Source organism: Trichosurus vulpecula, chromosome 4, assembly GCF_011100635.1.
Source record: "Trichosurus vulpecula isolate mTriVul1 chromosome 4, mTriVul1.pri, whole genome shotgun sequence".
Lineage (NCBI taxonomy): Eukaryota > Metazoa > Chordata > Mammalia > Diprotodontia > Phalangeridae > Trichosurus > Trichosurus vulpecula.
Window position 1 is genome coordinate 188,364,926 of NC_050576.1, and position 71,052 is coordinate 188,435,977.

The 71,052-nt window shown below is 44.8% G+C and overlaps 3 protein-coding genes across 4 annotated transcripts; all 3 read right to left on the reverse strand.

Moving 5' to 3' along the window:
- Positions 1-2,565: 2,565 nt before the first annotated feature.
- Positions 2,566-5,728, reverse strand: HOXB7 (homeobox B7). The gene is made up of 2 exons (XM_036756036.1): positions 5,329-5,728; positions 2,566-2,819 (listed from the first exon to the last, which is right to left on the reverse strand). Exons 1-2 carry the CDS (start codon positions 5,726-5,728, stop codon positions 2,566-2,568), a joined length of 654 nt encoding a protein of 217 aa, XP_036611931.1.
- Positions 5,729-8,240: 2,512 nt separating this feature from the next.
- On the reverse strand, positions 8,241-9,772 carry HOXB8 (homeobox B8). 2 transcript variants are annotated; one of them, XM_036756308.1, is made up of 2 exons: positions 9,349-9,772; positions 8,241-8,545 (listed from the first exon to the last, which is right to left on the reverse strand). In XM_036756308.1, exons 1-2 carry the CDS (start codon positions 9,770-9,772, stop codon positions 8,241-8,243), a joined length of 729 nt encoding a protein of 242 aa, XP_036612203.1. The 2 variants fall into 2 exon arrangements, with proteins under 2 accessions (XP_036612203.1, XP_036612202.1); XM_036756307.1 differs by having other exon boundaries at positions 8,241-8,548.
- Positions 9,773-18,863: 9,091 nt separating this feature from the next.
- On the reverse strand, positions 18,864-22,687 carry HOXB9 (homeobox B9). The gene is made up of 2 exons (XM_036756423.1): positions 22,177-22,687; positions 18,864-19,099 (listed from the first exon to the last, which is right to left on the reverse strand). Exons 1-2 carry the CDS (start codon positions 22,685-22,687, stop codon positions 18,864-18,866), a joined length of 747 nt encoding a protein of 248 aa, XP_036612318.1.
- Between the last annotated feature and the right edge of the window lie 48,365 nt (positions 22,688-71,052).

Consider the following 71,052-nt stretch of genomic DNA (forward strand, 5'->3'; position numbering starts at 1 on the left):
AGCTTCAAAGGGCTGCAGCACAGTATTCTAACACACCCCCCCATTTCCCTTTATCCCACCCCAAAATCTGGTTATGGAATGCTGGCCAACAGGCTGGAGACAGCCGCCAGAGTGGGCGCTCCAAAAGCCCCTGTTTTCTCGATCTTAGCCCAAATTCTCCCCTGCGGGAGAAGGAATAACATAAATTGGGATAGAGATGGTAGTAGCGGCTTAGGCCTAACACCCCCAAACTGTCTCATATGAAACCCCGAAATTCCCCTTTAGGAGGTGGGGCATAGACCAGGCAGAACGACATTAACGCCCCAGTGGAAAAACAAGATTTTAGGAAGAAATGCAGGTCGGCCAAGTGGGATTTTGGAGACTTTGGGGGAGAAATGGAGGATTTAATCTCCTTTAAAAGAAAAAGCAAATTTTAAAAGGATAGCTAAAAAAAAAGTCCATTCAAATATTCTTTTCTCCATTCTTCCCTGCTTTCCCTTTCCCTCCTTTTGGTGATTTCTTTGAAGTTAATATAAAACTAATCTAGGCGATTTAATAATATACCCTACAATTTGCATGGATGCCCAACATACTTTGGGCACTGCTGGAGACCTCTGCTTGAGAATAATTATATTTCTTATTAAAAATATATGTATGTACGTAGATATGTATATATGTGTATGTGAATATACATGCTCTCTCTCACACACACACACACACACACACACACACACACACACACACACACACACACACACACACACCCCTTCATTTCTCGGCCTCCCCGACACTCAGGGATTTTTTCAGGCTTTAAACTAGGAGGAAAACAAAGACGTTATTTCTGTTCTTTTTCTTCGGATAGATTTAAGGGAGCAGGACCACGTTTAGGACCATCAGAAACGGAGCTGAGGAAGTGGGGAGCCACTAGGAGCATGGAGGCCCTCCCCGACTGACGCATTGCGGTTGTCTCCCTGGTCTAAGGAATCCAGGCTCCAACTGGCCTGCTCCTCAAACCCCAAGTCTACCAATGCCCTCTTAGGACTCGCTTCCTCATTCTTTTCTCTCATTCCTCCGTTTCTTTTTTTCTTTCTTTTTCCTCACTTCCATCTATTCCTTCTTCTCCTTCCCCCCCCCCCAGTGGAAACATAATGAAATCAAATAAAAGAAATTAAGGCCGAAACAGAGCTTGCTCAGGAAGGCGGTTAATAAAAGGAAGCTGGTTTGAGGCACTTGATTTCCCCGTCTAATTGCCTTCATTGGCTTTCCCTACTTTGATGTGGAACAGGATTTGGCGCTAATAAAATAAGGACTTTCGGTCTGCAATAAACTCATCTCCACATAAAACCAACCAAGTCTTCTTCCCTGCATCGTTCTCTCGGGGTGACTCGGGAGAAAAAAAATATGTATTTTATTTTCTTACTGCTGCACTTTTCAGTCTCTCCCTTCTCCTCTTTTAATGTTTGCTTTTTGAGGCCTAGAATTTCGTTTTTTTCTTTCTCCTTCGTGTATTGTTGTTGGTGGTGTTATTATCCTCAGACTTCGTTTAAAGACAGAAAAAAGTAAATGGTAACAGATAAAAGATCGTAGGTGGGGGGGGAGGCAAGAGGCTTAGAGATTTAGGGAAAGGACAAGGAAAATGTGGAAGAAAGGTCCTTGGGAAGGGAAATACCTGCTTCCCAGGCCTCAGATCCAAAGAGAAAAGGTATTTTTAAAAATATACACACCAAAAGAAGCCAGCTCCAGGAGAGGTTGAGGCTGAGAGGGCCGAGCTGCCCAGACATTTTGCAGCTCACGAATATTTGTAAAGAGACGCAGGAAAATGGCCCCTTGTTTTGCTTTTATTTCATTTCGTTTTGTTTTATTTTTATTATATTTTTAATACCTTTCAAACATGTAAAATTTACAGACGATCACGGCACTGCCACGAACAAACACGGAGGGGGGTGAGGGGGCAGAAGAAGCGGGGTAAAAGACTCAGGTAAGAGAAACTGCTTTTCTTCCGTTTCCTAAGCATTATATACACAAAGTCTCTCTTTAAACAATTTTTCCAGAGCCCTCTACTCTGAAAGGAATGGACGAGTTCCGGGAAGGGCAAGACTGAGAGTAGGGATGGGGGTGGGGGTGGGGGGAAAGAACCACATATTACGCCAGACCCAAAGTCCACAAAGATGCCGTTAAAGGGTGAATACAAACAGGAAGTTTTACAAAGACCTCACAATAGACCCACAATAGAAAAGAAACGGTATATTCCGAAAAGCTACATAACAGGCAGGTAGATATTATTCTCCTAATGTACAAAACAAACCCCGAATGGACTTTAATATAGGTAGTATTTTTTTCAGTGTTAAACCATGAAGGTTGACTTATCTCTTTCACACGCTCTCTCACACTCTCCCTTTTAAATAGTCTTTATTTTTTTCTTCATTTATTTTTCCTGGTTCATTTTTCGGAGTGGACTCTCTCTCTCTCTCTCTCAATCTCTCTCTCTCTCTCTCTCTCTCTCTCTCTCAATCTCTCTCTCTCTCTCTCTCTCTCTCTCTCTCTCTTTCTCTCACCTCTTCTCTCCTCTTTCTCTCTCTCTGTCTCTCACTCCTCTTCATCTTCCTCAGCCTCTGGTTTGTCCTGGTTGTTGGAGCTGGGGCAGGTGGTCTTGTTCTCCTTTTTCCATTTCATCCGTCTATTCTGGAACCAGATTTTGATCTGTCTCTCGGTCAGGCATAGGGCGTGCGCGATCTCTATGCGTCTCCTCCGGGTTAGGTAACGATTGTAGTGGAACTCCTTCTCCAGCTCCAGAGTCTGGTATCGGGTATATGTCTGTCGGCCTCTTTTGCGGTCTGTCCCTAAGAAGTAAATTGAGGAAAAGAAAATTTCATCAGCTACCGAAACTGCTCAAGTGCCACCGTACCACAAACCTTCTACATTTTATAATGGAGCAGAATTAAGATCTTTTTACCTTTCTGAACTCAAACCCACTTTCTGAAAACTCCAGTTAATTTCCCCAAACTTCACTGTATTACCAAAGGCACATGCATTTCTACAGACTATGAATGAGGCAACGAAGACTCCCATTTTATTCGGATAATCACGGAAGCTTTCTCCCAGGGAGAGCCTGGGAAGTTTAATTTATCCCAGGGAAATTGATTTATTTTGCACACACATCCCTCTTTTTATGGGGAGTCCCACACCACTTGGTAATAGGGGTTCTTTCCCAGATCAATCTCCCCTCTCTCTGTGACTCAGAGGCTTCTGCTTTTCCTACAGTCTGGAGAAAGCTAAAAGGCCAGAGAAAGGATCCCCAGAGTTGGAATGTCTAGGGAAGGAGCCTACAGGTCCGAAATATTTCTTTCTTTCTCCTTTAGAAGAGTAGGCAAAAGGAGTCCAAAGTTTCCCAGCCTTACTCCTCAGCCCTGCAATTTGTTGGGAAGAGAGATGAAAGCTAAGTTCAATAGGAAAGAATGACAGATGGAGGCCTGGAGTTGGTTTGCATTGGGTTTATTATGATTATTTTCCAGTAGCTATTTCAGGAAAAGGTCTTGCCAGGCCTCTCACTCTCCCCACATGCCAACTGTCCCAGTGAAGCACTCCAACGAAATCACTGTTGTGAACTGAGCCTGGGGAAAAGGGAGTGAGAGGGAGAGCAGCCTAGATCAGTTATTAAGTATTCTTCTTTGAAGGTGAATGGACAATATAGGGGAGATCTTACAGTCCAGGCAGAGTTCCTCTCCCCACTACACATACCCAGTCACCCTAAAGACTCCTGCTCCCTTTGAGGGAGGTGTAGTTGGGGCTGGGTTAAGAGAGGTCTCTGGGCCAAGCAGTTTGCAAAGGATGTAGGAGGTAGTGGAAGGGGCCAAGGGGCCCTAATTTAAAGTCAGATAAAAGCCAGCTGAAATGTTTACGAGCAGAAAAATTTGGGCTTTGATAAATCAACTGTAAACATAGATGAATTATAGAGCAGGTAATGGGGAATTTGACCACCAATAATTATCTAGCAATTGCAGGTTTGACCAAGCAGGGAGCAGTGCTCTCAAAATGCCCAGGGCCAGGTCTCTATGCTTCCCAACATTACCTCCAACACACTCTTAGGCCAGGCCTCTGGTAACCCCTAAAAAACAAGAGGGTCAAGAGCCCAAATTCTCCCCCTGGATAAAAAAAAAGCCAATAAAGTTTACAACACTGACCTCTTCTGAGTAGGTTGGGGCCAGGGAGAGGCTGAGCAAGACCCTCCAAGAATTGAGCTTTCCAGGAATGAATGAGTTCCCCTCAGCCCAATGGGGCCAGCCTCCCCACTTGGTCTGTTAGAAATTCTCCTGGGGACCAGTTTTGTTCATTGGCTTTAGGCTCTATACACTGGCAGGTTACTTTCCTTTAACCAAAGTGGCAAACTTGTTGGCCATTTATTTTTTTGCTGTAATTGACAGCACCTCTCAGGCGGGGGTGAACTAGACAGGGCAGGAATACACCTGAGACATCAAGAATGACAGCTGACTCTGGGAGGCTTCTAATGCTCCTTCTACCCCAAATTCATGGCGAGTGGCCCCTTCCCATGTTTCTCATTTTTCCTCTTCCTCTCAAACTGGTTGGTCCATAAGCGGACCTGAGCTCCCTTTCCCTATTCCTCCTCATCCTGGGCCTCCTTTAACCTCCTCCATCACGGTTTAGGGAACTCACCTCTAATTACCCTGACGCCCACCCAAATTAGAATAATGGGTGAGAAGGGTTGGCTGGGAAGACGGCGGGGGGGGCTTGTCTCTGAGCTGCTATTCTCCTTTCCCCTCCCCCGACCCTTTCAAGACAGGGGGTGAGTGACACACCCAGAGAGATGAAATCACCAACAGGGAAATGGGGTGGGTGGGAGACTGAGACTGTCGAGGGGAGGGGGGAACCTAATGGCTATTATTCCTACAAACCCCAGCCTTTCTCACCCAGACAAACTGCCTCCCCCGAGCCAGTCCTGGCGCAGCTGATTAATATTTAAAGCTAAAAGGCAGGGATGGGGGGGGGGGGAGGCTAAGGGGCTCGGGAGCCATGGAGAGAGGAGAGAGGTCCTTTCGGAAAGGCAAAAGGGCCTATATGGTACAGGAGATATATTCGAATTGGAGGTTCAGGCCAGGGTCGAGGTTTGAGGGACCCTCAGGAAAGACCTATCCTGCAGCCCAGTCTCCAGGAGACAACAGGACAGGGAGGGCGGTGATGGGGTGGATGGAGGTGTAAGACGACAACCTCTCGTTGGGGGAGGGGGAGAAAGGGACAGGAAAAGAAGACTGGTGGGGGTCCAGGGAGGGGTGGGGATTGGGTGGTTATTTTTTTTTCCTTCTTTCATTCTGATTCCTCGAATTAGAGGATTACCTGTGCTCCGCATCCACGGGTAGATCCGGAAATTACTTTCCGCGGCCAAGTCGGACTCCCTCTGGTCCTTGCCGCCGCCTGCCTTGGCAGAGTCGCTGGGACACATCACGGAGAGGTTTTGCTCAAAGGGCGCGCAGTGCATGTTGAAGGAACCCGCCTCCAGCCCGTAGCCGGCCGTGTAGACGCCGGCCGCGCTCTGCCCCGCCATCCCCCCCCCGTTGGGGTACAAGCCCGGCATGGAAGCAGCGAAGGAGGCGCCCGAGCCCGCTCCATAGCCCGGGCGCTGGGCGTTGGGAGCGAAAGCGCAAGAAGTTTGTTCGGGGAAGACTCCGGGAGGGAAAACCGAACTTGCGGCTGGATATTTAGAAAATAAAGCATTCGCATAATACAATGAACTCATAATTTGGCCGGATGATTTGTAGGCAGGGACGTTTTAGTGTCGGTTTTACGAGATTCCTTGATATATTACGGAATTAGAGTCCAGATTTACACCAAAAAGGACCCCCTTTTTCCTCGGTGGGCCACGTGACTCCCACCCACGTGACGGCGCCTCCTCCAATGGCCGGCCAGCCTCCCCACGGCTCCCGGTAATGTGGAAAAAATTGTGGTGGCGTTGGGTTTATAAAATATGATCAATAATGAATGGAGGGCCCAAGCCCTCTTCACCCAGGCCCAGCCGAGGGGCCCCAGGAGGGGGCGCGAGGGGGCCGCCAGCCCGGCTCCGAAGACAAGGTGGGGGCCCTCGAGAGCCCCATAAGAGGGAGTGCGAGCCCAGGCTGGGCTAGGGTGAGACCCAGATACCCCCCAACACACACGCACACGCACACACACACACACACACACACACACACACACTCGTGCACACACACGAACGTCGGGCACCGGGAGCTATCCCTCCAGCCCTAGACTCCAGCTGGGAATAGAAAGAAGGGAGAGACGAATGGACGCGAAAAGCAACTTAGATCTTTATTGATCCCGGCGAATCTCTCTCTGTCTTTGGGGGAGTTGGTTCCCATTCTCCTCCCTCCAGAGCATGAGAGAGGAGGGAGGGAGCCAAAGGGAAGGCCATCCCTGGAGCTCTCCCCTCCTCCCTCTTCCCTCTCCCCTCCAGACAAATGAGTCCATTGATAACCAATACTTCACTCTTTTTTTTTTTAATGCCATTCAACGCTATATTTATGTATTCCGGGCCACAGGCATTGGGCTGCGTTAGAGCACCAGTTCTCAGTCTTCATGTAGCTTTAAAAAAAGAGAGAAGAAAAAGAAGAAAAGTGGGGGAGGGTAGTGAGGGGGAAGGTCCTGAGCATACTGATCCCCTTGTTCCACTAGGCAGGCAGGAAGGCTTCTTTCTCAGGAACATTAGAGCTGAAGGAAAAAGACCAGCCAGCTGCTGCCCTGAGCGCAGGGGACAGATCTCCAAGCCTTAGGAAGGTACCTGTTCCCTGAGAAGAAGAGGAAAGGGAAGAAATTTCCCTCGTTTGCCCCTTTTCCCCCACAACTTTCTTCCCTCAGAAAATGGAAATATCTCTGTGAATCTGGGGCCTCTCTCCGCCACCTTCCTGGCCAGAGGGCTATACAGACACATAGACACAGAGGACAAATACTTAGACAAAGGTGGGGGGGGGAGACACCGCAGACACAATCCCCAATGTCCCACAGTCCAGCCCAGTAGCCTCCTTCTCAGGGGGCGGGAGGGCAAACCCGGAGGCCTAGGAGGAAACAGGGAGAGGAATTCCCTTGCCTCACACCGCACCCCCCCCCCCCCGCTTTCCCAAGGGTCCCACAGCTCTCCAATCAAACAGAATGGATCCCTCACCCCAAATCCCCCTCAGGCCCCAGAGCTCCCACCACCTGCTTCCAGTCCCCCTCTCACCCTCCCCCACTTCCCCGCCTCCTCTGCTCCTGGGACTGGGCGCCGCTGGCCAAGCCCCCTGCCTGGGTCCCCCTAGCTCTCTGAGGCATCCTGGAGAGAATGATACAGAGCAGCCCCCGTCTTGTCACGGGTTCTCGCTTGTAAACTTTATTGTAACTCTTCCGCCCTTTTCAGGCGTAGACAACAGAACAAAGTATAGAGGCACAACAAAATATATAATTAGTCCCCCCCTCCCCCCCATAAAGCAATTCACGGATACAGGATACATTCTCTTCACAGTAAACCTAAGAACACTTTAACAATTGTTCCACTGTGCGCATGCTAACTAAAGTAACTTCATTTGAGAAACACTTAAGACGAAATTGTCAACCAAAGGGAGAAAAAAAGAAAGCGAGCGAGAGGAAGGCGAGGATGGGGGAAAGAGGAGGGGGAGAAGGAAGGATCAAGGCAATGAAGACGGGGAGAGACGGGGAGAGAAAGAGACAGAGATAACTACAGCATAAATAGGCAGTTTCATGTTGTTGGGATGACTTATCAGAAATAGATACCTCAGTCAATACAAAGAACCACGAAAAGAAAAAAATTATAATTGCACAATGCCAATTTTTACAGAAGGGACTCTAGCATTGAAAGCGGGGGGAGGCCTTTGTGTTATTTTTTTCTAATAATTTTTTTGGCCCCGTTCAGAGAAAAGGAAGAAACTCAAAGAGAACTCACAGTCATGGTATACAGAAGCTAGTACAATACACTATCACTAGAAACAACGGGCATAGGCGGAGAAAGCTGCCTCACTGCTAACCTGCTTAGAATAACTTGCTCTTTGCATAAAGTTCGGTTGTATCAAAGGTCGATCAGGAAAGGTGATGCATACAGCCTGGTTGCAGCCAGAGCGGGGTGACTAGGCGCGGGGAGGGGGGGGCAGGGTGGTGGAGTTGGGCTTGCTGGCTCCCTGGCGCCGCTAGGGAAGGGAAAGGAAAGGAAGGAAAGCGGTGTCGCACGACCAATCCATCCACCGTCCCTCGCAGTCTGTCGGCAAAGCCTATTTTTTGTCTGCTTTCTGTCCTTCCCCCTCTTCCTCCACCTCCTGGGCCCGTTCCATTTTCTGTTTTTCCAACTCTTCCTGCTCGCACTTGCTGCTGGGAAACTTATCTTTGTTGTTCTCCTTTTTCCACTTCATTCTCCTGTTCTGGAACCAGATTTTGACTTGTCTCTCTGTCAGTCCCAGGGCATGCGACACCTCGATCCGCCGCTTGCGAGTCAGATAGGGATTAAACAGAAACTCCTTCTCCAGCTCCAGTGTCTGGTAGCGACTGTAGGTTTGTCTGCCTCGCCTGCGTCCGGCGGCTGCTGGGAGTGGGGAAAGAGCGGAGAGAGAGGGGAGGGGAGGTGGGAATGGAGGGTGGGAGGGGGGAGAGAGAGAAGGTTGAAAGATATGTGAAACAGGCTAGGAGAAGAGTACAATAAAGACAGAGGGTCTTACACTCCACGAGGGGTGGGAAGAGATGGGCAGGGGGGCTGGGGGTGGAGGCAACGGTCAGCAGAGGGGAATAGGAGATGCATATGGGGTAAGGGCAGGGGGGTCAGATACAACCGAGTCAAAAGAAGTGGGAGAAAAAGGGGGACACCTCCCCACACACACCGCCCAGAGCCCTCTTCGGGCAGGGCTATGGGGTTTCTAATCATTTAAATGCGCCATAAACTTTGGAAAGAAGGAGGTGGAGAGGAGAGAATAAAAAAAGGGGGGGGGGTAATCGACCCACCTTGAAAAGCCCCCAGAGCCTCTACCCTGAGAAGAAAAGTTTCTTCAGGGTAATTAAACTATAAAGCAATTTACAAGTGCAAAAGTTGAGAGTCCTCCACCACTACCCCCAGCCCTACTCCCATCACCCTGTCTCCATAAGCCCCATAAAACAGTTTACAAAAATAGATGGAAGGAGAAAAGCAGTAGAAAGGTTGGGGGGTTTATGGATTCAGGAAATGTCTTTCAGCTATCCTCTTTAGTAAAAAACACGCATACACTCACAAAATCTCTCTCTCCCTAGCTCAGTACCCCTAGACTGGCTGTTTTTCCCTGCTCTCGGCCGTCTGCCTGCGGGTCCTTCTCGTCTCCCTCCCAGCCTCACTCCTTGATTCTTCCGCAGCCTCACCTTGCGGTCGCATCCAAGGAAAGAGCTGCGTAGGAGAAGGGCTCTGTTCCGAGCCCTCAGCTTCCTCCCCCAGGCCGTTGGCGGCGGCGAGCTTGCAGTCGGCATACTGCACCAGGTCCGAGTCCTGGGCCCCGAAGAGCGTCTGTCTCTGCAGCGGGTCGTAACCGTAGAAGTTGCTCGGATCCCCATGACAAGCCACCGCGCACGGGTTCTGCTGGTACGGGGACGTGGAGAGCGAGGACGCCCCGTGATAGAATTCCTGAATTTGCGTCGGATGCTGGAAGCTGCCTCCGGTACTGGGTCCATACACCACGGTGGGTCTTCCGCCCAGATCCTGGGCGAACCCGCAGTCATAATAGTTGGGGCGCAGGGACTCCCCAGTTTTGTATTTGGAGAACAGTGAGTTGACGAAATAGGAGCTCATTTTATTGAATTTTTGGTGGCGGCGTCGGTGTTGGGGGTTATTGGGGAGGGGGTGGGGAGGGGGAAAGGGAGGGAGAGAGAAAAAAAAACACGAATCACCGGCTCTAGTGCCCCTCACCAGGCAAGGAGAGGGAAAGGAAGAAGAGGAGAAAAAAAAAAAAAAAAGAAAAGGCGAAGAAGATCTTGAAGCCGCAACACTTTGTTGTGATTTCCAGGAATATAAAAGGACAGGATAATCGTCAAAAAAAAAAAAATCTAAGCTTGCATGGTAGCGAAGACTCACCCTCCCTCCCCCCCACCCCCCCACCCCCCAAACAAAAATATACCGCCACTTAAAGAGTTCCTCGCTTTACATTTCGGAGAAGGGACGGCAGTTCATAAACAGTTTTCGGTGATTTACTTCCCTGCAAATGAGTTCTTTCATATTTTGCACTGTCTTTTCATGATCATTTGCATCCATTAGAGACCCCTCATCCTATTGGCTTCTCCGTACTCCTCCCGGACTGAGCGAGCGAGCGAGCGCGGCGCGGTGGCGAGAGCGAGAGAGAGGGAGGGAGGGAGGGAGAGAGAGAGAGAGAGAGAGAGAGAGAGAGAGAGAGAGAGAGAGAAGGGAAAAACACTTAAGGAGAGGAAGAGGAAAGGAGAAGATGGAGGGAGAGAGAGAGAGAGAGAGAGAGAGAGAGAGAGAGAGAGAGAGAAAACGGATTAAATATGTTTAACTACCTACATTAATGAGATATATCTAGCCTCACAACAAATCAAATACCTTCGAGGACCACCCCCAAAGAATGATGTGGGGGAGTCGTGGAAAGGGAAAGGGAAAAAAAACTGGGAGGCGTCAGGGCCCGCTGTTAATTTCGCGATTTTAACGAGGCAGTTGGAGTCTTTCTAAATGTCAGGGTCGCTTTGGAAAACTGTAAAAGAACACGGTTTAATTGCGCCGAGTTTTAAAAGGTCCTATAAATGTAATTGGTATTTTAATACAAGTTATCAAATCATACAGCTCCTTCTCCTAAACATATTTTAAAACAAACGAGGTCGTCATATTTAAGGTTTTAATGATCAATTTCCTTATTATTGATAAAGGTTTAACTATCATATGGAGGGAATTGGCTTTGTAATAGGGCCCCCAAAAACGGCTGTAAACTCTTTAACAAACTATAAAACGCCATAAAGCCGAGGCTGTTGTTGTTGTTTATACCACAGCGCATAAAAGCTGTTAGCATTTTACGAGTTCCTTCCTCTACAGCTATAAAATCGCGGGTTCGATCGGCCCCCTCCGCCTTATTGCTAGATGTTGGGGGTGTCAATGGCGAAATTAAAATGATTATGGCTTTTCCGGCACGATCGGCAACTTTGGCAGGGGATTTGCACCCTTCCTGTTGCAGGAGCTGGGGGTCTTCCCTCCAACCCCAAGACTGCTCTTCCCTGCCCCCCCCCCCAACACCTCGGATTCGCCCCCGCTGTACGGAACTTGTCTCCCTTTTTCCTCCTTTCCCTTTTTCCTTTTTTAAAATACAAGATACTCAAGAGGAGGGGGGTGCTATGGGAGGGGTTGGGGGAGGATAGAGGAGGGAGGGAAGGTGGGGAACGGAAGGAGAAACTTTACGGACGTTGGAGCATGGAGCAGAGTTCGCCCCACGACTGCAGACACCGCAGTTTTGCACAATCTCAGCACCGAGTGGGGGAAATAAGGAGGGGGGAGGGCCGCGGAAGAGGGAGGGTGGGGGGGACAGACTCCAGAAGGCTCTCCGACCCAGTCAGCTCTTTTAGGAATGTATTTTTGGTGTCTGAGATGGCACAGTCGGGCTGTCACCAGTCCCTAAAAGAACCAAGGGCCGGCACCCGTACCTCCCAGCTCAATACCCGAACTGTTTTCGGCCCCTACACCACACACACCTTTGGCTTCCCTTATATTATACAGCGTAGAACATTCCTACCCCAATCCGAAAGGGACCCTCCTCTATCAAAAGCAGCATATAAAAGGGAGAAAAGGACCAGCTACCTTTCGAGGTACCAGCTTTGGCGCCGAACCGGCTACCAGCTTATGCCTCTGTCTCCCAATACTAGGGGCATCTTTGAGTTCCGACTGTAAGCCAGAGGGGGTGGTCTATTTAAGAGGGGGCCTGAAAATAGATTTCCGTAGACCACTGTCACCTCCTGAACTGGAGATAGATTAGGCAAGGTGTGCGTATGGGAGGGAATGGGGAGAAAGGTTTGGACACTCTCCGAACCTTCTATTTGCAACCGGGTTCCAGTTGGCCCAGAAAACCCGGCTTTGCAAAAGTTATTAGAAGGAACAGTTGCTGAGAAGGTCTGGATGTAGTTCTAACGGCCAGGACCTATTAGCGTTCAATATGCCCCTTTCTCTCTCTCCTCTGACTACCATGGGGTGCTCTGGCCTTGTCGGGCACTAGAGGGTCCATCTCTTTCTTGAGATGGTTTGCCTTGCAGGGGGGAAAGGGAAATTAAATGGATTTGTATCCAAGACGTTAGAGTTTTCGTTTTTGTTTTAATTGACCTCAAATGTCTTCCTGCACACTTCTCCGGACTGGGCTTAGGCCTCTGTTTTTCAGAGCCCTTCGAACATCCTTCCCTTCCCCGACTTATCGCTTTGGTTTAAAATAATCTGTCTCCTCCCATAACAACCGCAGCTAATCTCGTTCTGAAGGTCTCCTCCACCCCGGCAACCTCAGCGGGGGCAGAATTTCCAGGAGGAACTCAATAGTGGATTCTGGAGAATGGGAGAGAGAGACAAGAGAAAAGGGGAGAGGCGGAAAGGAGCAGAGAAAAGGAGAGGAGACAACGGGGGTCGGAGAAAGAGGGGAGCCAAGAAAAACTGGGAGGAAGAGGCAAGAGTGAAGCAGTTGTGGGAAGTTAGCATTTTTATCAAGTTCGGAAGCTTTTTATGGCTAAGGCTTGGAGTGAACTCACCAGTAAGGCAGGAACTCACTACGATCGGGGAAGGCTCCTCCTAAATCATGCCACTACTGTACCAGAGACTCCCGAAGAAAAAAAAATGTTTCTATTATAAGAGAAAACAAGGAAGAGTGAGAAAAGAGAATTTATAAACACCCAATGGAGGCTAGATTTATTAGGGAGGTGTAAGCTGAAAGGAAAACTGAATTTGCAGTCTGTGTCCTCTCGGGCAGGGAGACACGGGAATTCCTGTGCTAACCAATGCTGTAGGGTCAAGGCCCTCTCATTCTGCTCTCGGGGTAGGGTAAGGCAGACCCGGAATTGGGGAAGGACTAGACAATCGCCGGAGAAACCTGATCGTGCAGAGTCAAGGAGGACAGGATCCCAAGAGGATATCCCCTAACTCTGATCTCTCTAAATCAAGATTTCTCACCTCAAAGTAGCAAGAAGGCAACAGCTAGCTCTCCTCCATTCCTCTCAAGTGCCCCCAAGATCCGAGTAACTAGGTAGCCCAGTATCTCTACTTGATGGAACTGGACAGACTCAGCCATCAAGATCTTTAAGAAAAACAAAAACCTCACACGGAAAAGGGCATTTTCAGACACCAATGTTTCCGTCGTCGAAATACGAACTGGAAAAGTCTAAATTATCCCTCAGTTCCACGGAGAACAGCCGTGTGGAGGCCCCAGGAACCTTAGAGTTATCTATATAGATAAGTAGGTAAGGTAGCCAGACAGACGACATAAACAGGCAAACATTTCAAATCCCTTGTATTTTAGAGACCCATTCCTCTAGCTCCGTTATTGCAAGACCAAAATTTCAGAGGGTATCCCACCAACGCCTTTGCTCCGATTCTCAGGAAAGGGTTATTGCTCTACCTGTTTCCTCCCCAGCCTGCCTCTCCTGCAGTCCGACCCAAGTCCCCACGTGCTGACCCTAAAAGTCAAGCTTTCCCCTGAAGATGCCTTATCCCTAACACCTTTGAACCTTTCTCCTTTCCTTACCCCTTTTTCACCTGTCCTCTATATCTAGGGACCGTTGATATATATATCCCTAAAAAGCCTGTACCTCGGAATTACTGCCTTGTGTTTATCTAGACACACTATTAGTAGTTTAGTGTCCATTCTAACATATTTATTCGGCCCTCACCAAGCCTTCCTCTTGGGGAACAGGGATAGATTTCTCCCCTCAGTGGGATTCTAATTCCTTATTTGCTAGGAAAGGTGGAGACAAATATTTATATATTATATATGGATGTATATATGTTATATATTCACAAAACTGGGAAATGACCATAATTAACCTGATATTTTTATTACGTTCAAATTATCCAAGACTTTCGGTAAATGTGCAATTTACTAGCTTCTGGGGCGACTAAGGTGATGTTTAAAGTCCTGGTGCCCTAGAGCTAGCGCTCCGGGGATTTTAGCATGGAGCAAGGGCGCCATCTAGCGGTCGATTTTCTACAAGATCCGACCTGGGGCAGCAGTCCAACCTGGTTGCAGGGAGAACGGAAAGGAAGAGAGAAAAAAAAAAAGAAAAACCTACAACCTTCATTATTAGCAAAAGGAGGAGGAATTCGAGAGCAAGAGAAAGCATCGAAATCAGGAAACGGTTCATGAAGTTTTGCGGATAGGCAAAAAAAAAAAAAAGACAGAATAAAAGAAGACATAAGCTGTTTTCTTCTCATTCTCTCCCCCGCCCCTTCTGCCTGGAAGCATCAAGCGCTGCAACGTTTATGGACCATACAACGGGTGGGGGTGGGGGTGGGGGTGGGGGGGTGGGCTGTGTGGAATGAACGCTTTTGAAAAGCCACACAATTGTTTAGAATCCTGAGACTAAACAATCGGGCTTTCTATAGGGAAGAAGGGACGGAGAGGACGAGAGGGGAGAGGGGCTGTAAATAGATCAGAGCCTGCCCCGATCCAGACGTCTCGCCTTAACTTTGTGTGTGTGTGTGTGTGTGTGTGTGTGTGTGTGTGTGTGTGTGTGTGCATGTGTGCGTGTGTGCGCGCGCCCGTGTGTGTGCGTGTGTGTGTGTGTGTGTGTGTGCGTGTGCGCGTGTAGAGCTCCGTTTACGACTCTCGATTCTAGGAGTCTGCAATTGCTTAGTGCGGGGGGTGGGGTGGGGGGGAGAACAAAGAGATGAGTCCGAAATGCAATATCTAAAGCGTCTGTGACAACAAAGTCCCCTTCCCTCCTCCCCCCTTTCTTGTCTCCCTTGTTACCCCTTCCCCCTTCCCCCTCCTCTCACCCTACACCCTACGCCACCCTTGTATGTGTGTGTGTGTGAAACTTCGAGGTGTCCACAGATGTAGCCCTTACCCCGGCCCCCACCCACCCCACCCCCAGCCCCAGCCCCAGCCCCAGCGCTAATTTGGGAGAACCGGAAAGTTTCCGCTCACTGTTTGCTTTGCTGCTATTTAGTTTCTTAACCTTCAGAAATTTCTACGCTATAAAGTTTTATAGCGGTCATATTCTTTTACTGCAGCGCACACTGCATTGAATTCGCTCTCGGGTCTCTTTGCGTCCCTCTCTCTCTCCCTGTATTTTTCCCTCTCTTCGGTGACAAGTGACTTCCCAATCTCCTTCCCTTCACAAGTCATCTCTCCCCTCTTTGTTTTCTCCTTCAAAGTAGCCACCTCCCATCCATGGGACCCCGGCGCCACTGCGGAGAAGTCCTTTTCTCTGGTTCTGTTTCCTGCTGATGTCCGCTCTCCTCACTGAGCTTCAGTGGAGAAGAGCTCAGCGCTATCTGCCGACCACAGAGCCGCATCAGCAGGACCGGGGCCAATTATTATGCATGTAATATATTTTCTACGATATATAATAAAAGACTGTATTTTCTATTACTTAGAACATCCATAGGGTGTAAAGGAAGTCCCTTAACACAGACTTCCAGATTTCTTTCCCTTAACAGTTCTCATTCCCATTTATTTATTTTTCTTCAGTTTGAGGGGAGTAGGCCCCCCTTTAATTTTCTGAGCTCCTCATTTATGAGTTACCTCCCTCCTCTTACAACCCCTCCTGAGTAAGAAAGGGCCCCCTGGCATCAGCAGGTCAAGAAGCAGCTTGGACAGAGATGCAAGACTCACTGGTACACCCAGGTCAGGCCAAGACAGGCTATGGGACCACACCAAAATAATTATAAACTTCTACCTAGAAAGGATGGGGGTGGGGCTTGCTTCAAGGTTGAAAGGCGATCTAAGTCCAACAGAGAGAGGGGACACAGAGCCTCAAGAATCCAAATCTATGATGGTCAAAAGCGGTCCTGGAAAGAAAAACAGCCCAGACCCTTCATGTCCTCAGCAGAGTCTCTCATACTTTCTAAGAGTTCACCCCCTAACCGCTGCCTGTGGTTGCGGTAAGGCAAAGGAAAATAAAAACCCTAAGGAAAGCATCCTTACAAAGCACCCCAAATCTCATGCCCTGCAAAGGCTAGCCAGGCTAAATGAAGAAGTGAGACAGCAAAGAAAGAGGGAGGAGAGGACTTTTCCAAATGAATCCAAATGGGGGACCCTTGGCCTGGTGGGGACTTCACTTTTTTTTCGAGAGGACAGGGGATGGGCACCGGAATGATTCCATGGACGTTCTGAACAGACTGGTTCTCCTCCTAGGAAAACCTGGAAGAAACAGGCCTTCTCGTCTGACTCTAGGAATTCCCGCTTGCAGCAAACCAGTTAGGAGAGCTGATTCTTGAGAATGGGTCGGGGTTTCTACATTGGAAGGAAAGTAATATTAAAGGCCTTAAGTATTTACTCCGCGTTTATTTACCTATGACTACCTAAAGGTGACATTCTTTAGCATGGACATAATTTGTTCAAGACAAGAAGGAAGCCGGAAGAGAATCCGGTATTTAGGCCGTTGTTTTAGTCCCAATAAAACGGTTTAAACTGAAGGGAAGTAGCAGGGATCCGTCCAGCTCGGGATATGGGTGGTTGTGGAGAACCTGAGAGGGAGAAATCAGCGCTCCTCTAACCCCAGATTCATTTCTTCTATTTCCTATCCTTTCTTCCCTTCACCGAATTGGGGCTCGGGCTTCCGAATTAGGAAGCTCGGTCCCTGAGAGCAAACATAGAGCTCACGGTTTCTGGGGGTGGAAACGGTGGAGGAGGGAGTGGAGGATAGTTCCGCATCTCTCCTTATGTAGGGTTAAGGGGGTTCCACCTCAGAGAAATCTGATAATTTTTTTCCTCAATCAGCCTTTTCTGGAACTAGGCAACGGCTTAGGCGGGTGAGAGGAGAGACAAGAGATGCACGCAAAAGAGAGATTTATTTTGAGATATATATATATTTTAGGGGTTTTTCCCTTTTTTTCTTCCAAAACGAACAATCTGAGCTCTACGCTCACCCTTCCCTTCCCGTTTCCTTCCCCTCCCCCCTCCCCAAAATAAGTGGCAACCGAAATCAGGAGGCATGGTTACCCCCAAAAAAGCACAAACACTGACACAACATTACAACACCCACCGACATAGCAAAAAGTTCTAAGCGAGATCCCCCTCCGAGCAGCCGGGGGACAAGGAGAGATAGTTCCTCCAAAACCTGGTTTGGGGAATGCGGACACGGGGAGGGACGGAGAAGGGACGGAAAGAAAGCGTCAGTTTGTCTCTCTGAGGACTTCCATTCGTCCTTTCCACCCGGGACTAGGCCCGAGGGAAGGCGCCCTGGTACAACGGTGGTCTCAAGTCCCTGGCCGAGTCCGGATCTTCTACGTCGCCCAGAGAGTCTCGGGATTCTTTTTTCCACGGCCAGATGGAACACAGCGGGACCAACCGTTCCCTTCCGAGAGGAAACTTCGGGAGTCTGCGGATTCCACTTTTTTTTTGCGATGTTGGACCAGAAACAAAACGGTATGAAGGAAAAAGAGAAGACCTCCGCGGGTCCTTACTGGAGTCACAACTCAGTTTTGTCACTCATATCTCCTCTTGGAAGGGAGAGAGGAGGGAATCGATTCACAATAAATTACAAATCAGAGTTTCCCGGCCTTGCCTCGGTGAATAGGGCGCCGGGTGAAGTGAACGGAGGGAGCTGGGTTTACTCTCCAAGGTATTAATTAGACGGTTTATCCGGGCTGGGACTGAACTATTCCAAGGTTCAGGGACTGGGGGAAGTGCTCCGAGCTGGGAAGGCTGCAGGGGAGGGTCTTGCATTTCACAACACAGAACAAAAACAAAAATGGAGATACGGGGGAAGAAGAAGATGGAAAGAAAGGAGCGGGTAATTGACCTGTCTTTAGTATAAAGTATCAGGAGTCTGTCAGGGAGCTAGGTAAGGGACTCGGAGACAGTGAATTCGGACAAGACCCACTTTGCTCTTCCCGCACCCCACCCCAGCATCTAGTTCTGGGCGGCGTTTTCTGATGGGTGTATATGTTTGTTCGAATAAAGGAGGGGATCTTCTGTGAACAAGTATGAGTCTTCTCTAAGATTTTAAGAACAACTCCGTGTAAGTATCTGGGGCGCGGGGCGAGGAGGCAGGGGTTGCACCATACCCTTTTGTGGAGCTGTATGCTGGAGGGCGATCCTTCGAGGCTTAAATGTAATTACATGTCCTTATGCCTACGTTTGTTTAATCTGAGCGAAGCTTGTTCAGGTATGTATAGGTGTATACTAGGAGTGTGTATTTTTGTGTATGAACAGTGTGCGTTTGTGTATGAACAGCCCGCAGGTCTAACGTGTGGTTGGTGCTTCATGAGGCGTTCACCCGTGTATTATACAGGCATCTATCGGGCTTACTTGTTGAAGGGTCTCCAAGGGCGGGTTTCTGGGTGGCCAGCAAAAATGGTGTCCTAACCCACTACAGGGACAGAGAGGGAGGCGGCCAGACTGATTTGAGACATATTTTCCCATCTGCTAAAAGGATCTGAGCTGGTTTACATCTACTTTCTAAACCAACCACCCGCTCTATCCGCACGTCTACTGCTCCACTCTGGAGTTCCCCAAAGCATCTTCTGCTAGGAAGCTGGAGAGCCCGAAGGAGAAGGAGGAGGAGACGTGGGAAATCAGACTTTGGAAGCAGAAAAAAGTCTGCAATAGAGTGAGAGGGACCCCCTCCCCGCTTACATGATTGAAACCCTGGGAGCATCGTGTTGCAACCATCGCTTATAAATAAGATTCGATGGAAGTGAGGGGGTGAGTGAGGGCGTGGGAAGGGGGTGGGGAGGGTCGAGCTGTCTATTCTTTGCCTTGTTCCTTATTCATTTTCTTCATTTTCATCCGCCGGTTCTGAAACCAGATTTTGACTTGTCTCTCACTCAAGTTGAGGAGTCTGGCCACCTCGTGTCTACGGTCCCTGGTGAGGTACATATTGAATAGAAACTCCTTCTCTAATTCCAGCGTCTGGTATTTGGTGTAAGGGCATCGCTTTTTCCTGGAGGAGCGGGCATGCAACCAGTTGGCAGAGGGGTTGGCTGAAAGAGAAGGAGCGATAGAATCAAAAGAGAGGAAGAGAAAAGATGGCCAGGAAGAGAATCGATTCCCCAACCTTTATAGTTTCAGGATATGGCCCCTGGCATGTCCCCCTCCTGTCAGTCATCCCCATGCATTTTGAACCTCAGTACTTCAAGGTGACAATAAATACCTAGTTCGTTCATCTGTCCTCTCCCCTAAGCCATCACCTGGAGGTTGGAATTCACCTAAAAGGAACTGCTAAGAAATTAATAATAATAATAATAATAATAAATAATGACGACACATGATTATGTAGTGCTTTATAATATTTGCCTGGTTCAGATTTTCCCGACTGGGACCAAGCCCTCGCCTTTTTGTCCCCCAGCCAAATGTCTAATACTTTCCAACAGACTAAAACTCTTTTCTAAATCAGATAAGGCTTAAAAGCCCTCTTCTATGTTGCTCAGGATTAGAATATTGCAAAAGGACAGGACAAGATGAGAGAAAGAAATAAAGGGGATATTCTTGACAGAGGGATGGTGTTGGAAACAGCTGGATTCTCCCCAATACCAACCTTCCTTCGTTATGGAAATTGTTCTGAGCCCCTGCCAAGCCTCATGAGACTTGTATGTTCGTGTCAACACACACGAACACCCAAACTCACAAGCACACAGGCACACAAGTGCATAGGCACACACATTCCAATTGCAACCATTTGTCAACTCCAACCCACGCGACTTTGCCGGTGGCTCTGAAATAACTTATGATTGCAATATTCTCACCTTGGCCTCTCTAGGCCTCAGAGTTTGGTTAAGCCAAGGTTCAGAGAAAATATGCAGGGAAATTGAGGGCGGGGTAGGGTTGGGGAGCAAGAGCCCTGGTCTCAAGTCTCCCCCTCCCCCCCCACACCTACTTTGCCCAATGCCTATGCTGTGAGCAAAGGTGGGAGAAAGGGGGAGAAGAATCAGGGGGGAAAGAAACAAAATAAAAACTAAGAGATAACCTTCTTCTCTGCCTCCTTCTCCCTACGATTCTTTTCAAATTCTCGAAATAAAAGCTGAACCGAAGGAGAACAACAGCCAGCCTGGGTTGATTTCCTCTCCCGAAACGGAATGCCCTGAATATTTTAAAATAATCCGGTTAATCTGACGCTATAAGTACCGTGTCTCACCAATTTGCTGCGCTATTTCCTTAATGTGATTGACTGGGCTGGGACATGGAGCAACATTAAATATTAAAGAGGAAGAAAGCTGTTAATAATTGATGCCGGTGAAACTGCTCCCTCTCTTTAATGGGATTTCGAGGCCGAGTTTGGGGCTTTGGGGGAGGCTTTGTGGGTGTCCTAAAATATAAACTCCTTTTCAGTCTGGCTAGTTCGAGAGGGACATTTGTTCAGTAGAGAGAGTCTCTTGGAGGGAGTCGTCTTTTCCAGCAGAGCTGACCCCAGCTCTAAGCCTGCTAAGCTACCTCCTGCGCCCCCACCCCTTATTGCCATCCTTCTCCAGACCACTCTGGCGTGGAAAAACCATGGGGAATCATACAGAGGGGAGCCAGGACTGCAAATTCAGCCCCAGCAGAGGGAGGGAGGGAGGGAGGAAAAGAGAGAGAGAGAGAGAGAGAGAGAGAGAGAGAGAGAGAGAGAGAGAGAACCTTGTCACGTCTCATCTTGGCTTTGTTTATTGTTTGGAGGCATGTTTTTTTTTTTTGGTTTTTTTTTTTTTTTTGCCCAAGTACCTCCTACCTTACTTCTCCCACTCGATCTCAAAAAAGGGGACAGGCAATGCCAGGGAACTTGCTACTTCTGAAAGACTGGAGAGTCTGGAAAGGGGTATTCCTGAAAGGTTTTTTGGGAGGGGGGAGGGGAAGGGGGAGCAGTGCAGGACAAATTCCATCCAGAAAAGTTAAGCTCCCCTTTAGCCCCCTCACACCCAGTCAACTCCATAGTTCTCCAATATAACTTTGGGATTTCGACCTGTGTACCAGGAAAGTGTCCAGGGAAGTTTAGAGCAGACCCCTGAGGTGTCAAAGCGTTCCAACTAAGACGTAATGATACAGCCCACAGACACTACTGGGCGGGGGCACCCTTGAGGGAGAAGTTTGGAGTTGGGTCAGGTGAATCATCCTCAGCTGAAAAGAAAGCACAGACGATGTGGGACTGGCTCGAGTTCAGAGGGATCAGGAAAAAAACATCCAGAGGCGCGAGGCTTCCCTTCTACCTTCTGGTCCTTCCAGGCTTGCTGCGCCCGTGCCCACATTAACTCCCAACCCGGAGGGGGAGCTGGCGAGGCGGAGCTGGAAAGGCTGGGATGGTATGAGGGCGGAAGTCTCCGGTACTATTACTACGTGGTTGTTTTTGTCCCTTTCCTTCATCTTTCCCTCCCTCCCTCCCACCAAACAGGGGACGGAAGCGGCGCGTGATCCAGTTTGAACAATTCACCAAGCTGTTGCATCTCAAATAAAACCCTAATGAGGCGCCCCCTCCCTCCCTCTAGTCCTTACCCTCCTTGCTGTTTGTTTTTACTGTTTGCGCGTGGCTCAGAAATATTCATTTCACCGACAGTGAATTTAATCTAAGAAATGCGAGCACTCCAGCTGTTCTCAGACCTCCTCCTATACACACTTTCACAGTCAGAGGGAACTTAGCAGGTTAAGGCTCCGGGCCAGGGATCTCTTCGAAGCTTCCCAGGTTCCCCTTACGTCCTGTTTTGCTCCCCCTGGTCCCTGACTCTCTCCTTGCCAGTTCAGTGGCCCTCTCCCCTGCAACTTCGCTCCAATCCAGCCAGCAGCTCCCTGCCTTCGAGTACCGGAAAGACAGAGAACTCGGGAAAATGGTCCAGCTTGTCTTTATTGCCTGGACAAAGCTCCCCCTAGAATTTTAAGGGGTCTGCCACATCTACCCCCTTTCCCGCCTCGCGGGGTAGTTGGCCTTCTCCACTTCCGAGTATCCCGCCCTCCTTCCTTCTCACTCTCCCTCAGCCCGACATCGTTGTAACTTTACATTGTCCGGGGTTTATTACCTCCCTCCCACCTCCCACCTCCTCCCTCCCACTCTTCGCTCTCTAGCTGCCTTGGCATTTCCTCACTTTTTATAACTTACTTTGATCAGGCCTCTCTTTGTCTTCGCTTCCTTCACAAAGTTTATTGTCTCCGTAGCCGGGTCTTTGATTAGATAGGATAGCTTCCCTTCCGGACGAAGTTTCTAAATTGTACTCCGGGGTGCCCTGCTTAAGGAGCTCCCCTGAGCCCCCCAGCAGCGGCTCGGCTTTCACCAGGGGCTGTCCGGGCCCCCCCTCGCTCCTGGGCACCGGCTCCAACCAGGTGCGGAGATACCTGCTCTCCGAAGGCGGGACGCTCTGGTGTTGGATGTACGGGTGGTAGACAGAAGGGAGGCTCCCAGACGAGTGAGGGCTCAGAGGCGTCCACGAGGCGCTGAAGACGGGAGCTTTGGGCTGGAAACTACAGGAGGGGAATTCGAGATGCTCCGCGTGGCCGGCTTGGCGAGGACTCGTGTATTGGCCGGAAGGAAACTTGGCTGGAGGCGCGTCTTCACTCTCGTGACTTATGATCGAGTCAACATAATAACTGCTAAGCGTCCCAGAAATGGACATTCTCAGACATTATACAGGGAGCGTTTTCAGGAAAGGGAAGCGCTAGCGCGGAGGCGCCCTATATCGGGAGAGGTGGCTACAGGACAGGTCTGAGGGTTTGGACGCGACCCCCCAACCCCCCACCCACCCACCCCCACCCCCTGCTCAACTTCTCAGCCAACAAAGTACAGTTGAGCAGCCGGGCTCGGAGCTTCTTGCAAAATGATTGGTCAAAGTTTTTCCGACTGCCTGATAAAGCGTCAGCTTCGACGTAAATCAATCGAGCGAGGGGGCTGCGCTCCCGCTGTCATCCGCGCTGCATTCCATATCAAGGATGAATTGTTTTATGCAATGTGGCAACACGTCAGGGCTCCAGCGACCACGTAACCTCAGCCCGAGCCGCCGGCCGCCCGGGGTCCCCCCCGTTTGGAGGAAGGGGGGTTAACACTCAACATGGGCGGGGGTGGGGGAGCGGGTGGAGAGAGCTGTGTGCTTCGTCGAAGGGACTCTGGCTGCTCAGCACTCTCCCCTGGCGGGTCGCAAAGGGAAAGGGCCCCAGCCTGGAGAGCAGCCGGAGAGATCCTAAGGAATAATTAAAAAATAGATGGTTTCCGCTCCTTCACACTCCCACCCCTCACTCTCCTACCCCTGTCAAATCCTTCTTTCCCTTTCCCAAGCTACTCAAATATGAATTTGTTCTTATTTAAAAGCTGAGTCTTTGAGATGAAAAACTGGGTGAGCTAATGAAAGAGGAGATGGAGAGAGACACACAGAGAAACAGATCTAAAGTGAGGAGTTTGAGGAGAAATGAGTGTGGCCTGGCTTTTAAAATCTTGACTGCGCTTATTTTGGGCGGAGCGGGATTGATAGCCCTAAACGCTCGGCCTTCCTTGTCTCCCTAATAACGGAGGAAATCCCCCCCCCCAAAAAAAACAAACAACAATGGAAGAGAAGAGAGGACCAGTCCAGCAACCCAACCCCCGGCTTGAAATAAGAGCCCATCCTGAGTTCAAGGGGCTAGTAAAATACAGTGAAGGGAGTAAATTGGGCACGGGAAACTTACGCCGGACAGATAGTTTAATAAAAACTTAACGCGAGATGCCTCTGATTTTGCCTTGGAGAGGTGGAGACTGGGCGAACTGGACGGGGATGCAAAGAGAACTTCCCTATGGTTTGCACCTCTCCGTGCTCCCAGCCTACAAAATTAACCCTCATATGAAGGGTTATTGGTTAGTACTTTTGGGGCCACTCCAGTTGGAGAAGGGAAGGGTGAGGGATATGAGTCCCTAATGTGAGCTGGATCTTTGGATTGGAAAGTAGCTATTTACTCTTCCCCACTTGTCCTTGAGGCCCCCAGTCCCACAACTTGAGACTGCAATGGAGAACGAGGGAGAAATTGGTCCTCTCCCCCTCCTTTCTCCCAGGATGGGCTCCTCTAAGGCAGGCTATCACATCCTCTCCTGTAAGGCAATCACGAGGCAGCCGAGAATAGGTTGAAGAAATGGCCTCCCACCTCCCTGTCAGCCTAGCCGGCGCTTCCGAAGAGCGAGTTTAATTGATATAAATTTCGCGGGCACTTGAGAGGCCGACCAACACCTTGGTTCGTCTCGCATCTCACCAAGCTTCCTCTCCTCCTCCCTCCAGGAAAACTCTCAGTGGTCTGCTCCTTAGTTGGGGAGCCCCAAGAAGTTTGGGATCTACTGTAGGAAAGTGTAGTGTGGAGGAAGGGGAGGAGAAGTAGAGGGAAAACTTTATTGGAATATGATTTTGGGCCAAGGTGTGTTTTTTTTTTCAGAGTTGCTGTTGTGGGGTGTTTGAAAAGTGAGGTGCTGAAAGTCTCAGTGGCTTGTGCAAGAAATGTCTTGGAAAGCTTAATCCTTCTGCAGCAAGAAGAGTCTTGAGGAGGCCGGAGGCATTAGGGCATGTCTCCAGTTCCATGTCTCTCTGGTAGCCCTGTTACCTAAGGGCCCCTTAACAAAAGGATATAGAGTCATTCCAACTTATGATTTTTCGATTTTTCGCTGCCTTCAGGTCATCTTTGGAGGGGGGGGGGCGACTCTGCCCTTCCGCCTCCCTTCCCCCTCTTCCTTTCCAAATGAAGCCATCTCGTGTCATTACATGTGAAATACGAGGGCGAAGCGCCATATTTCTTTCCATGATGGCGATTCCAAAATGATTTTTTAAAGATCAATCCTGGCATCTAGTACTGCCCCACCATCCCCACCCACATCTCCTCCTCCTTCTCGAACCTAACTCTCCCGAGGGCGACAAGCCAATGGACCCACGGCCCAAGAACATGCGGGTCCACGGGTTTTTCCCCAGGCTCCTTCGGGAAAAGGAGCCCTGTGTGGTTTGCCCCTAACTGGCTCAGGGATGCTTGGCAGAAACAGGAAAAGAAACAGCGAGGCTGGAGCAGAGAGGCAGAGAGGGAGAACGCCGAGCAAAAAGCCGTCCTGAATCAATATTAAACTTAAACACCTGTTCTCTATTTGCGAGACGAATGGAGCCTGCTGTCGGCTTACCTGTAATAAATATATTCCCCAGGAAAAAAATCCCTCCTCCCCTACCATAAATTACAGCGTTATGAACCATGGCAGGGCTGAGTATATGATTTTCTGTAGTATATAAATTAGAGCCCAAACGGACGTGGAGGCTGGAGATTGGAATATACAACATACATACATACACACATACACATATATGCAGTATATGTGCGTATGTATGTGTATGTATATGTGTATATACATACATATACTCTCTATATACATATATGTGTATACACACGCACACACACACTCACGAAGCCGAGCTTGTCTGTTGGGCTATTTCCTCCTGAGGTGCCTTAGCCCTTCTGTTCTTGACTGCTGCTAGCCTCTATTCTTCCGCCTTCAGGACACCAGAGTCCCAGTAGCCTATTTCAATTGGCAAAGCTCATCCAAAAAAGAAAGAAAGAAAAATAGAAAGAACTGTGCAAAAAGGAGTTTGTCATTTAGAGTTTAACTGGGGGAGAGGGAGGAAGAGGACTGTAAGGTTTAGGATCTCTCTTCTCCTTACTCCCAGAGAAATTGGGGCAAACCTGAGAAGTCCCAACAGATAAAGGTTTCTTTTCGAGTTTGGCGTCTGGATTAGAGTGATCAGCGTAGGTTAGTGGGACTCTTGCCCTGGGATTCTAGAGAAATTCTGCGTGGGAGCCCTAACAGTGGAAGGCGATTATGGGGGGACTGAAGCTTCTCTCCCTCTCCCCCACTTCTTTAGGGGCTCTGGAGCTTCCACTTCAGGTGTGTGCGTGTGTGTGAAATTTTCTCCCATTGAAGGTTTGCGACTGAATCCACCCCGAAGAGCCTTTGAGGGGTAGAGGAATCCATGGCAGAGCCTTATGGAAACCTTAGTTCTCCAAATGGGGACTCCTGGGTTCTGAAGCCCTCCATGATTTTAATTTTGATTGGGGAGTGGGTGCAGATAAAAAAGTGAGATATGGGCCCAGAAAACTCCTAAAGAAAGAAAGCGCTGCATTATAAATACTGTCTTCTGGGGAAGAGAAGGGGCTCTAAGACTGAAGGGCCCTGGATGCAGAACAGAAATGTTATTTCTCTTTCAATGAGATTAATTATAATTGTTGTCGTTGTTGCTACTGTTAAATAAGCCTTTAGAAGCCCAAAACTGGTTTCCAAAAGGCTCTTTCCAGAGAGCAACTTGAGTTCTGAATTATCCTGTTCTAAGAAGGTGATCGAGTCCTTCCTTCCCCTCCCCCCAACACAGCAAAAAAAAAAAAATCCTAAAGCGCAAAATATCTTTTATTTGATAGGCAGAAGACCCGTCTCCTCTCTTAACTTCCTTCTATTTTCTGCATAGAATTTGTGGCTGAGCAGTCATCTGGTATTGGAAGCGAGGGAAGGCCCCTCATGGAAACCAGAACATCTTCCCATTTGACTCTCTCCATCCATTTGGGGGCCCATGGACTGGAATCCTTGAGAAGAATGGAGTCTGAGACACTGGGCAAGAGACCTCTGGTGAGTTCATGCTAGGATCTCTGGCTGAGTGCTGGAAGATTCCCTTATTGGCATCCAAGGAGAGAAAGAGAGACAGTGAGAGACAGAATGACAGAAGAAGACAAGGAAGGAAGGAAAGAAAGAAATAAAGAAGGAACGGAAGGTGGGAAGGACAGGAAAGAAAAGATAGGGAAGAAAGAAGGAAAGGAAAGGAAAGGAAGAAAGGAAAAAAGGAAGGAAAGGAAGAAATGAAGGAAACAACAAACTAACAAAAATGCAAGTATGTCATATATTTTATGTGGGTCACATCAACAAGCATTTATCTAGTGCCTACTACTTCTGTAAGACACTGTGCTAAAGACATACATTATATATAATGCATGAGTATATAATAAATTAGTGTGTATGCTTATAATAGATACCAAGTCTGACTCTCTAATATTTAATTGTGTATATATGCCTCTATGAAATACATACATGCAAATAATAGAGTGCAACCATAGAACAGCTAAATAGTGACTTTTGTATGTATAACAAACTTGTGTGCTTGTATATAATGTGCCCCCCAATATTCTATTGTATAGATATGTTATAGATAAAATTATATGTGCATGTGTATGTGCCCTTCACATAGTAGATGCTTAATAAAGTTTGCTGGACTAGGTAGCTGAATGTGTCTAACCTCTGAGCTTCCATGTGCATAAACAATATATTCTGTATATTGTGCAAATAGATGCTAATTTATGTTTACAATTTGATTATAAAGTACTGAGAGGATTCCTACAGAACACAGAGGAAAATAAGAAACCAGTCTCATTACTTTATAGTCTAGACCTGGTTGCAAGTCCCCAAAACAGATGTTACACACACATATGTATTAAGTACAAATGTATTGTGTATCTATGTATATCCATCTTGGCTCTCAATAAATTCGGATCCACAGACCTTCTTTTGTAAATGAATGAAATACACACAAATGGGCACATGAGACTGGGGATTTTGCGGTATTTCTCTTCTGTACAAATACTGCAGAGGTAAAGGGCAGAGAAATCTGTTTATTTAATGTCTGTGCAGGAATGGACCCTAATAGTCCCTTTTTTAACTAAAAATCATATTTTATATATATATATATACACACATATATATACATATATATATGAAAGGTTACACATATATGTGCATGCATGTGCTGACTAGGTAGGTCTATCTAGAAGTTCCTGATGTATTATTACTCAAGAGCGGTCACACACTGTCCTTCAGCTGGTCCGAGTTTCTCTGCTCCGGTACCAGCTTTGTTGGGGGACCGAAAAAGCAGGGAGGACATTTTTCCCGAGGAGTACAGAGAAGATATCAAAGAAATCTTGTAGTTTCAAAGAGATATGTTCCAACGGTCGGGCTTTCTATAGCCATCGCCCACTTCCATGCAGTAGAGAATATACCCCCGTATGTGCAGAATCCCTGTAAAGAGACTTCCAGATAAGTGCCCCAATCAGCATCTGGGTTGTGGGAGGAAGATGAAGGGTGGGCCATTGTATCTTTGGGTGAAGGGTTAGAGGAACCAAACGGAGACTGGAAGGCGAGCAGGCTGGGCGGGGAAGGATCCGCTCCAGGTAAAAGGTTATTACAGAATGACTTCCATAAAACCTGTGGTTGTTGTAAACTTCTCTGCTTTCCAAAGATTCTTTATTTCTCTCCCTCCCCCTCCTTTTTTTTTCTTTCAGTGCTTTTCCAGGAGGGAGTTGGTGTTGGGGGTGGGGGGGGTGGTCGAAGGCCGTTGGGGGTGGAAGGCAATCACTGAGCCAAACTAAAACTCTACAGGAGCTGAAATGGCCCGAAAGAAAAGTCAGATAAGGTCTAGGGAAACAAAAAACTCTGACCTCTTTCCCGAACCCCGGAGTCCCAGAGCTGGAAGAGAATTGGTCTTTGGAGGCGAATTCAGGGGAAGACTGGATCTTGTGTCCTCTGAAAAGGCGGGTGTGATTTTTAATTTTTAAAATTTTCTTGGGGTTCTTTAACCAGAAATTAGAAATTTCAACACGTCTCACCCTAGGCTGGAGACCTCTGTTACTTGTTCACCCGAACTGCCTACTCCTTTTGCCCGTGCCTCTCGGCCTGGGGCAGTTGAGGACTGAGAGGGCTGGAAACAAAAGTCCCTTATGCTTTCTGACTTCCTCTGCCTCCCCACCCCCATCGGTTCAGCACCCTACAATTTAATAACCCCATGGGCAGACAGCCACAGTAACTTGAAAAATCCTAAAATTTGTGAGCTCCTTACAAACTTCAGCGCCAATCTCTGCCCTGCCATCTAAAGCCTCTTTCACCCAGAAGCTGGGCTTGCCCCATGCAACACTGAGTCTCTTTCAAGAAACTCTATCCATCTCTCCTAGCGAAAGTTTCCCTTCCCTCTGACCCACTGACTCTTCGGAACCAAGTTTCCGATATAGCCTATGAAAATGAGGTCGGATCCAGCCACTGGGATGGCTGACCAGTTGGAAAGGTCACTCTTGTATCCCACTGTCGATAGCAAAAGATTACTCGGAAAGTGTGGGGAGCTGAGTGCCCCTCCCTAGGAAAGGAAAAGTCAGAAGCCTTCCACGTTTTTCCTGTACTGGGAACTCTCACAATCCTGGAGTTTGCAAAATCCCTTCTGTCCTGCTTGACCTTGGGGTAGCTCTGAGAACTCTCTTCTCTCCCCTTGCCCTGTTTGTAGAAAGAGAGGCATGGGTCTCCTACTTGCCAAGGAGACAAAACAGCTAGATTGACTTCCTGTGAGTTTAGGATAAATTATCTCACTAGGAAAGGAAAGAAATCCTTTCTGGGATCTGAGTCCAGCCCATCGACATTTGGGGGCATTTGGGGCTTCTTCAAGAGAATCAATAATGGATTTGAAAAATTTGACTATCACATTTCTTTGGCACATTTCACTCTCAAGGTTAGGAATTTGGGGCTTTTTTTTTGGTTTTTGGAAGGCTGAGAATGAACAAGAACTTTCAAAGTGATGTCCCTAATGAGTTATTCAGTCACCAACCCTGTGGGGGGCAAGGAATAGCTACATCACCTCCAGCAACATAGAGTCCTAGTCTGATGATTCCAAATCCCGTTGAGAATTTCACCACTGGGGCTTGATAAGTCCAAGGGCCACCACTGCTCATTCTGACACCACCTCCAGCTCTCTTGGAGAGAGAGAGAGAGAGAGAGAGAGAGAGAGAGAGAGAGAGAGAGAGAGAGAGAGAGAGAGAGAGAGAGAGAGAGAGAGAATAAGTAGGAGGGAGCTTGTGCCCAATTATGTTCTCTTCCAGCATGTTCTTCCCCCAACTTTGGCTGGTGCCAGATCTCTCTGCTTTCTCCCTCTTTCGCCTTGTGCCTGCCCTGCTCCCAGACTCTCCCAGGCTGACCGAGGAGCAGTAACTGCAGTGAATCAGGTGGTTTGATGTTCTTGTGTTTAGAAATCTAGGCCCAACAACAGGAAACTACCTAACCCACTGAGCAGTTCTCATCCAAACTCTGGGTCAGGGACTTGGCTGACCCAAGGCGAGGCCTCCAGGGCCATTTTGTCTGACATCAGTTGCAAGTTAAAACTTTTTCCCCTCAGTCCTCTTTCTTAACAGAAAACAGTTGCTAGGAAGCAAAAACAACAAAAGAATAGATTCCGAGGCAGGAAATCAGAAGTGAAATGATTTCATATTTGCCAGGGGCGTCACTCTCCTCCTTTCTTTGCCCCAAAGATTCTCGGCTAGATTGAAGTGAAACAGCAGAGGCAACTTGGCAGGCAGAGCGATCCCTTATTTTCCCTTCACCATGATGGTTCTCCACTTTGTCTTTGAATCCAGTCTTTCCAACTAGAGGCTTTTGATCTCAACAGATTAAAGGACTTAAAAAAAAAAGCTAGGTGAACTGGAGAAGCGTCTACCCTTGCCATCTGGCCTTCAAGTTTACACTTCACTCTCTCACCGAGCTTTTGAGCTGTTCGAAGGACAACCCATTTCAAATGGTGAGAATCCACGAGATAGACAGCTCAGTCCCCAAAATCTCCAGCCTGCCTCCCCCAGTGAGATCAGTTGGGGAAAGTCAAAGACTGAGAGACACACAGAGAAGAAGAGAGAGAGAGAGCACCGAGAAAAGATTCACAAGGGGAGTGAGGGTAGACTAAAAAGCATGTCAAAGAATGAAAAATTTGGCGAGTTGGCTAGGGTTTGGGATGTTCTTCGGAAGAGATGGGATAGGGGTTTACGTTAGGGGAGGAAGGGCAATTGGATCGAATATTAAAAGCATCATTTCCACTAGGAGCTTTGGGCTTTTACTGGAAAATTGGGGAATTGAGAATGACTTCCATTTGTTTCCTGACTTCAATTTCCAGACATTTCCCCCTACTGGTCCTCTCCCCAAACACACAATGAATCCTCACATAGACTATCTTTCCTCCCCCACCAGAAAGCAACACAGCTTGGGTAGCTGGGCTCTGCTCGAGGAAGTACCAGACTTACCTGAGAAGCTGATGTGTTGGTAGAGAGTTGGGCTAAGAGTATAGGAATTAAATCCACCTCCAAGCTCTCCACCCCCAAACTCAAGTTTTTGAGAAAGGATAGTGCTCTGAGGGAGTGAAGTGCAATGCCTAGTCGAGGAAGTCCACAGGGAGACAGAGCCAGGCCTAACTCAATGCCTCAGCCTTCCCCCTCCACTCCCCCTGCCCGGGTGGGGCAGAAGTATAAATCTAAGGTACCGGAAATACAATAAAAGTTCTCTATGTTGATGAACTTCCAACAGTTTACATTCCCTCAAGTGGAGAAAAGAAAAGCAACTGGGGGCTGGGAGTTGGGGGGGTAGGGCAGGCTAAAAAAGAAGGGGAAACAAATTTACGAGCGAGAAATAGAAGGACCAGCCTTGGTCCCTTTCTTCTCTGAAGATAGTACTTTGTACTGAGAGAGAAAACCAGCTCTGGCCCCCTTTAGAATATTGACTTAACCATCCCCCGCCACCCCCACCTTTTTGACACTGCTAAATGTTTCCAAAAGAGCCTTGGCCCAGTCCTGACCAGAGATGTAGGGAAAGAGAGGAGGAAGGAACAGGAGGTAGACTGATAGAACTTTAGTGCCAGATCTTTGGCTTGTGAAACAATGGGAAAAACAGGAAAAAATCATCAACTCTGGGCCGGACCCCTAAGTCAGCCTTGGGGCCTGAGACCCACTGGGGTGAGCTTGACTTGACTCCATTCAGTTGGAAACTACACATCTCATGTTCCCTTCCAATCTATCAGTGGAGCAGAGACCTGCAGTGTTTCCAGGCAAAGACTCCCTCCATCCTCAACCATTTTTACCTCAGTTATCTAAATATTTCGATGGAAAATAAATTTTTAACAATTTTTTGGTAGGTGGGGAGGAAATCATTAAAATTCTTTCCTTGATTCACTGCTTTGCTAGTATCAATGGGCATTTACTTTGCACCATGGAGTTGGTAGGGGTGGGTGGAACAAGTTTTGGGGCCCCCCTGGAGAAAAAGGATATGGGAAGAGATCCAGGTACCTAAAGGCAAAAGAGAGAAAGAAAGACTACAGCCATGGCAGAATTCTGGCTAATTAGGACGTCTCATATCAAAAAACCTGCTTTTGCCTCCACAGTAGCTCGTGTTATTGACTAGGCTTTTTTTTTCATTGTTAGGGTTTCGTTTTGTTTTGTTTTTGGTGGCGGAAGGGGGGGAACAGTAGTTGATTTTCTTTCTCTTTTTTTTTTCTGGAGAAGGGAAGAGAATCCTTGTTTGAGGGCCAGTCCAAGTAAGCACAGGGGCAAAGGAGAGCTGAGAGAATTTCAAGGATACTTTTCACCAAGCAGACTTTGCAAACCAAACCTACTTTCCCACTTTGCCTTCTGATGACTTTGGCTGGATAGGAGGAATCAAATAGAAGCTAAATCCACTCATTTATCTGAATCATTCCAGCCACCCCATACCTTGCCAACAGGATGCTAATATTTCAGGAAAAAAAAGGATGAAGGTGAGTCCCAATTATTTAGTTACCTTCCCCAAGTGACAGTTTCCCAGGGTATGTGCCTACATGCAGAATCCTAGAGTCAGAAGGTAACTGGAATACCAACTGCACCGTGGTAACCAGGTTTCACAGACTCATTCCTCTTACCTTGCCCTTCATACACACAGACTGAGCACTGAAACCCAAGAGCTCATCACTGGGGCCTCAATTTTCTGGGTAATTGTGGCTAAAGTGGGTTTTATTGTTTGTTTAGTAAAGCCTGGGAAGAGCCAGGTGGCTGTTTTTATTTCTGTTAAGAGAAAAGGGAGGGGAGCCTGGGCACCAGAAAAATCCATGTTATTGGACTACTCTTCCTGGATTGACCTCATAATTGCTAATTCTCTATGATGTCCTATTGACAGAGAGTGGGAAAGGGTGTTGGGAGCGCGATTTCCTTCTCTCCAGAGACGGAAGGAGAAGGGGGAAGGAGAAAGACAGAGGAAAAGGAACATACACGGGGGAATGACAAAGACAGGGGTACAAACCGCATAGGCAGATTGTGCCTGTGTGACAGAGAGAGAGAGAGAGAGAGAGAGAGAGAGAGAGCACAAATTCATGAATAGCTTTTAAACAGGAAGCTGTTTCTACCCACACAAACATGAATATTACAGGATATACAAAGAGCCCTAAGCTATCTATCCTCTTCCCCCCCGGCCCCCCCAGCCCATTACAGTTGTCTCAGTCGTTTATTTATCTCTTTGTAATGCCATATATTTTTTATTTAAAATGTTGTTATTATACCTTCTTAGCAGTCTCCCCATTTACCAGTACTGCCCCTGGGAATAGTTGGCATCCAAGACTAGAGACCAAGACTACCCAGCCATTATACGGATTCAGGTTCTACAAATCTCCCAAAGAGAACTCTGTAGGAGAACTCTGAGGCCATGGGAGCTATGCTGAGTGGCCATAGCCACCTCTACATAATAGGTGTTCTGGCACCGATCTTCTGGTTGCATAGATTTCTGACTCTAATGTGATAGTCCAAAAACCACCTAGGTACTGCGTTCCTCATTGTGTCAAAAACTAGACATGTCAGCTTCTCCTGTCAAAACCACCAAAGAGGTGTAGGTATAGAGATGTTCAGCAACAGCTAGAAAGCTTGTCTACAGGATGTAATGAATTAGGGCCGTGTAGACAATACCTCATTTTTAAAAGTCTGAATACCCCCCCCCTTATCGTTTCTCCAATTTAGGAAGGCAGCAGGAAAAAATCAGGAGGTACAGAGAGCCAAGTTATTATAATTCAGGGCAACACTCCCTTCCCCCATTCTCCTCCATTAACTGAATAACAAACAACTTGACCCAAAGCAGGGTCCGGGGGTAAGAGAATTCATAAACCACCTAGTCCAAATATTTCATTTTTTTTTTCAGAGAAAAGCAGGACTCAGAGAAGAAGATCGACTTTAGCTCTCTGAGATTATTTTCTCGCCTGCAAAATGGGAATAAAAATCCCTGATCTGTCTATCTTCTGGGGCTGCTGAAGAGGGTCGATGAGATATAAAATATGGAAGTGCTTTCTAACTGCAAAGCGCTATGAAAACAAGCGATTGTTCTTGTAATTAATATTATTACTCTTTGAGGAGGAGACTATATGATCCAGGTTATGAGGTGACATTGAGGGTAGAGGTGGACCAGAAGAACAGTGCTTCCGTTGTCTCTGCCCTGCAGCCCCCAAAACAGATCGCTTCTAACACTCCCAACAGTTGTACATACAGTTCCCCTCCCTTCTCCTCCATCTCCCACCCGAATCCCGGACCTGCCTGCTCACGTATACACGCCCAAGAGAGCCGGCCGCATCCCTGTCACAGGGAGAACAGCGCTGCCAGGGGTGACGCTCCCCGGTGGTCGGGGCTCGGTTTTTTCACTTTCATTCTCCGGTTCTGGAACCAGATTTTCATTGGTCTATCAGTCAGGTTGACGCTGCAGCTGATCTCTAGGCGGCGCTCACGAGTCAGGTACATGCTAAAACGGAATTCTTTCTCCAGCTCCAAGATCTGGTGTTTGTTGCAGGGGTTCCGCTTTCTCTGGCCGCCCTAAACTGGCGCTTAGCCAGTTGCCCCCGGGACATCGTCTTTGGTGCCCTCTGCCAAGCAAGACAAACATAGTTAAGCGACTTGGAGGTGGAGGAGGAAAGTTGGGAGAGGAAAGGAAAGAGCCATAGACTCCTAGAATACCAGGGCTAGGAAGAACCCCCCAGAACTCTGTAGTCGAACCTTCTTATTTTAGAGATGAGGACACTGAGACCCAGAGAAATAAACTGGCTTACTCGACAGATGTGGGTTGAATTCCTGTGACCTCGGGCAAGTCACCTTCCCATTGTGGGCCTCAGTGTCCTCATCTGTAAAATTAGGATTTTTGAACTAGATGAATTACAAGCTCCCCCCCACCTCCAGCTCTAGATTCTATGATTCTGAAATTCCAAATAACAGAGCTAGGACTCAGATCTGAATCTTTTGACTCCAGGGGCCCTCAGAGGTAGAGATTCCTATTCTTGACCTTACCATCTCTTGACAGAGAAAGAAAGAGGCAAAGTTAGAAGAATGAGTAGTTTGCCAAGGGTTACAAGAAAATTTAAGACTCTAGAGTTAGACCTTGGGGCAGAAAGATAGATCATAATCACTACTTCATAATCCACCCTCCAATAGAAGAATTACTTCAATAAATGTAGCCTTCCCTTAAATAGAACCTGTGTTTTCAGAACTGTTGCTTTCTTTTTTTCCTGTGTGGAAAATGCTAGGAATTTTTATGAAACCCTTAAAAGAAGCCTTCTAGACATGAAGTTTGGTGGTGTTTGGTGGTGATGGTGGTGGTGGTTAGGTGGAGCACCTTAAAAAAAAAAAGGAAAATAACAAACTATCTCTCCTCCACCCCACGCCCCATTCTGTGGGATTCATCCTACCAGAGAAAGGGGAAGCTCCAACTGGAACTGAGAACTAAGCCTGGGAGAGAGCTTCTGGAAGAAGGCCCTGGGGGAAATGTTAAAAGGTTAGGGTTGAGTGGGAAAAGAAAATATCTTATCCTAATGACACTGGCTCCAGATCCAAGGAGTGTGGAGAGGGATGAACACCTCTTCTCTTTTGTCCCTTTGGGGTGTAGAAACTCTGCACTGCTATGACACCCAGAAATGATGCCAAGGTAAGGGAGAGGGTCAATATCTTATGCTCTGGGCTTCCCTTCCAAGCTGACACGGGCAGAACTCAAGTCTATAGGTATTTGGCCTAAAAATCAGTAAAAGTAAGGGAAGGACCCATCCCATCCTGAAGCCTATTCCTGACAAATTCTGAGGCTCACTCCCAGGATCTGGATAGATTTGATAGAAAATAAGGTAGAGGGGCCTCCTGACCACCAATATACCCCTCGCTAGCTTTGAGAGTCAACATTTGCCATGCAAACACTGAAGAGTGAATCTACCTCCATTTCATTTATTCCTGGACAAGGAAAAAGGTGAAGAGGATCCCTCAAAGGAAAAAGAACTAGGATCATGGGGAAGGGAGCAATTGGGATGGTTGAGGAAGCTAAGCAAATGAGAGCAAATATAAAGGTCCAACATCAGTAAAGAACTTGGATGATTGAGGCCCTTTCTGTTCTTTTAAAGTTAAATATATATATATGTATATATCCAGAAGTGTTTTCTAATCAAAGAAAAGAAAGACCCTTCTCCCTGATGCCCAAGTATGAGCAACCCCTTCTGACTCCTGAACAATTCCTCAGATACCTCATTTTCATGCCTAAAAGCAGGAAAACAGATCTTCCAACATAGGTTGGGGAGGTGATGGTGGGTGATATTAAGAATGCAAAAGAAGTGAAAACTCGAACAATTATCGGGACAATCCAACACAACGTCTCTTCTTTTTCAGCTATTTGGCTGTTTCAGGCAAACATGTTTTAGAATCTGATTAGTGGGTTTAATTGTCCTAGTCCTCCACACACTTTGAGGGACTGATACAAGAGCCCTCTTTAGTTATGTGACAAGTAAAATCCCCATGGGGCAGCTTGATATAGTGCAGGCCTGGAGTCAGGAAGACCTGAGTTCAAATCTGACATCATACACTTACTAACCCTGTGACCCTGGGCAAGTCACTTAACCCTGTTTGCCTCAGTTTCTTCATCTGTAAAATGAGCTGGAAAAGGAAATAGCCAACCGCTCCAGTATCTTTGCCAAGAAAACCTCAAATAGAGTCAGGAAAAGTCGGAAATGACTGAACAACTGCAATAACAACAAAATTCCTACACCTGATTTTCTATTTCCTAATTCCTAATGTTCTTAATTTCTTTCCCCCAGTAATACCAGTTTTCTGTTCGAACATGAAACACATAATCAATAAGCAAAGTAGGTGCATAGAATCAACATTCCATGGAAGCGCTTAGGAAAGAACCAGGCTATACACAAATAAGAACCTATGAAGCCGTTATAGCCCTTGATTTTTTCCAGTCTCCCCTGATGAAAGCCAGGTTTGAACAGCAGATCGGACTTAGATTCAGAAAGACCTGAGTTCAAGTGCTGCCTGCTGTCCTGTGTCCCAGGACAAATCGGTTACTCTCTCTGTGTGTTCAGGCAATTCTCTTAAAACCGTGAATGGCACCTCAATGGGAGCAATGATTAAATCCAAAGTCCACAATCCTCCCACACCCAAAGAAGCAAAGACCATTTCACTTAAAATGTCTTTCCCCAAAGTCCCTAACATTGGAAACATTAATGGTCCATGTCTACACCCACAGAGTGAATGGGAGAATTGAGGCAATTATCTGGAACATTCACTCAGGCACAAACCTACTTAAGACTGAAATGCGCCTTGATGGAGAGAGGAAAAAGGGGGTGTGTTTCGGAGTGTTCTCTCTTTCTTTCCACTGGAATTTTTTAGACCACTGCCTCAATTACCTAAATTCAATGTCAGGACTAGGCACGGAGAGGCCTCCCTTCTCAGAGAAGGGGTGTGTGTGTGTGTGTGTGTGTGTAGGAAGAATTAAATACCCCTGAGCCCAGCCCAGATTCATACATGTATGGAATTATTTGGGAGGAAAGTGAATGAATGATTTCATAATGGTGATTCTGAATGAAGCCTGCAGGGAAAAATACTCATTTCCTGCCCAGTTTCAGCAGAGACTCATTTTAAGTGATAGGAGTAAATCCTGGCGCCTTCCTACAGCGATTTAGCCTGTGTGTACCCAATAGCAAAGCGTTGGAATGGACAGTGAAAGATCCCCTTCTACGTGCTCCAGACAAGCAGCGACGAACCCATGGGGGGGGGGGGGGGGCGGGGGGGAGGCCGGGGAGAAAGACGTGACTCTTAACTGTCTTTTCGAGGACAGTTAGGTCTCTCCCCTGCCGGAAGCGCACCTCCTGTGATGTGAAAAGGGGGACGAACCTGCTGTGGCTGGAACTTCTGGCCAATCCCAGAGAATGCCACGTGTGTCGCCTTCAGGTCCAAAGACCTACACTGGGGGACTGCGAGGGGGAGGCAGACTGGGGCAGGGTGGGGAGGAACGAGTCCCCTCCTTTGTTTCCCAGAATGAGGCCAACTTCACCTCGGAGATCGGATCCTTAGCTTGGCGACTCCCAAACCTATGGGGGCATGGGGCAGGAGGCGCAAAGGAGGTGCAGTCACAGAGATGGCTGGAGGCTGCAGAGCCTCTGTCGGAAGTTCTCAAAAGCACGAAATGAGTTTTTTTTTTTTAATTAGCAAAGTTCTGGAGCACTAGAGAGAGGAAGGGAAACCAGATATATTTTCCTCTGCTCTAATTAAAGACCATTTAGGTCAGGCGTTCAAGGCCGAAGAAAACCAGTTCATGCAGTTGGGGGCTTTTCTTTTTTCTTTTTTTTAGTTGGAGTAGGGGGAGAGGGCTGAATCATCCACCCAACCCACTTGGCGCTGTAGAAAACCAGTTTAGGGAAAAGTTCATGAACATAGAAAAATCGTAGAACTATTCAATACCTTTTTTTTTTTTTTTTTTTTTTTTTTTTTGCAGATAAGGAAACCGCGGCCCATAACTTGGAAATAACTTGCTTGTTGCAGCAAGTTAAGGACCGGGAGGAGATTTGAACCCGGGGCTCCGATCTTCTGACTCTTGTTTCTCCTAGGGGTCCCCCACCCCCACCCCGCCACTACACCAGCAGGACTGGCACAGTGAAAGAGAGGGGAGAACTGAGTGAACAACTGGAGTCATGCATGCCACAAGGCACTTTTTAAAATATCCAGGTTGATATACACAGGTAGACCTTTTCCTTGGGGGAAAGGGGAGTTGCTAGTATTGAGCTGAACTCGCTGGATCACTGCCTTTTTCCGGGCACAGTCTAGACTAAGCCCTAGAAAAGGAAGCCAGTCTCTTTAGCTGACGCCGAGGAGCCGAACTTATAATGGTTGCAAGGAGTCTGGTTTTTATGTCTCGGTGCTGAGGCGATCCAGATGCGCGCGATTCAATTTCACAAATGGAGCGAGGAGGCGGGGGAGCCGGGTATGGCTTCCAGGAAGATGAAGAGAAGTACTTATTTGCATAGCCTATTTGCATCCGGAGAGGAAGCCTAGAGAGGTGGGAGAATCAGCTTTCCTTACTTAACCCCCTTCTTCCAGAAAAAAACAAACAAAACTTTACATTCCGCAAGAACCCTAAGCAGGCAGGTGATTGGGCTAATTCAGTCAATCGACCGGTCAAAATGCGGGGTGGGGGACCGAAATCCATCATAGCTACTATTTGGTATCGGGGAAACGAGGGTTGTACATGAAATCTTTTTCTTTTCAACAGGTGGCATTGCCGTCCGGTAGACAGCAGGCCGGTCTGCTGTCCGGAGGCTAAGGAAATGGGTGAGTTAGATTAGTTAATACAGATAGCAAATCTGATGTTTCAAGTCCCGGATCAAATTCTTTGGAGCCTAAATTTTGACTGTCAGTTTGGTTTTAGTCACAGCGGTAATCTTCCCGGTAGACCGATACTTCGTAATTTAGCGCCAAGTAGAACCAAAGACCCACAAAATGGAAGGAATCTTAGAGACAAGGAAATTGAGGAAAAAGACAAAACACATTATTTTTCCAAGATCATGTAGCAGCAAGCCTCCTTTCCTGATCAGAATAAGATCCTTGGGGTATCCTACTGAGAAGTGACCCGCTTAAGAGGAAATGATATCGAATTTTGAGGGAAGCAAAGGGAAAGACACTTTTCGATCCGAGGTTGCCCGCGCCAGAGCTAAAGGCTTCATCTCCATGGACCTGTTTCTTCGCCAGCTTTCCAAACCTCGAAGCCAAACTCAAGTTGCCTTTTGCTCACCTCCCGGTCTTCTCTGGGGGCAGCTGGGGCTAGGCTGGGGCTCCACTAACTCTCTGAGTCTCTGAGATGAAAAAGGGAATGCTCATAGGTCCTGTTTTTAAGACATTTATTTTTAAAAGCTTCAGGCCCTTCCTGAATCAAAATATCCCACGGAAATACATGAGATGCAGCAAAGAGGCAAATAAAGGCCTCTTTATATCATATATAATATTATTATTCTAATTATATATGTGTATTCACATATATCCTGTGAGTACGCATGTGTATGTATTTATGAATTATGTAGGTATTTTTGTCAGACTACCCTGACCATGGGTGGTTACCATCTGATAATCATAGTAACAACAGAGAAGGTGAAAGTGAAAATGAACCCTTAGCATATTGAAACATTTGCCCTTTCCACTTTATTTTAAGGCAGCCTTTTGGCAATGTGTGTGGTACTAAGTGATAGTGAGATACCTAAGTGTATGTGTATGTGTGTATAATATACAAAGATTGACATATAGTATAGATCTTCTACTAAAGTCCTATTCAATGAGTCAGAAACATTAGTGACCCTGAGCTCACCAAGGTTTTGCCAGAGGGATCTCAAACTCTTGGAGACGCCTTGTGTTAGTGAGGCCTGTGCCTTGCTTCTGATGTTTGACCAACCTAAGTAAGTTGAGAGAGGCTCAGCACCATAGATCAGGGAATTATTATTATTTTTATTTTGTCCACAGTAATGTCCACTAAATCGTGGAAGGGATGCATGCAAATGGAAAAACACTGATATATACATACCATATGCATGTACATGTATACATGTAACAGTGCATTTGTACACATATATAAACATAATATGCACATATATGTGAGGGGGAGAATGGCTTAGACAGGGAGGTCATAACATCAGGAAGACCTGAGTTGTAATACTGCCTCTGACATTGACCTTATGTGACCAGGGGTAAATGATTTAAATTCTCAGTGCCCCAGAAAATTCTATAAAATTTTAAATTACAGTCAGATTATGAATTAGCATCAGTGGAGGGATTTCCTTTACTGGTAGGTAAAAGGCAAACCAGTGAAATAACAGGTTTAGAAAATATATGTATTCTGCTTTGTGGGCATACATACATAGTTACGCATATGCATATGTATATAATAACAAGATAGTCTGTTTTCGTACATGTCTTTTAGCTATATTTGTCTTATGCATAAGAATCCATGAAGTTCTTATATAAATGCATTCATAGTAAATTATTAATAATGAATAAAATGTAGTCACATTATCTACACGTACTGCTATACTCTGGGATCTTTACTGGAAAGTTTGGATCCAGAATAGATTTAGAAAATATCCTCTTCTTCCTGTGTCTGGACACAGGGACAGAACACAAACCATGTGTGGAATGTATTCTAATTTTTGCCCCTAGTTCTGTAGAGAATTCCCTGAACTTGAAATGGAATGCATTTACATTTGTTCTAAACTCAGTTGTATTTGGCATCTCTCTGTCTGTCCATATGTGAGCACATAAGCACTCCTCACTCTTGCTCATAAGCTTTTTCTCTGGGTTGTAATATCTGGTCCAATTCTCATGTGGCAACTGGACTGGCTGGTGGTTTAGGCTCTTAGGTAGCCAGGGGTCCAATAGTAACAGGCTAATTTTCACCTTGACCTTAAGGGTTTCCAGGGCTGGAAGCTAAGAGGAAAGAAGGGGGAAGGGGTAGGGTAGAGATCCAGACACAAATAGAAATAAACAGAAACGAGAGAGAAGAAAGAGGAACGAAGAGAGAGAGGGGAAGGGAAGAGAGGAGAAAACAAATCGAGAGACAGAGCAAGAGGAAAGGCCCTCTCGGCAGCTAGCGGAGAAAAACCCTGAGCTAAGTAGGCGGCTGGACCCAGCGGGAGCCCGGGGCACGCGGGGAGGGCCTGGCCGAGCCATGGTTGCATTTCCCCATCATTATTATTATTTTAATAGCCTCCTCAGGGCCCCCCTCTTTCATCCGAAAGGGCCAATTAAAGCTCCTCCAGCTCCTTAATGGCATCTGATTAATAGCCCAGTTTAGGGCGGATAAAGTGGCCAGGACTGCAGGGACAATGCAGATTTTTTTTTAGCTTGTTTATTTATTTATCTTTCATCCGAAAGAGTTGAAATTCGTCCAGGAAAGAGAAAACGAAGAATCAGAAGAGGAACAGGGAACATTAGCCACTCTCGGCCTGCTGAAATTCTTTGCTTTAGTTAACTGCTGCCAGGTGGCTTTTACTTTGTGTTCGTCGAGAAAGTGACCAAACCAACTCCAGGCTCTCTGCAAAAGGCATCGAGAAGGAAGCCTACTCGCCCATTTGGGCACCCAGGGAAGGAGGGGAAGGAGAGAGAAAGCCTGCATACAGGTGTCTGTCTGCCGGCCTCCCAACTGTTGGTCTCTAACATCCCGCCTGGGGCGTCAGCAGAGGGGACCCCCCCCATGTCCCTATCCCTCACTCCTCTGGCGCGGTTGGAGTGAGAGCCCTTTCCTCTCCTCCTTCCTTTCTGCCACACCGGTATCCTTTGCAGGTCATCCAGCAGTCCCTATCGGAGCCTTGGCAGTGAAGGCTAGAGAGGGGTTAATTTTTTTTTTTCCTCTGACAAACTCTCTTTAGGTTTTAATGCACTTTTTCCTCAACGCCATTAGCTTCCTCCGAATGATCACAGCACTAATAATCTTTCCCTGATTTCCTTCTCTCTCATTCTCCTCCTCTACAAACAAGGCCACAATATTATTCTTTTCCGTTTAAAAAGAAACATCTGGATTTTACTGAGGAAACTCCGCCTTCATAGGAGTCGAACTAATGACTTGCCTAAATCTCACCAGGGCCAGCTCGCAAGGAAATCCCCAGTACAGTTGAGGGAGTCAGGGTTGGGGGAGCGGGTGGGAAAATTTCCCTACCTAATACCCACCTTGGGCTTCCTTTCCATCTCCGACTTGTCAGATTCCAGACCTCTCTAGGGGATCTCACGGTCCCTGGGGGTGGCTTCTATTCCCTTCTGCACTTGGCTAGGCAACAGAGCACTGAATTGTGCTTGACGATCTCCGCCCCACTTCTCAAACCCCTGGCTGCGCGGCCACTCCCTTTTGCTCGCTGATCTGCTAGGCCCGAGCGCTCTGGGGTTCTCAGGCCGCTCTGGACCCCAGGCGATTTCAGCCCCGGGGAGAGGAGCACGGACTTGACCATACTGCAGTCGACCGCGAGCCTGGAGAAGAGAGTGGCACCGGAATCGCATTTCTCCTAAAGAAACCTACAATGTGTATCCCCATTCTTCCCTTGCTGTTGCAGGAACTGAGCATGCCCCCCGCCCCCGTTACTTCCCGGTGCAGTGGAGGTGAGAAAACCCGCATTGCAGTTTGGCAGATCATTTGCTCCTCGGTGGGGGGAGTGGTAGTGGTGGGAAGCGGGAACTGGTGAAGGAAGGGGAGACTCAAGTTAAGGGACAGAAAGGAGTTCCTTTGCCCTCTAGAAATGAAGTCTGGAGAACCCTAACTCCTGGGTTCTTACAAGAAAGCTCAGAGAAGCGAAGACCGTAGAAAGAGGTTTGGTACAATTTTTCTTTTCTTTTTCCTTTTTTTAATGGACTACATCTCTGGGAATTGATTTATTTCTCAGAAAAGAAGTCCAAACAGCTTCCGGCACTCTGACCAATCACTGCCTGACTTTTCCAATACAGCTCGTCCCCTGGTGTCAGTCTCGATGGGAAACTTGACTGGCTTACAATTCTTTATTCTTCTTCAATTTCCAAACAGCTCCAGTTAGGGCTTACTTGGCAAACCGTCCCCATACTCTCTCCTCACAAAGGAGTCTAGGGCGCTTCGGCCTCTCCCACAAACCCTGACTAGGGATAGTTCGGGGGTGCAACAACGCCTCTAAAACCGAAAGGCCCAACAGTGCGGCTGTTGGTTCGGGTCTCAGAGATGCGGCATAAACTTTACTTCGGCGTGAGTGAGCCGGCTAAGAATCTGGATCGAATTATCCGGATCATTGGGGCCATAAAGACTCGGCCTAAGCATGAAAGGCAGGTAAGGTCAAGATCCTACTATCTATACATACAGGAAAATGGAGAACCCGATGACTGTTAGACGCCCCCTTCTCTCCCCTGGACCCTCGGTCCTTCTAATCCATGCACTCCTTCAAGCTGGAAGCTTTGTGGTTGAGAAGGAAAGACCTAGTTCAAATTCCTAAACAAACCTTCAGGAAGAGAGCAGAACTGCTCATCTGCTCTCCTCCTATCACCCGTTCAGTGGAGTCAAGCAGCCTGGTTTGATCCCAAGACCTGCAAACTCACTCCAGTTGTCTCCACTACCAAAGCATCCAAAGCAAACTGGAAAGATGAAGCAATTATCCTCAGGCACTGCATCCAAATTACCAAGAGTATTTCTTAGATTTTCATGACGATGTTTTAGTGCCTTCTGAGCAATTTGCCCCTGTCTCTTTCTCCAGCTTTTCCCAGCTACTTCCCCTACCACCTAGGGTCCCAAGTATGAAGGGTTTGGGTTAGGCTATTTCCAATTTTCCTTCTAGCTCTAAACCCAATCTCTGCATCCAGTTCATACAAGGTGGGAACCAGGAGAGAGAGAGAGACAAGCACGGAGAGGAAAGTCTCCAGTGATAAGTGTGGGCTCCCTACCCTCTCGTGCCCAAAGGCCTCTCAGTTATGCTGGGAAAACTCCCCTCTCAGAAGTCTCCAATGTTTTTCTTTGACTCTTTTGCTCAGGTTAGCCCAAAGGCCTAATTCTGAGCCAGGTAGAAAATGAAGATGCCAACTGAAAAAAAAACATGAAGAACAGAGCCATTTGGATCCATCAAAAGCACACTCAGGCAAATCTTTTGAATCTGGAATACTTGAAGCTGAAAGGGGAGGGTGGCAGCAGCAGAATGCTATTTCTGTCCAAATTACCTGGCTTCAAATCCCAATTCTCCCCTTCTTTCTGGAATTGAGAGTGGAAGTAGATAATTTTGCTAAAAACAAACAAACATTCCCCAAAGTCCAACATCTTAGTTCGAGGAGAACAACAGGTTGGATCCTGGGTAATCTGACAAAATGGACAAATATTATTGGGGTTTGAGATGGACAAGTCCCAGCATCCTCACCTTCCTTCTCTAATCCCCTGCTTCTCCCCCACCCCACCCCCACCCCCAGACTTTATCCAAAAGACAGGACAAAAAAAGGAAAGAAAACAGCCCTTGAAGGAGGGAGAGACAAGCAGCTGCTGTGGGCTCAAAAAAGGGTAGGGCCCAATGGCTTTTTTTTTCTCTAAATACAAGGTCTAGTCTGGTCTATTCTCCTTTTTCAGTTGTGGGTTGGAAGGAGAAGGAGGTAGGTGGGGGGAAGCAATAGATCTTTAGGAAGACTAGATATGTAGGATCGGTGGGAGAGAAGGGACCCAAACGAAGCCCTTTCCTCAGCGAGAAAGCTTCCATTAGAAACAGAAAGCCCTGGAGAGCTTCTCCTTCTTTGCTCTGGGTTCCACTTCAATTTTGACTTTATTTTCCTCCAAGATGCTGGATTTGGAAAACAAAGCAAAATGGAGAAAACTAGAGAGAATCAACCCAGTTAAGGGTCTTAGAGCGGGAGCAGAAACGACTTATTTGAAAAGGCCTTTGAGAGGCTCTTAGATTCCGGTTTCAAGCAAAAAGAAAGTTACCAGACTTTTTTCAATAACCTCTTTTTGCGGGGTGGGGAGGAGGGTATTAGGAATTTAAGGTTGGTTTTCATTCAAGGGATTGGCACTTGCTTGGAGCAGAGTAAAGCCAGCTATGCGGCTGGTTTCCAGGTGGTTGAGGAGCGAGCAAGACAATGGGCTACAGAATAAATTTCGAATAGGCGGAAGGGAGAGAGAAGAGGCCTAGATCCTTGCTCTCTGACCTTCTGGAGAGTGAAGGAAGGGTGCAAGGGTTTCCGTAGCTTCCCGCAAAGTAGAGTTAGATAAGGAGAATTAATTTTTAAAAAATCAACAGATTCTTTGGTCTCAGGAGCAGGGGTGAGGGGTGGCACGGTGCAGGGAACCAACAGGCCTAAAACCTTTTTCAAACTTTCAGAGCAGGTTGAAAACTTTCTGTCTTGCTTTAGGTGTCAACATTCTAGATCGCTTCAGAGTGGAGCTACCACATTAAGCCACATTAAATTGAAATGGGACATTAATGTTTCAACAAACTTTTCATAGCAAAGACTAAGTCAAATATTCTAGAGACGGACATGTTTCTGTAACTGCCTTAATGTATAACTGTATGTATATGCATGTTAAAGTTAGTATATTCACATTATATTATATGATCACCCGTGGCATCTATACACAAAGCTACGGATTCATCGTATAAGATTCCTTAAACATCAGCTGCGCTAAGTATGTGCCCCACTTGAATTCCACAATTCCTTGTCTATATTATATCATGCTCACACTTAGCCATATAACCGTCTTCTTTCTCTGGCTAAACAAACATGTATGTATCTAAATAGGGATGTAGACCTACACATTCTTCTCTCTACCCTCTAAGCCGAAGCAGGCACACCCGTACGTAATCTACAGAGTGGGCTCCACGGTTCTCATCAAGACCTTCAGCTTAAATTACTATGTTGGGGCTCCGTTCCACCCGGATACAAACTCAGGAATGCTCTTCCAGAGCCAGCTGTCTCTCGCCCCCAGCCCCCCTCCATCCAAAAGATTCCTTCCTTCTCACTAACACAATCCTAGGACAGGAAAGGCCTGGGCCTCCTTTCCACCCGGGTCTGGCGAAGATTTTCGGTGACCCGAATAAACCATTAACACCACTCTGTGAAAAGCACGGAGGAAGGCCCAGAAGCTGGTAAATAGACACGGGGGCTTAAGCAAGATTTACCGACAAAATTAATCAAACAAATAAAAAATCCAAAGCAAATATCCTTCCCCTCCTCCCCCCCCCCCCATCCTCAATATCTCATCTCGCATTGCCGAGGAAACCAGTTCTATGTCTCCCAGAACCCGCTTTGAACTCGAGATTGCAGTTGGGAAGACCGAGTCTATGAAACGTTTCTGAAGCCCTACGGGGGCTGGGGGTAGTGGTGATGGTAAAGATTATTTTAGGAAGATGTCTCCCCATCTTTCTTTCCGTCGTAGTCTCAGACGGAGGGGGATGACGGCGAGATTTTCTTTGGGAAGTAGAGCCTGATGCCGTGGAGGGGGGAGGGAAATGTCACTGGTCCCCAGTTCCCTTATCTTCTCTATCCCCCACCCCCACCCCATGCACGCTAGGGACGAAGGAGAAGGCTCGAAGATGCGCTTGATAGCCATGAGAGCTCTATGGGCGGAGGAGAAGAGGGCGGCGGGTTAGGCCTGGACTCAAGGTTACAGCTGAGGTTTAAGCGAATCGGGTACACGTCCGGTCCCATATACACACACTTTCCTCCACACCAGCCATCCTTGAACCCCACCTCTGCTCTGTCCCTGCAGTTCCACTCGTCCAGAGGCAGCCGATTCCACGTCTTCGAGATGGGGGTGGGGAGAGGAGGGCGGGGTCGGAGGAGAAAGCCCTTCTCTCCCCTACTCTACCAACTCTGTGCCAATATCTGCGTGAGATCCATCCGAATACCCCTTACCTGCGGCACCCGCTTGGCCTTTCAATCCTCTAAACACTGGAGGGAACCCAGGCGTCCGGCTCACGTAGTCTGGTCCCCGGCGGCTGAGATTAGGGAGAGGAGGTGGAATGACGGCCCGAGGCTCTATAGTCAAGAGGCTCTGGCTCCCCAGCCTTGGGTCACCGTCCCCTAGCTTCCTCCCCCTCCCCTTTATGGCTCCACTCTGCGCAGTGTCAATGTCTGAGGCGACGCTGCCGCCGGCGGGATGGACAGAAAGGGGCCCAACTAGTTGGACAGCTCATCTGGCAGGCTAGTAGGGGAAGGGGAGGGGTTGAAAGCAGGGCCCGGGTAGGTCCCAGCTCTCTCCCTAGGCCCCCTTCCCCGCCTTTGGCGGCTGCTGTCTTTGACTGAAAGGGCTTCACCTTACCAGCCCCTCCATTTCCCCTTTTCCCGGTCCAGGTCGAGGGTCAGATAGGCTTAGAGTCAGTTGCTGTGAGAGAGCTCAGCTTCCAGACCGACCTTCTGTAGGATCTGGCTGAGGAGTTTTATGAAACTGCGATCCCTCTACCCTAAAGCTCAGCGACTCTCATGTATCATCTTACTAATGTGTTTGGGGAAAGACGTAAAGACAGGTCCTCAAGCCCTAAAGAGAGTAGAGAGAGTGGGGAAAGGGAGTGGCCTCGTGTATGTGTGTGTGTGTGTGTGTGTGTGTGCGCGCGCGCGCGCGCGCGCGCGTGTGTGGAGAAGAGAGAGAGAGAGAGAGAAAGTGAGAGAGACAGAGAGACGGAGATATAGACAGAGAAAAGAGAGAAGCAACAGGCAAACAGATACCTACACCTTAGGGGATTCTTAGAAAAAGAGAGACAGAAAAAGAAGGGGAGTTGGGGGCAGGAATAGAGAGATAGAGAGAAGCAAGGAGATAGACATCTACACCTTAGAATATTCCTAGAGATAGAGATACAGCTAAAGAAGTGGGAGGAGAGAGAGAGAGAAAGAGACAGACAGACAAAGAGACAGAGACAGAGACAGACACAGAGAGGAGGAAATGTTAAGAAGCAAGGGAGAGATGTGTGAAAGGACCTAAGCTATCCTTGGAAGTTGGAATATGTCTGTGAAAGACCAGAGAGCCTGGACAGCAGAGAGAAAGCATAGACAGAACCCAAAAGGTGACTAGGAAATTCTGGGAGGGATGGAATTGCTTGACCCTACTCTTCTTAAGATTCCAGATTCCCCTTCCCTTTACCCACATCTCAGCCTGTTTTGCCATGATTAGGGCCTGAAAGCAGTGGTCCCTCAGACCTAGACCATTTATTGAAGTCTCCTCAGCACTGTGTTCTGGACCAGGAAACCTTTCATTCCACTCCCTTCCAGTGACCTGAAGAATACCTGACAATGGAAGGCATTCAGAGTTATATGAAAGAAAACTCTTCCCCTCAATTTGTAGTTAGAAGCCTTGGAGTCAAATGCTTTTTTTTTCTTTTTCCATCATAAAGCTCTGCTACTTCCCAGCTGTGTGAGTTTGAGCAAGTCACTTCCCTCTCTGGGCTTTAGTCTCCTCATTCAAAAAATGAGAGAATTGAATCAGCAGTTCTTAATTTTTTTTTTTTTGGTTTCAGGACCACTTCATACTCTTAACAATTATTGAGGACCTCTCCCAAGAATTTTCGTTAATGTGCGTTATCTAAATTTACAATATTAAAAGTTAAAACATCTTGATAATATTATGAAAATAGTTTTGACCTCGTGGGCTCTCTGAAATGGTCTCAGGGACTCCCAGGAGACTCCAGACTACATTTTGGGAACCACTAGACTAAACGATCGCCAGATTCCATTCATGGTTCTGTGACACTTCATCTGTTTGACCACTTGGAGGGAGTTGGGAATATCCTCATTTGACAGATGGGATAAGAGAGGTCCAGGTGAAAGAGACCTATCCAAGGTCATTTGAAGACCTAAGAACCTCATTATCCAATGTCTAGTTCAGTTCTCTGAAACAAAAAAAATGGAGGTTTTTTACATTAGAATTTCTGCTTTCACAAATACATGATTCTTTCAAAAGGACTAAAAAAGTTTAGGTCATACAATAAATTAGTAGAGGAGCTAGGGCTCCAAATTCTCAGCTTAGTGGTCTCCCTACTATCACGCTTTAAATTTATGTGGCTTTTCCTACTTTATCACTACTGATTTACAGATACAGTAGAAGGGAGTTAAGTTCAGGGGGAGGATTAGAATAAATGTCCTGGGACCATTCTGATGAATGGTCTTTTTTTTAAAATAAAGAAGTCAACAAGTTAAACCTGTAGTTATCCACAGTAATTAATCATCAAATATATATAGCTTGGACCTGAGTACTGGGGATGGAAAATGAAGAAATAGTAAAATAGGAGAACTCTGTTTCTGAATGGAGGTGGCACAGTCCCTGCCCTCATTCAGATGGAAAAGACAATTTCTGCCCTTGGAAGGGAAGGGGGAGAGGAAGGGAGGAGAGATAGGGAAGACATAAAATGACAGAAAAGCATCATGAACAGAGCATAATATGAGCCCTCAAATTCTGAAGGGATTTAATATAGAACTGAATTCTCTGGTGGGATATATCATGGTAGGCTTCTTGGAAGAGAGGAGCCATCTCAAAGAGGTGACTACAGCTAGGGAAGTCAGATATTACCTGGCCATTGGGAAGGGAATGGGAATTAATGTAGCTGGGGAACAGCATGGTGACTATATCTAAAAAACTCAGGTTGTTGATTCTACCCAATATGATATTGATGGAAGAAAGATTTTGAGTCTGTTGAAGGCAGGTGTTCCTTCATCCCTCTTCCACTTTACCCTAAAGGGAATGAATAAATCTTCTCCTTTCCCAGCTCCACTCCTAACTCCCCAGATTTTTTTCCATGATCCACCCCTGAAACCACTTCCTCCTATTGGTGAGTCTTTCCAAAACCTCCATTTTTAAAAATTAAATTTTGTTTTATTCTCAAAGATCACTTTTTTCTCTCTTCCCAGTTTCCTCACTCCACTCCAAACAGAGAAAGCAAGGGGAAAAATGCTGTTACAAACATATATAGTCAAGCAAAACAAAATTTCTTTTTGGCCATGTCTTTAAAAAGTCTCATCTGCACTCTCTGTCAGGAGGTAGGCATCGTGCTCCATCATGAGTCAGTCCTCAGGTATTGTCATTGGTTCTTGTGTTGATCAGAGTTCCCAAGGTACACACACACACACATGCACATCAGCCAAGATCTTCCTTCTCACCCTTGCATCTCCAAAATCCTCCACCACTGGGAACACAAGAAAAACAAATCTTATTATAAACATATAATCAATCAAAACAACTTTCCACATTGGTCATGGCCGAAAAATATTGGTTTCATTTTGCATTCTGAGTCCTTCACCTCTCTATCAGGAGGTAGCAGTATGTTTGCTCCTCAGTCTGCTGGACTCCTGGTTGGTCATTATGCCTATAAGAGCTCAGAACAATATAAGAATTCAGAACAATAGTATTCCATCAAATCTACATGCCATGACTGGTTCAGATATTCCAAGGACCTCCATTCTGATGAAGACCAACCATATTCACTCCTTCACTCCTCTCCTAGCTCCTATTCTGACCCTGGACTTTTTCACCCATGAGTATTCTCTCCCCCTACCCCACCCCATCCCTTTGCAGCTACTTTTTCTATGTTGTCTTCCCCCATTAGAATGTAATTGAAGGCAGGGACTGTTTTTCTTTTTTCTTGTATTTGTATTTCCAACTCTTAGCCCAGTGCCTGGCACAGAGGCACACTTAATAAGTGTGTGTGTTAACTTAATGGCCTGATGTGACAAAACCCCACTTATTCTTTGCGCAGGAACCTAGATGAGACACTTGTTGGCTTTGTGGAGCATAAGCTCCCTGAGAGCAGGGGCTTTTTCAGTTTTCTTGTTGTATCCACAAGACCTAGAGAGCTATGCAACATTGGATTCGAGTCCACCCTCTGGAACATGTCAGCTTCATGATACTGAACAAGTCATTGAACCTAAAGTGCCCCCAGGAAACTATAAGGGGGAGTACCTGGAGTTTCCTTATCCAAAGTTCCCTAGACCAATGAAATCATAGGTCCAAAGAAACAAAACAACAACAACAACAAACAACAAACAAAAACTCCATTGCTTAACACAGTGTCTGGAACATAGTAGGTTCTTTAAAAATACCTGTTGATTAATTGATTGTTAATTAATGAGAAACTCCAAACAAAACCTCTCTCAGGTCAGGCCACAAGTGATACTGACTCAGGGTGAGAAAAACCACTCAATAATTTAGAATCTGGCCCCATGGGTAATAGCTCAATGAATACACAATCAATTCATTTTAATGAACACCTATTAAGTGCCTTTTGTGTACAAGACCCTGTACCTGGCACTTGGGAAGAGATAGAGACATGGTTCCTCCCTTCATAGAATTTAGTCTACTGGGAGGACAAAATGCAAACATAGACACATATGTAATAGTAGATAGTACACAACATTGCATAATCAGTACATTAGAGAAGTACAGACCAAGTGTGAAGTCTAGGGGGAGAAGGTTGTTGACAACTGGGAGAACTGGGGGAGGGTACCTGGAAGAAATTATATTTTTAGTTTGTTATAGGGGAAGGAGGAGATTACTAGCATAGGAAACTAAGTAAGCAAAGGCACAGAGGTGGGATAATGCAAACTGTACTGGGGGAAGAGAAAATCATACAGTCTTGCTGGAGTATTCTGAGTGTGGAGTAAAGTGATTTATGAAAAGACAAAGGCAAAGTGGTGTTTAATTGCAGAAGGACTTGAATGCCAAGCAAGGAGTTTAAATTTGACTCGGAACTTCTAAAGTAGTTTTGAGTTGAATAGTGACATTCCAGATCTAGGCTTAAGGAATATTATTAATATGAAAGCAGTGTGATTGTTAGGTTAAAGGGAAGAGAAAAGAGGCTGGAAGTTTCCATTAGAAAGCTAATGCAATAACTCAGGAACTCTGCCATAAACATATTCAGTAGTGTCTAGCACAGTCCAAGTACCACAAATGCCACAGCACAAAATAAAATATAATAAAACAAAAAGTTTAGACCAAAATCTTGTACTATGAAATAATATTTGCAAAGCACTTAGCACAAACCATGGCACATAGTAGGTGTGCTATATAAATATTTATTCCTTTCCCTCCTACATACCACAACCTCAAAAGCCATATGTAACTTGAAGAAAATAACTTCAGTGTTATGGCTATGGCTGTGTGTATGTGGGGGGGGATAAATTCTTTTTTAAAAATATGTATATATTTTATTTATTTCATTAAATACTTCCCAATTATATTAAAATTTCACATTAAATTTTTTTAATTTTGAGTTCCAAATTCTCTCCTTCCTTCCTGTCTGTCCCCTACCTCTTGAGAAAGCAAACAGTATAATTATACATGTAAGGTCATCTAAAACATAATTTCATATTAACCGTGCTACAAAAGAAAAAACACATACAGACAAGAAAAATAAATTGAAAAAATGCTTCAGTCTGCACTCAGAATTCACAAGTTCTCTCTCTGGAGGCAGATAATGGGGCCTTTGGAACTGCCTTGGCTCATTATCTGGATTAGAGTAGCTAAGAATTTCATAGTTGATCATCATTAAAATTTACTGTTACTGTATAAAATGCTCTCCTGGTTCTGCTCACTTCACTTTGCATCAGTTTATACAAGACTTTCCAGGTTTTTCTGATACTGTACTGCTCATCATTTCTCATAGTAGTATTCCATCATAATTATATACCATTTGTTCAGTCACTCCCCAAATGGGGGTGAGGGTAAGTTCTTAATCAAAGAAGTGATAGAAGGGATCACAAAGATAATTTCAATTAGGTGAAGGGAATAAACATCTATATAATGCCTACTATGTGCTTTCTGAAAGGTAGGTTCTATTAACTGAGGTTAAGTGATTGTCCAGGGTCACGTAGTTAGTGTGTCTGAACCTGGACTTAAACTGAGCTCTTCCTGATTACAGGGTCTACTGCATCTCTAATGTGAAGCAATCTCTTATTTGAGATTGAAAAGCTTTATGTAAGTAAAATCAATGCAATTAGTATAAGAAGAGATGCACATTGAACAAAGCGTTTGCATCAAATATCTCTGATTAGGGCCTGATATTCAAGCTATACAAGGAACAAGCACAGGAAAAAGAGCCATTTCCTAATGGATGACTGGTCAGAGGACATGAACAAAAAATTCCCACAAGAATTGCAAACCAAAAGCTACATATGAAAGATTGCTGCAAATCACTAATAATAAGAGAAATGCAAATTAAAACAACTTTGAGCTTTCACTCCACACCCAACTCATTGGTAAAAATGACAGAAATTGGAAGTAGTCAATGTTTAGGGGCTATGGATAGGTGTGCACACCGATTTACAGTTGGTAGAACTGTGAATTGATCTATTCATATTCAAAAGTAATTAGGGGTCAAAATATGTTTTACATGATTGTATATGTATAACTTATATCAGATTGCTTGCTGTCTTGGGGAGGTAGGAGAGGAAGGAGAAAAATTTGGAACTCAAAATCTTTCAAAAAATGAATGTTGAAAATTGTCTTTACATGTAATTGGAAAAAAATAAAATACTATTCAAAATAAAAAAGCAGCTTTCAGAGCCAAGACAGCAGAGTAAAAGCAGGGGCTTGCTTGAGCTTTCCCCCAAACCCCTCCAAAAAATATTGTAAACTAATTCTAGAGCAGCAGAACCCACAAAAAGACATTGAAACAAATCTCTAGCCCAAGGCAACCTGGAAGGTTGACAGGAAAGGTCTGTTGCACCAGGCTTTAGGATTAATGGAATATAAGATCTTCCCCATCCATTAATAGGCCTATGTGACCACATGTCCCCCTTTTTATTCAAACAGGGGCCATGTTCCTGGGTCTAAAGGTACACAGGTGTTTTCAATCACAGATGTTTTGCTGCTTTGAGCTCTGCCTCAGGTCATGGCTATGATACATCCTGAGTCACATAGAGCCTGTTGGGGGAGGAACTTGCCTAAAAGGAACTTGCCTAAAGGAAAGTTTGCTTAGGGGAAGCTTGCTTGTAGGAAGGCTTTCACACTTTTTGGTATTAAGCTAATTAGGCACTGAGTCTTGAGGGTTGTGATGCCTTCTGGCTCTGAGCCTATTAGCCAAAAATGTATATGTATTATGAGGTGAGATTTTGCTTTGGGGGCTTGCTCCTGAGAAGGACTTTTTGATTTCCTGGATGGGACTCTGGGTAGCCATTTGTTAAGGAGTCCCCCCTCCCCACTACTCAGATGTGGATGCTCCCCCATCCAGCGATATACATAAATGTTAAAATGTGTACCAAAATTATTAGACAGTTGGAACCCTGTCTATTGGATCTTTGTGATAATTTCTCTCCTTGTATTTTCTCCATGTTCAGGGTGCTGATCTTTCCCCTGAACTAGTGAATGACATCTTCAATTAAAGTAGGATTGTTAACTCCTTTTGAGTTGTCTTTCCCTTAGAAAAGCAGATCAAAGAATCTGTGCTGGCAGGCCATCCTGGGTGTGCTAGAATGCTTGCCAATAAGCAGGCTGAGAGAGAAGCACAGTCCGGTGCAGGCTGCACAGACTCAGCCCCAGCAAACCTGGAACAGGCTTAGGGGACTGAATCACTGGCAGCTGTGGTGGTTTCCAGACTTCTCAGCCCACAGAGGCCAAAGACAACTTAAAAGGTCAGCAGGAAAGGTCTCTTGACCTTTCTTGGACCTAGGTAAGAGAGGAGCACAGTCCAGCCCTGGTCCCAACACAGCCCCAGCCCCAGCCCTGGCAAACCAGGAGCAGGCCTGAGGAATAACTGAGTTGAACAGCAGTGTTGGTGGCAATGGCAGCAGCTGTTTCTGGAACTCTCAGCCCATAGATGGTAAGGGGATTGAACAAGTGGTCATAAGGAGATTACAGGGGTTTCTTTGCTGGCACTGATGCAGGACTCTATTGCTTTGCCTATACTTGGACAAGTCACATATAATGACAGGTCCCAGTCCTGGATGGCAGTCCTGGGGTGAGGAGGACCACTGGCATACCAGAGCTTGTGGCAGCAGTGGAGAAGGAACCCTCCTCACAGTTCCAGGGAAGAAAAAAGTGCTTATGGTCACTCATAGACCAGAACACAGGTCAGGAAAGGAGTAAACACCCCTCCTTAGATCATACCACCTTGGAAGAACTGAAAATTTACAGGTCCCTAGAAGGATCTCTGAAAACAGCTACACAAAAACTCTGAAGTTTGGTACAGCATATGCACCATACTGGAAACAGAGCGCTGCCTTAACAAAGAGTTAAAAAGTCAAGAAAGAGGCTGGGAAAATGAGCAAACAATGGAAAAAAAAACTCAGACTGTAGAATTTTAATTTGGTGACAAGGAAGATCAAAACATACACTCAGAAGAAGTCAACAAAGTCAAAACTCCTACAACCAAAGCCTCCAAGAAAAATATGAATTGATCTTAGGCCATGGAAGAACTTAAAAAAGATTTTGAAAATAAAGAAAGAGAAGTAGAGGAAAAATTGGGAAGAGAAATAATAGTGATGCAAGAAAATCATGAAAAATAAGTCAACAGCTTGGTGAAGGAGACCCCCCCAAAAAAATACAGAAGAAAATAACACCTTAAAAATAGACTAGACCAAATGGCAAAAGAGGTCCAAAAGACAATGAGGAGAAGAATGCCTTAAAAAGCAGAATTGGCCAGATGGAAAAAGAGGTCTAAAAGCTCACTGAAGAAAATAATTCCTTAAAAATTAGAATGGAGCAAATGGAAGCTAATGACTCTATGAGAAATTAAGAAATTATGAAACAGAACCAAAAGAATGAAAAAATAGAAATATTTCATTGGAAAAACAACTGACCTGGAAAATAGATCCAGGAGAGATCATTTAAAAATTATTGGACTACCTGAAGGCCACGATAAAAAAGAGCCTAGACATCAGCTTTCAAGAAATGATGAAGGAAAACTACCTTGAAATTCTAGAACCAGAGGGCAAAATAGAAATTGAAAGAATCCACTGATCACTTCCTGAGAGAGATCCCAAAATGAAAACTCCCAGGAACATTATAGCCAAATTCCAGAGTTCCCAGGTCAAGGAGAAAATATTGTAAGCAGCCAGAAAGAAACAATTCAAGTATTGTGGAACCACAATCAGGATAACACAGGATTTAGCAGCTTCTACATTAAGGGATAAGAGGTCAAAGGAGCTAGGATTAAGACAAAGAATCAAAACTGTGTGTAATCAACGAGAGGAAAAAATTGATATTCAATGACATAGAGAAATTTAATGTATTCTTGAGAAAAAAGCAAAGCTAAATAGAAAACTTGACTTTCAAATACAAGACTCAAGAGAAGCATGAGAAGGTAAACAGGAGAAAAAAATCATAAAGGACTTATTAAAGTTGAACTGTTTACATTCCTACATGGAAAAATGATATTTGTAACTCATGAGACTTTTCTTATTATTAGGGTAGTTGGAGGGAATATATATAGACAGAGGGCACAGAGTGAGTTGAATATGAAGTGATGATATCTAAAAAATAAAATTAAGGGCTGAGAGAGGAATGTAGTGGGAGAAGGAGAAAGGGAGAGGTAGAATGGGGTAAATTATCTCACATAAAAGAGGCAAGAAAAAGCTTTTATAGTGGAGAGGAAGAGGGGGGAGGTGAGAGGGAATGAGTGAACTTTACTCTCATCAGAATTGGCTTAAGGAGGGAATAACATACACACTCAATTGGGTATGGAAACTATCTTACTCTACAGGAAAGTAGGGCAGAAGAGGATAAGGGGGTGGTGATGATAGAAGGGAGAGCAGATTGGAGGAGGGGGTAATTGGAATCAAACACTTTTGAGGAGGGATAGGGTGAAAGGAAACAACATGACTATTATGGAAGTATTTTACATGACTACACACATATAACCTATATTAAATTGCTTGCCTTCCCAATGAGGGTGGGTAGAGAGGGAGGGAGGGTGAGAATTTGGAGTTCAAAGTTATAAAATGAATGTTAATATTGTTTTTACATGTAACTAGAAAATAAGATAAACAGGTAATTGGGTATAGAAATTCATCTTACCCTACAGGAAAATAGGAGAAGGGGATAAGAGAAGGAGGGTGATAGAAGGGAGGGCGAGTGTAATCAGAAGCAGGAAGGGGTAATCAGAAGCAAAATACTTTTGAGGAGGGACAGGGTGAAAGAAGAGAGAGAATAGAATAAATGGGGATGAGGGAATAGGATGGAGGGAAATACAATTAGCAATAGTAACTGTGAAAAAAAAATTTTGAAGCAATCTTCTCTGAAAAGGCCTCATTTCTTTAACATATAGGGAATGGTGTCAAATTTATAAAAAAAAAAGATTTATTCCCCAATGGATAAATGATTAAAAGATATAATCAGTTTTCAGATGAAGTAATTAAAGCTATCTATAAGCATATTCTAATTCACTATTGATTGGAGAAATGCAAGTTAAAACAATTCTGATGTACTGCCTCATACCTATTAGATTAGAAAATAGGATAGAAAAGGTAAATGACAAATGTTGGAGGGGATGTGGGAAAAATGAGACATTAATGTACTGTTGGAGTTGTGAACAGATTAAACCATTCTATGGAGCAATTTGGAACTTGCCCAAAGAGCTATAAAACCATGCATGCCCTTTGACATAGCAATACCACTATATCCCAAGAGAGATAAAAAACAAAAAGGAAAAGGACCTATATGTACAAAAAATATTTATAGCAGCTCTTTTCTGAGGGTAAAGAATTGGAAATTGAGGTGATGCACATCAATTGGGGAGTGGCTGAATAAGTTGTGGTATGTAATTGTGATGGAATACTATTGTGTTATAAGAAATGATGAGCAGGATGCTCTCAGAAAAACCTAGAAAGACTTACATGGGTTGATGCAAAGTGAAATGTAATGGGTACAAAGTAACAGCAATATTGTAGGATGACCAGCTGTGAATGACTTAGCTATTCTCAGCAATACAATGATCCATGACAACTCTGAAGAACTTAGGATGAAAAATGTTATCCATCCCCAGAGAAAAAACTGATGGTGTCTGAATACAGATGGAAACAACTTTTTTTTCACTTTATTTTTCTTGAGTTTTTTAAATCAATGTTGTCTTTCACAACATGACTATGATATATTTCACAATATGACTACACATATATAAACTATATGGAATTGCCTTCTCAGAGTGGGGGTGGGGGTAGGGAGGTAGGAAGGGAGAGAATTTGGAACTCAAAGTTTAAAAACAAATGTTAAAAATTGTTGTTTACATGTAACTGGGGAAAAATTAAATACTAAATAAATACCAAAAAAGCAATTAGGAATGATTCTTTTAAAAAAGTGACTAAAATGCCCATGCCCTTTCAGGAGACACTTCTGCTAGGCATATATCCCAACAAGGTCAAGGGCAGACAGAAAGGTCCCATATATACTCAAATATGCATAACCACACTTTTGTGGTAGCAAGGAACTAGAAATAAAGTATAATTCCATTAATTGGGGAATGACTAAACAAAATGTGATACATGAATATAACAGAATGCTGCTATATGAAGTAACAAACATTAAGGAGTCAGAGAAACATGGGAAGACCAAGCAGAGGATGACAATTATTTGTTGGGCATATTATATTCCATCTGTGTTGAAGTTCCTTCCAGATTCTTAAATCTATGATTCTATGATTCAAGCAGAACCACAAACACACACACACACACAATAGAAATAGAAAGAACAATCTGAGTTGAATACTGAAATTATGATGACAAAATTGGCTTGGAGAAGAATCGAGGAAATTCACTGTCTTCCCTTTGCAGAAGCAGGCAGCTGTGGATGTGGAGTATTACATATACAGGGTGTTTCTAAAGTCTGAACACATAGGAAATGTGGAGTTATTGCATCAAGTTCACGTGAATCTTGCGAAGTGCATCAACCTTTGCATCACAAATGACAGAAATCATTTTGAAGATGTTATTTGTTAATATTCCAATTAAACACAATTTTGTTGAAAATGTCATTCATTTTATTTCTTGAAAATGCGCATTTTTGCCTATGTGTCCAGACTTTACACCCTGTAGCATCAGACACAATTGAGATATTAGTTGGTTTTGCTGATTGTTTTTTTCTTTTTCTTTTTTAAAACATTCTTTGTTATCAAGATTACTCAGTGGGGAAGGGAAAGACATATTCAGAAGAGAAGATTAGTTATAAACAAAAGATGTAAATCAAATACATATTCTAAAAGGTCTGGTTTCTCATCCTACCCTTCTGCTTGCTAGCCGTGTGACCTCGAGAGTTACTTGACTTTTACGTTCCAATTTCCTGTTCTGTGAGAAGTTAAGGGTTGCACTAGATCAGTTCTTAACCTTTTTTTTGTGTGTCATGCATCCCTTCAGTAGTATGAAACTTATGGACCCCTTCTCAGAGTCATGTCTTCTTTTCCTTCCTTCCTTCCTTCTTTCCTTTCTTCCTTCCTTCCTTTTTTTTTCTTTCTTTCTGACTGGGTCTCCCTGTCATGCCCAGGCTGGAAGTGCAGAGGCCCTTCTCACTGCTGATCAACAGGGATACTTCTACTTAGTTTATTTCTGACTTGGGTTGGTTTACCCACCATAGGCAGCCCTATGGTCCTCTGGTCCTTGGGACTCATAATATTGTTCCTGGACTTAGTAAGGATACCTGATTGACTTTTGTTCCACTGCAATTCAAAACTCTCAAATTCAAGGGATCCACCAGCCCCAGCTTCCCCAAGTAGTAGGGATAACAGTTGTTCAACACCACATTGGGCAAGAACAATATTTTTCACTTTATAAAAATAAGATACATAGAATTACAAAGGAATTCAATTATACTGAAATGCAGTTATAGAAGCATTTAAAAAAAACAAACCAAGTTCATGGACCCCAGCTTAGGAATCTTTGAACAAGATTATTTCTGTAGTCCCTTCCAGCTCAGAATCTAAGACCCAATGATTGTCACTAAAAATAGAAACTGGCAAGGGGAGAGGGGAGAAGGATGTAGAAGTGTCTTCTTTGGGGCAGTTAGGTGGCACAGAGGATAGAGCTCCAGGCTTAGAGTCAGGAAGACTTGAGTTCAAATCTAGCCTCAGACATTTACTAGCTGTATGACCCTGGGCAAATCATTTAACCCCGTTTGCCTCAGTTTTCTCATCCATAAAATGAGCTGGAGAAGGGAATGGTAAAACCACTCCAGTATTTTTAACAAGAAAATCCTAAATGGAGTCATGGAAAGTAGGTCATGACTGAAAGAACTGAACAACAGCAAAAAAAAAAATGTAAAAGACACAACCTTACCTGGTTGGGATTGATTTAATGGCATTCCATAAAGAGACAAGATGAAAGAAATATCTTGTAAAAAAGTCTCTTCTGGTGTGAGACGTTGTAGTGCAACTGGAGTCAGAGAACCTGGGAATCATGGTACCTGTGTTTGAATCACAGCTCTTATATTTACTGGCGGAGTGACTTTGGATAAACTATCTTTGCCTCAATTTCCCCATATGTGAGATGGAGACTGTGGAACTACAGGATCTCTAAGGGTCTCTAAGCTCTGAAATCTGTTATTTTACATTCATCTCATAAAATATATGGTAATACACCATAACTATTAGAAAATTGAATTCAACTCTAATTATTCACGGAAATGACACAGCCCCCTTGCTTCAATAATGAGGACCAAACTCTGAGGGTAAGTCTTGTCAGTAGAGAACTTTCGTTTTCGTCCAAGGCCTGCTTTACCAAGGATGACCACTAGAGGGCGCACAGCTCAAAGAAACCTGAATGGGCCTCTTTCAACACCTCCTGCCCAGGAATCTTCATAACCCACACCGAAATTTGCCATTGAAAACACACTCCTGCTTTCTTTCCCAAACTAAAGGCAACATAGGGGAGAAAAGAGTGATGAGTTTAATAGAAGGGACCTCAAAAGTCATGTAGTCCAATCCCTCAGCCAACCCAAGAATCTATTCAATGTCCCTAACAAGTGGTCATATAGCTACTGTTGAATACTTCCCAATGAGTCATTTCTTTCTGTTGTTGAGTAGGTCCAATTATTAGAAAGTTATTGTTTAATCTTATATTTATTTTATTTTTTGTTACATTTTGAGTTTCGAGTTCTTTCCCTCCCTCTCCCTCCCAACCAAAAAATCAACATTTGCTACAGCTATATATGTGGAACCATACAATACATACCCCCATGTATCAGCTCTTTTTCAGGTGGTAGATTGCATTTTATCTCAAAAAGTCCTTTGCAGTTGATTTGAATGTTCATATTACTCAAAACAGTTTAGTCATTCACAGTTCTTTTTAGAGCAATATTGCAGCTACAGTATACAGTATATAGTATGGTTCTGCTCATTTCACTCTGCAAGTTATTTCTTATTACAACCCAAATATCCCTCCCTCCTTTCTAACCATCGAACCCATTTTTGTCCTTTGGAGATAAACAGAACAAGTCTAATCATTTCTCCATATGAAGGCTCTTCTAAGTATTTGAAAACAGGAATTATAATTTTCCCTAAGTCTTCTGTTCTCCAAAGAAGTTGTTCTTCCTTCAACCTTTTCATTCCACTATGCTGGTCACTCTTCTAGTGACATGACCCAGTTTGTCAATGCCTATTTTAAAACATGCTACTCAGAAGTGAATAAAATAGCAGTAGATACTGGAACCATAACCTCCCCTGTTCTGAATCTTATGTTTTCATTAATGCAACAGAAGGCAGCTTACTTTTTTCTGCTGCCTTTGGTAAGGAGGGGGAATCCATTGATTGCTGATTTGCCTGCCCCCACTTAAGAGTAGTTAACCTTTGTTGGGTGGGAATTGAACAAACCAGAACAAGATGCAACAGAAAGCTTGCTTTGATTGGAGGACTTGGTCATATGTTAAGAAGCTTGTGTGAAAGCAGGAACTAATTAATAACCAAAGAAATATTTCTGGGTCAGGCAAGCAGAGAGGAAGGAATGATCTCTAGGATTAGGTCTAAAAGAACTGGCATCTGTGAAAAGGAGAAAGAGAAAATAGGACTGAGCAATGATAGAGAATGGAGACTGAGATGCCTGGTATCTGGGAACAGAATCATCAGGCTGATGCCACCAGTTCTATCCATCTCCTTGAAAACTAAGAGAAGTCTGAAGAAAAGTTCCTGTCTATCAACGATATATTGTGCTTACCAATATCAGTAATATATTGTGCTTTTTCTTTATACAAATGTTTCTGGTGACCTGAATACTGCCTCACAAAGAGACCAGGTGTTAACTAGAAATAGATTTAAATATAAATTAAACCAAACTTTTTCTTAAATGTTAGGAATTTTCCTAACTGTAGGCTTGGAGTGATTGTAATTTTACTGTTAACTTTTTTTTGTCTAATAAAATCCCCAAAAGCAGGAGAGGAGGGACCCACGTGGATCCAAGTGGCCCTAGACGAAATGTGAGCTAATTATTGAAACAAGCTGCTGCAGCTTGTTATCCCATCCAAATCAGCCCTGTCCTCTCCTTTCTACTTACTCTGAACTATTGAAAACCAAGTAGCAACTAACTCCTCCCGGATTTTTCAACATTATCTGTGCTTCAGTTTTCCTCTCAGTAAAATAAGATTTAGATCTAGGCAAATGGAGCTTTTAGGGCTATAATTAAAATAGTTACAAGAAAAACTAATATAGTAAAGAATATGATTGGGGAGAGGTTCTAGACATCTGCTGAAAGTCTGCCAAAAGTAAATCAAGGTAATATCAAACACAGCATATTTGGATTTCAGCAAGGCACTTGACTGTTTTTCACAATATCTGGGTGGAAGGATGGAGAGGTGCAGGCTGGGTAATAATACAGTTAGATGGGTTTCAAATGGTTAAACAACTGGATCCGAAGATTGTGGATTGATTGTATCCACATTAACCCTGAAAGATGTCTTTAGTGGAGTGACACAGGGCTCTTTTGTGGGGTGTTGTTCAATATTTCTAACGAATATCCTAGATGAAGTCATGCTTATCATGCTTTCAATTGACAGCAGGTTTGGAGGAATAGTTAATACGATAGGAGATAGAATCAGGATCCAAAAATATTTCAGCGGATTAGTAACAAGATGACATTTAAAATGGAGGAGGAAACAAACCTTCTTCTTCTCCATAGAGAGATTGAGGACTATGGGGATAGAAAATTGTGTGTACTGTCAGTTTCTTTGCTGGCTGAGTTCTGTTCAGTTTTTTCTTTGTTACAAAAGAGGATTCAGTGAGGAAATATTAAGAAATGATTCTATTATTTTTAAAAGACATAATAAAAATTAAACAGAAGAATGAATATAAAGAAAACATTCATCTTAGATTCAGCTACAGCATGGTGGAGATGTAGGTAGAAAGCAGTTCATGTTTAAAAAAAGATGCAGTGGTTTTAGTGGAAGGTAACTCCACTTGTAACTATTTTAATTATAGCCCTAAAAGCTCCATTTGCCTAGATCTAAATCTTATTTTACTGAGAGAAAAACTGAAGCACAGATAATGTTGAAAAATCCGGGAGGAGCTAGTCACTACTTGGTTTTCAACAGTTCAAAGTAGAAAGGAGACGACAGGGCTGATTTGGATGGGATAACAAGTGATCAGTCAGCAACCCAGCCCCCACCCCATACCTTTTGAAGTTGTCTCAAAAGGATGGACAAGGGGAATTTGTTGTCACCATCATCTTGGCTTTTGGAACCCCCTCATAACACAGAAGGGAGTGGGCAGTGGACTGCCTCGGAAATACAGAGGGCTGGAGGTGGAGATCAGAAGGTAAGACTTGGACAGAGAGTCTAAGAGGCAGAACACGAGTTGCAGTATTGGGTATTAACGCAATTAAGGTCTCCAGGGCTTGGGCGATAAAGTAGCTGTGCTCTTTTCTTCCCCTCTCCTTCTTCCCTCCCATGCAGACACTCTCAGCGTTGAACCCCAGAAGAATACGTAGGGCACTAGAAGACTGGGGTGGGGTGGGAGGGGAAGAAAGACGACTTTCCAGCTAGTTAATCTCTAACTCGGCGGCCCAGCTTCCGGGTTTATAAGCCTGGACTCTAGAGCCCTCACTACCCAGCGTGGCGCCACTTCCAGCCCAGGGGGATTGCACCGCCCCCTCCCCCTCCGGCCAGAGGCTAGGGCACCGCCTCCAGAAGGAGCTTGGGGGTGGGGAAGGAAGGAAGGAAAGGCAGAGGAGAGAAAGGAAAGGAGAGCAGTGGAATAAGCAAAGAAAAGAAGTGGGGATGTTTTCAGAGGACTGATGACGAAGCATGCTACCCACCTTCTAACAGAGAAGTGATGGCCTCCGGGTGCAGAATGAGACGTAAACACTTTTTGGACACGGCCAATGAGGGGGATTTGTTTTGCTTGACTATGCATATTTGTTACAAGGGTTTTGTTTTTCTTTTCTTTTTCAATTCGTGGGGGACAATGTAATGGAGAGAAAAGAAATAATTGCTAATCTAAAAAAAAAAATTTAAAGAAATGGGAAAAGGAGAGAGTACATACTGTTTAACGCCCCCTCCTGGTCAAAGGTTGACATCGCGTATAAAACGATTTTTTATATAGCTTTTTCCAAGGACTGCTAAGTGTATTGTCAGTGTGACGTCACTAGCCCGTCCTTAGATTGCAAGAGGAAGAAACTAAGGGATAGGGTCTGACAAGCAACCCCGGAAGTCCAGGATCCCCACTCGCAGAGCAACGTTTTGAAACTTCCTCAGACAACACAATTTCTCTGTTATATTTTTTTCATTCTCATCTCCAACCCCTAGACCTTTCTTCATTATTTATAGATATTGCTAGTTACTCAGAAGTAGAGAAAGCTGCTTCTTCCCCATTGGAAGTCGGGAGAGACCCAGAACAGGCAAGGTGCCATCCCTGAACCTTCCAGCAGGGGTCAGTGTCTAGCTGCAGCTGAGAAGCTCGAGCTGTACCACTGTGCGCTGCTTTCCAAATCTGGATTGTAAATGCTGCCTGTGAAGATGTGGGAATGTTAGAGTATGTGAATGTAGATGGGTGTTAATGTGTGATAGTGGTTGTGTCTGTATTCACTCTTATCTGTGTGACTGTATCCATTTGAAACAAATAGCTCTTTAAGGTTTGCAAAGCACTTTACATAACATTATTTTTAAATATATATTTTTAAATTTTTTTCCCAATTGCATCTTAAAAACAATTTTTTAAACATTTGTTTTTTTAAGTTTTGAGTTCCAAATTCTAACACTCTGCTCCCTGAGACGGTAAGCAATCAGATATAGGTTATACACGTGAAATCATGTAAAACATTTCCATGTGAGTCTTTTTGTACAAGAAGTTTTGAATAGAAGAAAAAGAATGGAAGAAAAAAGAGTGAAAATAGCATGCTGCCGTTTGAATTCAAACAATACCAGTTCTTTCTCTGGCAGCAGATACTATGCTTCATCATTAGTCCTTTGGATCATTGTATTGCTGAGAATAGCTAAGTCATTCACAGTTCTTCGTCATATAATATTGCTGTTACCATGTACGATGTTCTCCTGGTTCTACTCACTTCACTTTGCATCAGTTCATGTAAGTCTTTCCAGGTTTTTCTGAAATCATCCTGCTTGTCATTTCTTATAGCACAATAATATACTTTACATACATTATTGCAATTTGAGGCTCACACTAACCCCGTGAAATAGGAATTACTGTAATTATTATCCCAGTTTCACAGATGAGCAAACTAGGGCTCCAGAGACTTGCCGATGATAATACAGGGCGTTCCTAAAGTCTGGACACATAGGCAAAAATGCATATTTTCAAGAAATGAAATGAACGAAATTTTCAACAACATTTTATTTAATTGGAATGTTAACAAATAACATCTTCACGATTTCCATCATTTGTGATGCAAAGATTGATGCACTTCGCAAGATTCACATGAACTCGATGCAATAACTCCACTTTTGCCGTCAGTTTTAGCACATTCACTCTTTATGCATTCAATCAAGTGTGTCGCATCACTTTTTCATTGATTTTCATTGAGTACACCTTCTCCTTTAGCATACCCCAGAAAAAAAGAAGTCAAGAGGACTAAGGTCTGTTAATATTCCAAATATTTCAAAATATGCATCTTTCCTATGTGTTCAGACTTTAGGGACACCCTGTATTACTAAGGGCCAGAGGTGGAATCTAATTTAAATTAGATTGAAGGTAGAATTAAAATCCTGGTCTCTTCTAATTAATTATTTTTTTTTTGTTTCCAACATTCACTTCCACAAGATTTTGAGTTCCTAATTTTCTCCCCATCCCTTCCCTCCCCTCACTCCAAGATAGTATGTATTCTGATTATCCCTTCCCCCAATCTGCCCTCCCTTCTATCAACAAACCCCTCTCTTCTATTTTCCTGTAGGCAAGATAGATTTCTATACCCCATTGCTTGTATATCTTATTTTATCCTGGTCTCTTTTAAATCCAAATGTTTTCCTTTACACTATGCTGCCTTGCAAATCCAATTCAATTCAATCCAATAAGTATCTGTTTCTCAAAAGTTTTATTGGTCCGTCCCCCCCCCCCCCGCCATAATCTTTTGGAGGGGTTTCTTTCTCTTTTAAAAATCAATGTTATGGAGGTTTTTTTTTTTGTTTTGTGTATTAACTACATATACTGCTAGTAGTAGGAATGGGTACCCACAGGATATGTAAGATCCTTGGAAAGTAGGGGGAAGGGGATAAAAAAGGGGGGATGATAGAAGGAAGGGCAGATAGGGGGAGGAGGTAATCAAAAGCAAACACTTTTGAAAAGGGACAGGGTCAAGGGAGAAAACTGAATAAATGGGGACAGGATAGGATGGAAGGAAATATAGTTAGCCTTTCACAACATGAGTATTGTGGAAGCGTTTTACATAATGATACACGTGTGGCGTATGTTGAATTGCTTGCCTTCTTAGGGAGGGCGGGTAGGAAGGGAAGAGGGAAGAGAATTTGGAACTCAAAGTTTAAAAAGCAGATTCTAAAAAAAAGTTTTGTTTGCATGCAACTGGGAAATAAGATATATAGGGAATGAGGCATGGAAATCTATCCTGACCTACAAGAATGTAAGGGGAAAGGGGATGGGGGGAGTGGGGTGACAGAAGGGAGGGCTGACTGGGGAACAGGGCAATCAGAATATATGCCATCTCAGAGTGGGGTGGGGGAGAGTAGAAATGGGAAGAAAATTTGTAACTCAAAATCTTGTGGAAATCAATGTTGAAAACTAAAATATTAAATAATACAATATAACAAAAAAGAAGAAAAAAAAGATCCTTGGAACCTAAAGTAGCAGCAGTCTTCTCTGGCCCTAATCTGAATGTGAGTACCAAGTTGGAGGTAGTTATCAAAAAGGTATGATAGAGTTAGATTTTCTTCCCCACTTTTCTAAAGCAGTATATTATAAACTGGTAAACTATTCCATTTTAGAACAGTTTTTGGCACGGGAGGGGACAAAAATGGTGAGTTGTATACTTCCACCTATGGAAGGGGCTAATCCATCTTGCTAAATACTTAAATACTTAAAGCCAACCAGAAGCAGCTGGTTAGGTTCAATACAACAATGCTCCGTATCACTGAACTTAACTTAAACTATCCCCCAAATGAATCCCCAAATGAACGGGACTCTTCAATGTCAAAATGATATTTACTGCCTTGTCTATCTCTTAATGTGCTTGTTACAATCCTTAGCTAACCCTTTTCACCTCTTGAATTCTGGACAATCCACTATTCTGTTCCATCATCACTAACATCCCTCCCTCTGCTCCCCAACCACAGAAGGGATGTGCCTTATTGGGTGCAGGATTATAATTCAAATAGATCTCTCAGGTGTAGCCATCCAAGATTTCTATTGCTATTATACATCAGCTGATAAGACCATTTGCATTCATTTCTGCCCTCATCTTCCCTCCCCAAGAAAGGGTACTAATTTTCCAGAGCGTATAGTTTTGTATGACATATCACTGATGGAATTCATTGCTTATATCATAATAGTTAAACCTGTCATACTTCTTGTCTTTGGCCTGGTAGTTATTGCACATCTCATCAAGAATGCTATGCTTGTGAGCACATTACTATCCAGGGAGATCACCCCCTTGCCAATCCCATGACACTTCTGCTAGGATTCAGTATCACTAAATCATTAATTGCACAAACAGGAGTACAGATGACCTACAATAATAATTGTTTGAGATAAATCTTTATTAATGTATTTTATTTTTTTGTACCATCAAAATTTCCAAGTATATCCTTTCAAGAGAGTCATTCCTTATGACAAAGAATAAAAAGAGGGGGGAAACAATTCAGCAAAATTAACCAACACATTGAAAATATCTGGCATTATATGTACTGATAGTCCCCCATAGTTCTCCATACTGATAGTCCCCCATTTCTGGGGCAGCTAGGTGGCACAGTGGATAGAGCACTGGCTCTGGAATCAGGAGGATCAGAGTTAAAATCCAGACTCAGATATTTGACATTTACTAGCTGTGTGACCCTGGGCAAGTCACTTAACCCCAATTGCCTCCCAAAAATTCACTTCTTAAAGAGGCCTATTCACTGAATGGGTGTTACCTCACTCAAAGTGAGAACCTGAAAATACCTTAGCCTGAAAGGGCCAGTGTCTCCCATTGCATCCTGGGCCATCTCCAGTCGTCCTGGTGAATATCAGGCCATGGAAAGCAGATGGCTCTGGAGGAGAAAGTGAGGCTGGTGACATTGCACAGCCCTCCCTCACTCAGCTGCAAGTCATATCATCATTTCCCTGATGTCATGGTCCTCTGAGAAAGAAGGACACACACACACACACACACACACACACACACACACACACACTTCCCCATTCCTAACTCTGCAAAGAGGTGGGAGAAGGTATTTTTTCATATTTCTTCTTTGGGGCCAAGCTTGCCCATTATAATTTCATAACATTCAATCTCAATCATTGTATTGTTGTTTTACTACAACTTATTTAGATCTGTAATGGATATCTACTTTCTTTCCTTTTTTCTACTACAAGAATGACTGCTACAAATATTTTTGTGCATATGGGGCTTCCCTGAGGGGTAAGATTTTCATTTGGTCAAAACTTCACTCCCCCAATCACCCAGTGCCTGAGTGCCTGGCACATAGTAAGCTTTTCTTTAAACATTGCACTTCTAAATTTTAGATTTTTTAAATAAGTTTTTATTGATGTATTCTGCTTCTTATATCATCATAGATATCCCAACTATCCCTCTCCCTCTCAGAGAGTCCTCCCACAAAACAATTTCTTTTTAGTAAGAAAAAAAAATCAACACAACTGAGTGATGCAGTATTAAAAAAAAACAAGCAAACCCTGAAAACATGACCAATGTGTAATACCCATGGACCTCCCACCTCCACAAATGTGTGGGTTAAAGGTGTACTCTCATATCTTTTCATTCAGGTCCTGCTTGATCTTTATAATTTTGTTACATTCACTTTTGACTTTTGGTGTGTTGTTATTTCCATTTCCATTGTTGTGGTTACTGTGTATATTGTTTTCTTGGCTCTACTTACTCCACTATGCACTAGTTCATATAGATCTTTCTCTGTATTCGTCACACACCTCATTTCTTACAGCATAGTGATATTCCACTATGTTCATGCACCACAATTTGTTTATCCATTCCTCAAATAATAGACATCTAATTTGATTCCAATTCTTTGCTATAACAAAAAATGCTTCTATAAATATTTTGATGTACATAGGGACTTTCTTCTTTAGCTACCTGGAGTCTCTGGTTCAAAGGTCATGGACATTTTAGTCACTTAATTTACCTAATGCTAAATTGTTTTCCAAAATGTTTGTAACATTTCACAGCCCCACCAACAATCCATTAGTGTGCCTATCACTTCACAAACCCTCCAACATTGACTATTGCCATTTTGGGGTTATTTTTGCCAATTTTGGGGTGTGAGGTAGAATCTCAGTGGTGTTTTGATTTGCATTTCTCTGGTTATTAGTGATTTGGAGCATTCTTTCATGTGGTTGTAAATACTCTACAATTCCTCTTTTGAGAACTGCTTGTTCATATCCTTTGAACACTTATCTATTGGGAAATGACTATTAGCAATATATAATATGTCTTAGATACCAAATTTTCATCAGAGAAATTTGATAAAAGATACTTTCCCATTCAGCTACTTCCCTTCTTATCCTAGGTGCATTAGTTTTATCTGTAGAGAAGCTTTTCATTTTCACGTAATCAAAGTTATCTATTTTATCTTTTGTATTTACTTCTAACTCTTGTTTGGTGAAGAAAACCTTTCCTGCACATAACTGGGAGAAGGATATGACCGGTTTATCTTCTAATTTTTTTATAGTATGATTCTTAATATTGAGGTTGTGTATCTTTTTAGAATATATTGGTGTAACAATGCATACCCTTTGAACTAGTACTACTACTGCTAGGTCTATATTCCAAAAGAGATTAAAAAAAAGGAAAAGAACCTATAAATACAAAAATATTTATAGCAGCTCTTTTCTCATGGCAAAGAATTGGAAATCGAGGGGATGCC

What these genes read in the sequence shown, in the direction of transcription:
- HOXB8 (XM_036756307.1), bottom strand. Translation starts at nt 9,772, where the DNA reads ATGAGCTCCTATTTCGTCAACTCACTGTTCTCCAAATACAAAACTGGG. An exon ending in TCCTTGGATGCGACCGCAAG is followed by an intron (nt 8,549 to 9,348) that starts GTGAGGCTGCGG and finishes CCCCACTCCCAG; the next exon opens with CAGCCGCCGGACGCAGGCGA.
- HOXB9 (XM_036756423.1), bottom strand. Translation starts at nt 22,687, where the DNA reads ATGTCCATTTCTGGGACGCTTAGCAGTTATTATGTTGACTCGATCATA. An exon ending in CAAAGAGAGGCCTGATCAAA is followed by an intron (nt 19,100 to 22,176) that starts GTAAGTTATAAA and finishes CTTCTCTTTCAG; the next exon opens with CCAACCCCTCTGCCAACTGG.
- HOXB7 (XM_036756036.1), bottom strand. Translation starts at nt 5,728, where the DNA reads ATGAGTTCATTGTATTATGCGAATGCTTTATTTTCTAAATATCCAGCC. An exon ending in CCCGTGGATGCGGAGCACAG is followed by an intron (nt 2,820 to 5,328) that starts GTAATCCTCTAA and finishes TTTACTTCTTAG; the next exon opens with GGACAGACCGCAAAAGAGGC.